This window comes from Arachis ipaensis, chromosome B8 (assembly GCF_059453495.1).
Source record: "Arachis ipaensis isolate K30076 ecotype BB chromosome B8, ASM5945349v1, whole genome shotgun sequence".
In the NCBI taxonomy this organism is placed as follows: domain Eukaryota; kingdom Viridiplantae; phylum Streptophyta; class Magnoliopsida; order Fabales; family Fabaceae; genus Arachis; species Arachis ipaensis.
The window spans coordinates 53929489-54001577 of record NC_142443.1 but is presented as its reverse complement, the minus strand read 5'-3'; the positions used below and the strand labels follow the sequence as shown (position 1 = coordinate 54001577).

The following is a 72089-nucleotide window of genomic DNA, read 5'->3' as shown; positions in this document are numbered from 1 at the left end:
AAAAGAAGTTGAGCCAACGTTAGTGACACTCAATATTGTCACTAACGTTGGCAATTACTCATAAGTGGCCACGTTAGAAGCCACGTTAACCTAGTTAACGTGGCCTCTAACGTTAAGGGGGAGGGAGAGAAGCCAACGTTAGTGACACTCAACATTGTCGCTAACGTTGGCCTATGGTGCTAAGTACCACGTTAACTCCCACGTTAACTTGGTTAACGTGGGAACTAACGTAGAGGATGAAGAGTTGTCGACAACGTTAGTGACACTCAACATTGTCACTAACGTTGAAGCAACCACACAACCCCCAAGAGTCACGTTAACTTCCACGTTAACTTGGTTAACATGGAAGCTAACGATGAGAAATGAAAGATGAGCCAACGTTAGTGACACTAAACATTGTCACTAACGTTGGGATGGCTAAAAGATGGCCACGTTAGTAGCCATGTTAACCTAGTTAACGTGGACTCTAACGTGAGACTTAGGGGCACATTAGAACGTTAGTGACAATGTTGAATGTCACTAACGTTCTCGAAGGATGGCAAAGGCCACGTTAGAAGCTACGTTAACCTAGTTAACGTGAGCTTTAACGTGAAGCAAGAAGGGGCACACTGGAACGTTAGTGACAATGTTGAGTGTCACTAACGTTCTCGAAGGTTGACAAGGCAACGTTAAAAGCCACGTTAACCTAGTTAACGTGGGTTTTAACGTAAGGCAAAAGGGGTGCATTGGAACGTTAGTGACAATGTTAAGTGTCACTAACGTTCCCAAACTTGGACTTTCACTAAATGATTAACATTCCTTACGCCCTGAGCTTAAGTCTCTGCCCACTCCGCACTTTTTCTCTGCAAGTAAAGCCAAGCCCAAATAAAGAAAAGAACTGCTTCAAACTCAAGATCCAAAGGCCCAAGACTTGAAGAGTGAACTAGAAGCTGAGAAGAGTAGTATATATAGGAGTAGCTTTGAATTGTAAAAGAGTTCTGGAGGCTGAGGAACAACTCTCTGTATTTACTTTCTTTGAAATTTCTAGTTTTATGATGTATTCTCCATCTTTGTTTTCATCTTCAAGAGCTATGAACAACTAAACCCCTTTCATTGGGTTAGGGAGCTCTGTTGTAATTTGATGGATCAATACTAATTTTCATTGTTCTTCTTCTATCTTTCTTCTTGATTTTACTTGAAAGCTTTCGATCTTCATCCAATTGAGTAGTTATCTTGGAAGAGAAGCTATTCAAACTTGGATCTCTTTTGAACCTTGGAAGAGGAATGAAGAGATCAAGCTAGAAATGCTTTCTCATGCTGGACCAAATTGGGTTTGGATGGGTATGTGACTGTAACCCTCTCAATACTTGGTTTGGGAAATGCATGTGGTATAATCAGTGGCCATACTTCATCTCTTCTCATGAGCAATTGACCAAGGAATTGGCTATTGATCAAGATTTGAGAGATTGAATTGTAAGGAATTGTAATTCAATCACTTAAGATTGCCAAGGAGATCAATGAGTGCATTGATTGAGGAAGAGATGAAAATGAACTTGATCCGGAGAATTGCAACATCTCCTAAGCCCAATGAACTCCCAATCTCTAATCTTACCCGTTCTCTTTAATTTCTGCAATTTACTTTTATGAGCAAATCCCCCATTCCCATTTACAATTCTGCAATTTATTTTCAGTCATTTACTTCCAGTCCTTTAATTCTAGCATTTACTTTTCTGTTATTTACATTCCTGCCATTTTAATTTCTGCAACTCTCAACCCAAATTCTGGATTCGCTCAACTAGAACATTCTTCTAATTAAAGTTGCTTGATCAATCAATCCCTGTGGGATTCGACCTCACTCTATTGTGAGTTTTTACTTGACGACAACTTCGGTACACTTGCCGAAGGGAGATTTGTTGAGAGACAAGTTTTCCGTGCATCAAGTACACACCAAGTGGGCCCCGGAAGTGGATTTATGCATCAATTACTTACTCCTGTAAACCCTAGTGACTAGTTTATTATAAATAGAACTTTTTATCATTGTATTCAAAGTATTGGTTACTCCGGTTCCCCTCTGGGGCCGAGACCAATGAACTCCATTATCACTTATGTATTTTCAACAGTAGAGTTTCTGCACTCTATAGATTAAAGTGTGGAGCTCTGCTGTTCCTCAAAGATTAATGCAAAGTACTACTGTTTTCTATTCAATTCATCTTATTTCGCTTCTAAGATATTCATTCGCACTTCAACCTGAATGTGATGAACGTGACAATCATCATCATTCCCTATGAACGCGTGCCTGACAACCACTTCCGTTCTACATTAGATTGAATGAGTATCTCTTAGATCTCTTAATCGGAATCTTCGTGGTGTAAGCTAGAATGATGGCGGCATTCAAGAGAATCCGAAAAGTCTAAACCTTGTCTGTGGTATTCCGAGTAGGATTCAATGATTGAATGACTGTGACGAGCTTCAAACTCGCGATTGCTGGGCGTAGTGACAGACGCAAAAGGATACTAAATCCTATTCCAGCATGATCGAGAACCGATAGATGAATAGCCGTGCCGTGACAGGGTGCGTTGACCATGTTCACTGAGAGGATAGGATGTAACCATTGACAAGGGTGATGCCTCCAGACGATTAGCCGTGCCGTGACAGGGCATTTGGATCATTTTCCCGAGAGAAGACCGAAAGTAGCCATTGACAATGGTGATGCATTGCATAAAGCCAGCCATGGAAAGGAGTAAGACTGATTGGATGAAGATAGCAGGAAAGCAGAGGTTCAGAGGAACGAAAGCATCTCTATTCGCTTATCTGAAATTCTCACCAATGTTTTACATAAGTATTTCTATCCCTGTTTTATTAATTAATTTCGAAAACCCCATTACTATTTTATATCTGCTTGACTGAGATTTACAAGGTGACCATAGCTTGCTTCATACCAACAATCTTCGTGGGATTCGACCCTTACTCACGTAAGGTATTACTTGGACGACCCAGTGCACTTGCTGGTTAGTTGTGCGAAGTTGTGAACCATGGTATTGGCATCATGTTTTTTGGCGCCATTACCAGGGAAAGAAAGAGCAATGAATTTTACATAATCAAAGTGTAATCACAATTTCTGCGCACCAAATTTTTGGCGCCGTTGCCGGGGATTGTTCGAGTTTGGACAACTGGCGGTTCTTCCTGTTGCTCAGATTAGGTAATTTTCTTTTTGTTTTCTTTTCAAAAATTTTTCAAAAAATCTTTCAAAAATTTCTCCTGTGTTTTCAAAAAAAAAAAATTGTTTTCAAAAATATATTTTTCTTCAGAATTTTTAAGAATGAATTCTAGTGTTTCATGAAGCATGTTGAAGCCTGGCTGGCTGTAAAGCCATGTCCAAATTCATTTGGACTGAGGCTTCCAGTTTGTTATCAAGAGCAAGCTAGTTGGTGCTAATCCACCTACTGCTGATTCATGATCTACCTGTTACATGCTAAAGCTTGGCTGGCTATTAAGCCATGCCTGACCCTTTGATTGGAGCTTTAGACTAAAGAGCATAAGATTTCTGGAATTCATATTAAAAATTTTGGAATCCTTATTTTTCTTTTTCAAAATGATTTTCGAAAAAAATTAAAAGAAAATACAAAAAAATCATAAAATTATAAAAATCAAAAATATTTTTTTGTGTTCTTGTTTGAGTCTTGAGTCATGTTATAAATTTGGTGTCAATTGCATGTGCATCTTGCATTTTTCGAAACTAATCATGCATTCATAGTGTTCTTCATGATCTTCAAGTTGTTCTTGGTAAGTCTTCTTTTTTGATCTTTGCATTTGCATGTTTTGTGTCTTTTCTTGTTTTTCATATGCATTCTTGAATTCTTAGTGTCTAAGCATTAAAGAATTCTAAGTTTGGTGTCTTGCATGTTTTCTTTGCATTAAAAATTTTTCAAAAATATGTTCTTGATGTTCATCATGATCTTCATAGTGTTCTTGGTGTTCATCTTGACATTCATAGCATTCTTGCATGCATTCATTGTTTTGATCTAAAATTCTCATGCATTGCATCATTTTCATGTTTTTCTCTCTCATCATTAAAAATTCAAAAATAAAAAAAAAATATCTTTCCCTTTTTCTCTCGTAAAATTTCAAAAATTAGATTTGACTTTTTCAAAAATTTTTAAAATCTAGTTGTTTTCATGAGTCAAATCAAATTTTCAATTTAAAAATCTCATCTTTTTTCAAAATCTTTTTCAAATTTCTTAGTTATTTTCAAAAATTCCAAAAATATTTTTCAAAAATCTTTTTCTTATTTTTATATCAAATTTTCGAAAATAACATAATCAATTAATGTTTTGATTCAAAAATTTCAAGTTTGTTACTTACTTGTTAAAAAAGATTCAAACTTTAAGTTCTAGAATCACATCTTGTGATTTCTTGTGAATCAAGTCATTAATTGTGATTTAAAAAAAATCAAATCTTTTTCAAAAACTAATTTCAATCATATCTTTTCAAAAATATCTTCTTATCTTATCTTTTTCAAAAATTTGATTTCAAAATATCTTTTCTAACTTCCTAACTTCTTATCTTTTCAAAATTTGTTTCAACTAACTAACTAACTTTTTGTTTGTTTCTTATCTTTTTCAAAACTACCTAACTAACTCTCTCTCTCTCTCTAATTTTCGAAAATATCTTCCCCCTTTTTCAAAATTTCTTTTTAATCTTTGATTTTAAAAATTTTCGAAAACTACTACCCTTTTTCAAAAACTATTTTCGAAAATCACTAACCCTTTTTCAAAATTTATTTTCGAAAATTCACTTCCCCCTCTCATCTTCTTCTATTTGTTTATTCATCTACTAACATCTCTTCCTCACATCACTCACCAAAAATCTGAACTCCCTCTCTCTCTCTGAGTTCAGATTTTTTCTTCTTCTCTTCTTCTACTAACAATAAGGAACCTCTTTACTGTGACATAGAGGATTCCTCTTCTTTTCTTTTTCTCTTCTCTTTCTTATGAGCAGGGATAAAGAAAAAGGCATTCTTGTTGAAGCTAATCCAGAACCTGAAAGGACTCTGAAGAGAAAACTAAGAGAAGCTAAATTACAACAATCCAGAGACAACCTTATTGAAAATTTCGAACAAGTAAAGGAGATGGCAGCCGAATCCAACAACAATAATGCAAGGAGAATACTTGGTGACTTTACTGCACCTAATTCCAATTTACATGGAAGAAGCATCCCCATTCCTACCATTGGAGCAAACAATTTTGAGCTGAAACCTCAGCTAGTTTCTCTGATGCAGCAGAACTGCAAGTTTCATGGACTTCCATCTGAAGATCCTTTTCAGTTCTTAACTGAATTCTTGCAGATCTGTGATACTGTTAAGACTAATGGAGTAAATCCTGAAGTCTACAGGCTCATGCTTTTCCCTTTTGCTGTAAGAGACAGAGCTAGAGTGTGGTTGGACTCTCAACCCAAAGACAGCCTGGACTCTTGGGATAAGTTGGTCACGACTTTCTTAGCCAAGTTCTTTCCTCCTCAAAAGCTGAGCAAGCTTAGAGCTGATGTTCAAACTTTCAGACAGAAAGAAGGTGAATCCCTCTATGAAGCTTGGGAAAGATACAAGCAGCTGACCAAAAAGTGTCCTTCTGACATGCTTTCAGAATGGACCATCCTGGATATATTCTATGATGGTTTATCTGAGCTATTGGTGCACGAATTGCGAATCACACTTTTCACAACGCGTACCACTAACCAGCAAGTGCACTGGGTCGTCCAAGTAATACCTTACGTGAGTAAGGGTCGAATCCCACAGAGATTGTTGGTTTGAAGCAATCTATGGTTATCTTGTAAATCTTAGTCAGGAAGTCAATTATGTTTATCAGTTGAATTATGAATAACCAGTAGAGCATAAATTAAAAGTTACTTGTTGTGTAGTAATGGAGAATATGTTGGAGTTTTGGAGATGGTTTGTCTTCTGAATCTCTGCTTTCCTCTGTCTTCTGATTCACGCACGCAAGTCCTCCTATGGCAAGCTGTATGTTGGTGGATCACCGTTGTCAATGGCTACCTTCCATCCTTCCAATGAAAACTACGCTCACGCGCTCTGTCACAGCACGGCTAATCACCGGTTGGTTCTCGATCCGGTTGGAATAGGATTTACTATCCTTTTGCATCTGTCACTAACGCCCAGCCTTCAGGAGTTTGAAGCTCGTCACAGTCATTCAATCCTTGAATCCTACTCGGAATACCACAGACAAGGTTTATACTTTCCGGATTCTCATGAATGCTGCCATCAGTTCTAGCTTATACCACGGAGATTCTGATTAAAGAATCTAAGAGATACTCATTCAATCGGATATAGAACGGAGGTGGTTGTCAGGCACACGTTCATGGTTTGAGGAAGGTGATGAATGTGACGGATCATCACCTTCATCACAGTTAAGCGCGAATGAACATCTTAGATAGGAACAAGCGTGTTTGAATGGAAAACAGAAATACTTGCATTAATTCATTGAGACACAGCAGAGCTCCTCACCCCCAACAATGGGGTTTAGAGACTCATGCCGTCAGAGAATACAAAGTTTAGATCTGAAATGTCATGAGATGCAAAATAAGTCTCTAAAAGTTGTTTAAATACTAAACTAGTAGCCTAGGGTTACAAAATATGAGTGGACTATGATGGATGATGCAGAGATCCACTTCTGGGGCCCACTTGGTGTGATGGGGCCCACTTGGTGTGTGCTGGGGCTGAGACTTTAAGCAATCCACGTGCAGAGGCCATTTGTGGAGTTGAACGCCAGTTTTTGTGCCAGTTTGGGCGTTCAACTCCAGTTTTTGATCCTTTTCTGGCGCTGGACGCCAGAATTGGGCAGAGAACTGGCGTTGAACGCCAGTTTACGTCGTCTATCTTTGTGCAAAGTATGGACTATTATACATTGCTGGAAAGCCCTGGATGTCTACTTTCCAACGCAATTGGAAGCAAGCCATTTCGAGTTCTGTAGCTTCAGAAAATCTACTTTGAGTGCAGGGAGGTCAGAATCCAACAGCATCAGCAGTCCTTTTTCAGCCTGAATCAGATTTTTGCTCAGCTCCTTCAATTTCAGCCAGAAAAATACCTGAAATTACAGAAAAACACACAACTCATAGTAAAGTCCAGAAATATGAATTTTTTCCTAAAAACTACTAGAAATAGATTAAAAACTAACTAAAACATACTCAAAACTATATGAAATTATCCCCAAAAAGCGTATAAAATATCCGCTCATCACAACACCAAACTTAAACTGTTGCTTGTCCTCAAGCAACTAGACAAATAAAATAGAAGACTAATAGGTTGAGAAGCAATAATATCTCAGAGTTTTTGATTGAAGCTCAGATTCTAATTAGATGAGTGGGACTAGTAGCTTTTTGCTTCTGAACAGTTTTGGCATCTCACTTTATCCATTGAAGCTCAGAGTGATTGGCATCTATAGGAACTCAGAATTCAGATAGTGTTATTGATTCTCTTAGTTCAGTGTGATGATTCTTGAACACAGCTTCTTTATGAGTCTTGGCCGTGGCCCTAAGCACTTTGTTTTCCAGTATTACTACCGGATACATAAATGCCACAGACACATAACTGGGTGAACCTTTTCAGATTGTGACTCAGCTTTGCTAAAGTCCCCAATTAGAGGTGTCCAGAGTTCTTAAGCACACTCTTCTTTTTGCTTTGGACCTTGACTTTAACCGCTCAGTCTCAAGTTTTCACTTGACACCTGCACGCCACAAGCACATGGTTAGGGACAGCTTGGTTTAGCCGCTTAGACCAGGATTTCAGTCCTTTAGGCCCTCCTATCCACTGATGCTCAAAGCCTTGGGATCCTTTTTAATTACCCTTGCCTTTTGGTTTTAAGGGTTATTGGCTTTTTCTGCTTGCTTTTGCTTCTTTTTTTTTTTTTTTTTTTTTTTGCAAGCTTTGTTCTTTGCTGCTTTTTCTTGCTTCAAGAATCATTTTGATGATTTTTCAGATTCTCAATAACATGTCTCATGTTCATCATTCTTTCAAGAGCCAACATATTTAACAGTCTTAAACAACAAATTCAAAAGATATATGCACTGTTCAAGCATTCATTCAGAAGACAGAAAGCATTGCCACCACATTTAGCTAATTAGAATTTCTCTTATTAAAACTCGAAATTTTATTGCTTCTTATTCAAAAGATCTACTACTTTATTCATGTTTGCTGATGATGAGAAAAATAAACTATAGCTTAATTGGAGATAAAATCAAAATAGATACTAATTACTACTATATGACTCCTAAGGTAAAATTAAAATAAGAACAGTTATCACAGAGTTAAGGCTAAGATTAGAACTCAACAACCTTGAGGTTTGGGAAGTGGATGTTCCTCTAGTCTGTGAGGTGCTTGGTCCTTCAAGAGAGAATTTCTGGTGCTTCAGTTCCTTTAAATCACGCCCTTGCTCCTCTTAGAGTGGGTTGTTTTCCTTTAGGGGCCATGATCTTAGTGATCACGGATAAGCACACCAAACTTAGAGCTTTGCTTGTCCTCAAGCAAAAGAAAAAGAAGGAGATGGGTAGAGGGAGAGCTCCTCCCCACCATCCTGGCGTTTGAACGCCCAAACACTGCCTATTTTGGGCGTTCAACGCCCAAATGCTGCTATCCTGGGCGTTCAACGCCCAGTTGTTGCCCTTTTCTGGCGTTGAACGCCAGATAACTATCCTTACTGGCGTTCAGCGCCCACTGGATGCTCATTTTGGGCGCTGAATGCCCAAAATGGCCTTCACTGGCGTTTTCTTGCCAGTAAGCTCCCTATCTCTGTTTTGTGTGTAGATTCCTTCTGTAACCCTGTAAACTTATGCAAATGATTCTTTACCTTAGTGTCAGTGAAATTTATATAAACAAATAAAAATAAAAATAGGGCAAAATGCTTAGAGGATTGTTGCCCCATGGCTGGGTTGCCTCCCAGCAAGCGCTTCTTTATTGTCTTTAGCTGGACCTTGCTGAGCTTTTAATCCAGCTTCAGCCTTGAGCAGTCTTGCTCAATGTTGCCTTCAAGATAATGCTTGATTCTCTGTCCATTGACAATGAACTTCTTATCAGAATCAATATCTTGAAGCTCCACATAACCATATGGTGACACACTTGTAATCACGTATGGTCCCCTCCACCGGGATTTCAGTTTCCCGGGGAATAGCCTGAGTCTAGAGTTAAACAACAGGACCTTCTGTCCTGGTTCAAAGATTCTAGATGACAGCTTTTTGTCATGCCATTTTTTTTATTTTTCTTTATAAAGCTTGGCATTTTCGAAAGCTGTGAATCTGAATTCCTCTAGCTCATTTAGCTGGAGCAATCATTTTTCTCCTGCTAATTTGGCATCAAAGTTTAGGAATCTGGTTGCCCAGTAGGCCTTATGTTCCAGTTCCACGGGCAAGTGGCATGCCTTACCATACACGAGTTGGTATGGAGAGGTCCCTATAGGGGTCTTGAATGCTGTTCTGTAAGCCCACAGAGCATCATCCAAGCTCCGTGCCCAATCCTTTCTACGGGTACTTACTGTCCGTTCCAGGATTCTCTTTAATTCTCTATTAGAGACTTCAGCTTGCCCATTGGTTTGTGGATGATATGGAGTGGCCACTTTGTGGCGAATTCCATACCGAACCATGGCAGAGTAAAGCTGTTTGTTGCAGAAGTGAGTGCCCCCATCACTGATTAACACTCTAGGGACACCAAACCTGCTAAAGATATGTTTCTGGAGGAACTTCAGCACTGTTTTAGTATCATTGGTGGGTGTGGCAATAGCCTCAACCCATTTTGATACATAGTCAACTGCCACCAGAATATAAGTGTTTGAGTATGATGGTGGGAAAGGTCCCATGAAGTCAATTCCCCATACATCAAACAACTCTATTTCCAAGATTCCTTGTTGAGGCATGGCGTAACCATGAGGCAGATTACCAGCTCTTTGGCAACTGTCACAATTACGTACAAACTCTCGGGAATCTTTATAGAGTGTAGGCCAATAGAAGCCATATTGGAGGACCTTGGTGGCTGTTCGCTCACCTCCGAAATGGCCTCCATATTGAGATCCATAGCAATGCCATAAGATTCTATGTGCTTCCTCTCTGGGGACACACCTACGGATAATTCCGTCTGTACATCTCTTAAAGAGATAGGGCTCATCCCACAAGTAGTACTTTGCATCAGTAATTAGTTTCTTTTTTTGTATTCTATTGTACTCCTTGGGTATGAACCTTGCAGCTTTATAGTTTGCAATATCGGCAAACCATGGTGCTTCCTGAATGGCAAATAGATGCTCATCAGGGAATGTCTCAGAGATCTCAAGGAAGGGGAGGGACGTCCCTTCCACTGGCTCTATCCGGGACAGATGATCAGCCACTTGGTTCTCTGTCCCTTTTCTGTCTCTTATTTCTATATCAAACTCTTGCAGAAGCAATACCCATCTGATGAGCCTGGGTTTTGAATCCTGCTTTGTGAGTAGATATTTAAGAGCAGCATGGTCAGTATACACAATCACTTTTGATCCTACTAAGTATGATCTGAACTTGTCAATGGCGTAAACCACTGCAAGTAGTTCTTTTTCTGTGGTTGTGTAATTTTTCTGGGCATCATTTAGAACGCGACTGGCATAATAAATGACATGCAGAAGCTTGTCATGCCTCTGTCCCAATACTGCACCAATGGCATGATCACTGGCATCACACATTAACTCAAATGGCAATGTCCAGTCTGGTGCAGAAATGACTGGTGCTGTGACCAGCTTAGCTTTCAGCGTTTCAAACGCCTGCAGGCATGCTGTATCAAACACGAATGGCGTGTCAACAGCTAGCAGATTGCTTAGAGGTTTTGCGATTTTTGAAAAATCCTTTATAAACCTCCTATAGAATCCTGCATGCCCCAGAAAGCTTCTGATTGCCTTAACATTGGCGGGTGGTGGTAATTTTTCAATTACCTCTATTTTTGCTTGATCCACCTATATTCCCTTGTTTGAGATCTTATGCCCAAGAACAATTCCTTCAGTCACCATGAAGTGACACTTTTCCCAGTTTAAAACTAGGTTGGTTTCTTGGCATCTTTTCAGAACAAGTTTCAGGTGATCAAGACAGGAGCTGAATGAGTCTCTATATACTGAGAAGTCATCCATGAAGACTTCCAGAAATTTTTCCACCATATCAGAGAAAATAGAGAGCATGCATCTCTGGAAGGTTGCAGGTGCATTGCATAGCCCAAAGGGCATCCTTCTGTAAGCAAACACTCCGGATGGACATGTGAATGCTGTTTTCTCTTGATCCTGGGGATCTACTGCAATCTGGTTATAGCCTGAGTAGCCATCCAAAAAGCAGTAATAATCATGACCTGCTAGTCTCTCTAGCATCTGGTCTATGAATGGTAAAGGAAAATGATCCTTTCTGGTGGCTGTATTGAGCCTTCTGTAGTCAATACACATGCGCCACCCTGTAACTGTTCTTGTAGGAACCAGTTCATTTTTTTCATTATGAATCACTGTCATGCCTCCCTTTTTTGGGACGACTTGAACAGGGCTCACCCAGGGGCTATCAGAAATGGGATAAATAATCCCAGCCTCTAGTAATTTGGTGACCTCTTTCTGCACCACTTCCTTCATGGCTGGATTTAGCCGCCTCTGTGGTTGAACCACTGGTTTGGCATTATCCTCCAGTAGGATTTTGTGCATGCATCTAGCTGGGCTTATGCCCTTAAGGTCACCTATGGACCACCCAAGAGCTGTCTTGTGTGTCCTTAGCACTTGAATAAGTGCTTTCTCTTCCTGTGAATTTAAAGCAGAGCTTATGATCACTGGAAAAGTGTCACCTTCTCCTAGAAATGCATATTTCAAGGATGGTGGCAGTGGCTTGAGCTCTGGTTTAGGAGGTTTTTCCTCTTTCAGAAGAAAGTTCAGAGGCTCTTTCATGTCCCCTGTATCCTCCAAATCAGGCTGAACATCTTTAAAGATGTTTTCCAACTCTGATTCGAGACTCTCATCCATGTTGATCTCTTCTACCAAAGAGTCAATAAGGTCAACTTTCATGCAGTCTGTTGATGTGTCTGGATGCTGCATGGCTTTGACAGCGTTCAACTTGAACTCGTCATCGTTGACTCTCAGGGTTATTTCCCCTTGCTGGACGTCAATGAGGGATCGTCCAGTTGCTAGGAAGGGTCTTCCTAGAATGAGAGTAGCACTCTTGTGCTCCTCCATTTCCAGCACAACAAAGTCAGTGGGAAAGGCGAATGGCCCAACTCTGACAATCATGTCCTCAATCACGCCTGATGGGTATTTAGTGGAACCATCAGCAAGTTGGAGACATATCCGGGTTGGTTTAACTTCTTCAGTTAAGCCAAGCTTCCTGATAGTGGATGCAGGTATCAGGTTGATGCTTGCCCCAAGATCGCATAAAGCTGTCTTGGTGCAATCACCTTCTAATATGCATGGTATCAGAAAACTCCCAAGGTCTTTAAGCTTTTCAGGAAAGCTTTTCAGAATGACTGCACTGCATTCTTCAGTGAGGAGAACTCTTTCTGTTTCTCTCCACTCCTTTTTATGACTCAAGATCTCTTTCATGAACTTGGCATAAGAAGGTATTTGCTCAAGTGCCTCTGCAAATGGAATCTTTATTTCAAGAGTCCTTAGATAATCTGCAAAGCGAGCAAATTGCTTATCCTGCTCCTCTTTCCGGAGTTTTTGAGGATAAGGTATCTTGGCTTTATATTCCTCAACCTTAGTGGTTAAAGAAGCCTTTTTAGAGGGGTTGTTGTCAGCACTTGTGTGTGTCTGATCCCTCACTGGCAATTGAATGCCAGAGTCAGAAGCTGGAGTGACGTTAGACGCCAGCTCACTGTCTGTTCCTGGCGCCTGAACGCCAGAAATGTGCCCCTGTTGGGCGTTCAACGCCAGATTCTTGCCCATTTCTGGCATTGAACGCCAGTCCTGCCTTGTTTCTGGCGCTGAACGCCAGTTTTGGGCATGGTCTGGGCGTTCAGCGCCAGCCTTCCACCCATTTTCTGGCGTTTTAGTGCCAGAATTATTTTTCCCTGGGCTCTTACTGTCCTCAGGGGAATCTTTGGTGGGTTGCTTATTTCTTGAATTTTTGATGCCTTGAGGTGGGGTATTTAATGTTTTCCCACTTCTTAATTGAACTGCTTGGCATTCTTCTGCTATTTGCTTTGATAGCTGCTGCTTTGTTTGCTTAAACTGTTCTTCCATATGTATATTAGCTATCCTTGTCTCCTGTAACCTGTCTTTGAATTCAGCTAGCTGCTTTGTTAGAAAATCTAATTGCTGATTGAATTCACCAGCTTGTTTTACAGTATTGAATTCAACAGTTACTGTTTTAACCTCTTCATTCATGGAAGGGTTGCTGCTTAGATACAGATGCTGATTCCTGGCAACTGTATCAATGAGCTCTTGAGCCTCTTCGATTGTCTTTCTCATATGGATAGATCCACCAGCTGAGTAATCTAAAGACATCTGAGCTCCTTCTGCAAGCCCATAGTAGAAGATGTCTAACTGAACCCACTCTGAAAACATTTCAGAGGGGCATTTTCGTAGCATCTCTCTGTATCTCTCCCAGGCATCATAAAGAGATTCATTATCTCCTTGTTTAAAGCCTTGGATGTCCAGCCTTAGCTGTGTCATCCTTTTTGGAAGGAAATATTGATTCAGGAATTTTTCTGTCAGCTGTTTTCATGTTCTTATGCTGGCCTTAGGTTGGTTATTTAACCACCTCTTAGCTTGATCTTTTACAGCAAATGGAAACAATAATAGTCTGTAGACATCCTGATCTATTTCCTTATCATGTACTGTGTCAGCAATCTGTAGAAACTGTGCCAGAAACTCTGTAGGTTCTTCCTGTGGAAGACCGGAATACTGGCAACTTTGCTGCACCATGATAATGAGCTGAGGATTCAACTCAAAGCTACTAACTCCAATGGAGGGTATGCATATGCTACTCCCATATGAAGCAGTAGAGGGGTTAGAATATGACCCCAGAGTCCTCCTGGACTGTTCATTTCCACTTATGTCCATGATGGATTTCTATGGATATAACTTGGACTGATTTATCTTTTTATTTATTTTATTTTATAAGAAGTAAATACTTAAATAAAATAAAATAACTAAAAAGAATTTGAATTTTGAAAATTATTTTTTTTTTTCGTAAAAAAAAATTAAAAATAATTAGTTAAAAAAAACGAAATTTTTTTGAAAAAGAGGGAAGATATTTTCGAAAATTAGAGAGAGAGAGTTAGTTAGGTAGTTTTGAAAAAGTTAAGAAACAAACAAAAAGTTAGTTAGTTAGTTGAAACAAATTTGAAAAGATAAGAAGTTAGGAAGTTAGAAGAGATATTTTGAAAAGATATTTTTGAATTTAGTGAGGAGAGAGAAAAACAATAAGATAGTACAAGATTTAAAATTTTTAGATCTAATGCTCCTTGTTTTCGAAAAATTTGGAGGGAAAACACCAAGGAACACCAAACTTAAAAATTTTAAGATCAAGACACAAGGAAAACTCAAGAACACTTTGAAGACTCACAAGAACACAAGAACATGAAGGAAGAACACCAAACTTAAAATTTTTAGAAAACCAAACCAAAATTTTCGAAAATCAAAGGGGAATCAACAAGAAAACACCAAACTTAAAGTTTGGCACAAGATTTAATAGAAAAAATATTTTTGAAAAAGAAGGTTTTGAAAAGAGTAAAAAAGATTCTAACCCAATCAAATTAATGTTCTAGCCAAATGAGTTATGGGACCTTCAAAAATTTTAAGAAAGATTATTTTTGAAAACACCAAACTTAAAGTTTAGCACAGGATTTAATAGAAAAATATTTTTGAAAAAGAAGGTTTTGAAAAGAGTATAAAAGATTCTAACCCAATCAAATTAATGTTCTAGCCAAATGAGTTATGGGACCTTATTAAAGTTTGGCACAGGATTTAATAGAAAAATTATTTTTGAAAAAGGTTTTTTTTTAAAAATATGATAGCCAATTACCATGAACATAAACACCACGTTCTAATTAACTGAGCTATAAATTTAAAGTGTTTTAACAAGGGATAAATAATAAAAGACTCTAAACCAAAAAAAAAGAGAAGATTTTTCCTAATCTAAGCAACAAAATAATCCGTCAGTTGTTCAAACACGAACAATCCCCGGCAACGGCGCCAAAAACTTGGTGCACGAATTGCGAATCACACTTTTCACAACGCGTACCACTAACCAGCAAGTGCACTGGGTCGTCCAAGTAATACCTTACGTGAGTAAGGGTCGAATCCCACAGAGATTGTTGGTTTGAAGCAATCTATGGTTATCTTGTAAATCTTAGTCAGGAAGTCAATTATGTTTATCAGTTGAATTATGAATAACCAGTAGAGCATAAATTAAAAGTTACTTGTTGTGTAGTAATGGAGAATATGTTGGAGTTTTGGAGATGGTTTGTCTTCTGAATCTCTGCTTTCCTCTGTCTTCTGATTCACGCACGCAAGTCCTCCTATGGCAAGCTGTATGTTGGTGGATCACCGTTGTCAATGGCTACCTTCCATCCTTCCAATGAAAACTACGCTCACGCGCTCTGTCACAGCACGGCTAATCACCGGTTGGTTCTCGATCCGGTTGGAATAGGATTTACTATCCTTTTGCATCTGTCACTAACGCCCAGCCTTCAGGAGTTTGAAGCTCGTCACAGTCATTCAATCCTTGAATCCTACTCGGAATACCACAGACAAGGTTTAGACTTTCCGGATTCTCATGAATGCTGCCATCAGTTCTAGCTTATACCACGGAGATTCTGATTAAAGAATCTAAGAGATACTCATTCAATCGGATATAGAACGGAGGTGGTTGTCAGGCACACGTTCATGGTTTGAGGAAGGTGATGAATGTCACGGATCATCACCTTCATCACAGTTAAGCGCGAATGAACATCTTAGATAGGAACAAGCGTGTTTGAATGGAAAACAGAAATACTTGCATTAATTCATTGAGACACAGCAGAGCTCCTCACCCCCAACAATGGGGTTTAGAGACTCATGCCGTCAGAGAATACAAAGTTTAGATCTGAAATGTCATGAGATGCAAAATAAGTCTCTAAAAGTTGTTTAAATACTAAACTAGTAGCCTAGGGTTACAAAATATGAGTGGACTATGATGGATGATGCAGAGATCCACTTCTGGGGCCCACTTGGTGTGCTGGGGCCCACTTGGTGTGTGCTGGGGCTGAGACTTTAAGCAATCCACGTGCAGAGGCCATTTGTGGAGTTGAACGCCAGTTTTTGTGCCAGTTTGGGCGTTCAACTCCAGTTTTTGATCCTTTTCTGGCGCTGGACGCCAGAATTGGGCAGAGAACTGGCGTTGAACGCCAGTTTACGTCGTCTATCCTTGTGCAAAGTATGGACTATTATACATTGCTGGAAAGCCCTGGATGTCTACTTTCCAACGCAATTGGAAGCAAGCCATTTCGAGTTCTGTAGCTCCAGAAAATCCACTTTGAGTGCAGGGAGGTCAGAATCCAACAGCATCAGCAGTCCTTTTTCAGCCTGAATCAGATTTTTGCTCAGCTCCTTCAATTTCAGCCAGAAAAATACCTGAAATTACAGAAAAACACACAACTCATAGTAAAGTCCAGAAATATGAATTTTTTCCTAAAAACTACTAGAAATAGATTAAAAACTAACTAAAACATACTCAAAACTATATGAAATTATCCCCAAAAACCGTATAAAATATCCGCTCATCAGCTATCAAAGATGTCATTGGATACTTCTGCAGGTGGATCCATTCACCTAAAGAAAATGCCTGCAGAAGCTCAAGAACTCATTGACATGGTTGCAAATAACCAGTTCATGTACACTTTTAAAAGGAATCCTGTGAATAATGGGACGCCTATGAAGAAGGGAGTTCTTGAAATTGATACTCTGAATGCCATATTGGCTCAGAACAGAATATTGACTCAGCAATTCAATATGATCTCTCAGAGTCTGAATGGAATGCAAGCTGCATCCAACAATACTCAAGAGGCATCTTCTGAAGAAGAAGCTTATGATCCTGAAAACCCTGCAATAGCAGAGGTAAATTACATGGGTGAACCTTATGGAAACACCTATAATTAATCATGGATAAATCATCCAAATTTCTCATGGAAGGATCAAAAGCCTCAACAAGGCTTTAATAATGGTGGAAGAAACAGGTTTAGCAATAGCAAGCCTTTTCCATCATCCACTCAGCAACAGACAGAGAATACTGAGCAGAATCCATCTAGCTTAGCAAACTTAGTCTCTGATCTATCAAAGGCCACTGTGAGTTTCATGAATGAAACAAGGTCTTCCATTAGAAATTTGGAAGCACAAGTGGGCCAGCTGAGTAAAAGGATCACTGAAATCCCTCCTAGTACTCTCCCAAGCAATACAGAAGAGAATCCAAAAGGAGAGTGCAAGGCCATTGACATAACCAAAATGGCCGAACCCAATGAGGGAGAGGAGGACGTGAATCCCAAGGAGGAAGACCTCCTAGGACGTCCAGTGATCAATAAGGAGCTTCCCTCTGAGGAACCAAAGGACTCTGAGGCTCATCTAGAGACCATAGAGATTCAATTGAACCTCCTTATGCCATTCATGAGCTCTGATGAGTATTCCTCTTCTGAAGAGAATGAGGATGTTACTAAAGAGCAATCTGCCAAGTTTCTTGGTGCAATCATGAAGCTGAATGCCAAATTATTTGGCATTGAGACTTGGGAAGATGAACCTCCCTTGTTCACCAATGAACTAAGTGATCTGGATCAACTGACATTAGCTCAGAAGAGACAGGATCCTGAAAAGTTCATAATACCTTGTACTATAGGCACCATGATCTTTAAGGCTCTGTGTGACCTTGGTTCAGGGATAAACCTCATGCCCCTCTCTGTAATAGAGAAACTGGGAATCTATGGGGTGCAAGCTGCTAAAATCTCATTAGAGATGGCAGATAATTCCAGAAAACAGGCTTATGGACAAGTAGAGGACGTGTTATTAAAGGTTGACGGCCTTTACATCCCTACTGATTTCATAGTCCTGGATACTGGAAAGGAAGAGGATGAATCCATCATCCTAGGAAGACCTTTCCTAGCCACAGCAAGAGCTGTGATTGATGTGGACAGAGGAGAATTGATCCTTCAATTAAATAAGTACAACCTTGTGTTTACAACTCAAGGATCTCTCTCTGCATCCTTGGAGAGGAAGCAGAAAAAGCTTCTCTTAAAGCAGAGTCAACCAAATCCCCCACAGTCAAACTCTAAGTTTGGTGTTGGGAGGCCACAACCAAACTCGAAGTTTCATGTCAAACCCCCATATCCAAACTCTAAGTTTGGTGTTGGGAGGTCTCAACAAAGCTCTGCACATCTGTGAGGCTCCTTGAGAGCCCACTGTCAAGCTATTGACATTAAAGAAGCGCTTGTTGGGAGGCAACCCAATTTTTATCTAACTATATTTTTCTTGGTTATATGTCTTTATAGGTTCATGATCATGTGGAGTCACAAAATAAATATAAAAATTGAAAACGGAATCAAAAATAGCAGAAGAAAAATCACAACCTGGAGGAAGCATCTGCCTAGCGTTCAACGCCAGAACAGAGCATGGTTCTGGCGCTGAACGCCCAAAATGGGCAGTATCTGGGTGCTAAACGCCCAAAATAGGCATCATCTGGGCGCTGAACGCCATAATTGCACCCTGGAGAGGAGCTGGAGCTGAACGCCCGGAACAAGCATGGTTCTGGCGTTCAACGCCAGAAATGGCAAGTAAATGGGCGTTGAACGCCCAAAATGGGCACCAACCTGGCGCTGAACGCCCAGAGTTGTGTGCAAGGGCATTTTACATGCCTAATTTGGTGCAAGGTTGTAAATCCTTGAACACCTCAGGATCTGTGGACCCACAGAATCATCTCAGGATCTGTGGACCCCACAGGATCATCTCAGGATCTGTGGACCCCAAAGGATCCCCACCTACCTCCACTCACTTCTTCTCACCCCTCTTTCACACAATCCTATAAACACTCTTCCCTAAAACCCTTCACCAATCACCTCAATCTCTCTTCCCCATTACCTCTTCACCACTCACATCCATCCACTCTTCCCCATAAACCTACCTCATAAACTCCACCTACCTTCAAAATTCAAAATCAATTTCCTACCCAAACCCCCCTACATGGCCGAACCTTAACCCCCCTCCCTTCCCTATATAAAGCCTTCCATTCTTCCTCATTTTCACACAATACAACCCTCTCTTCTCTTCTTAGCCAAAACACAACCCTTCTCCCTCTCCTCCATTTCTTCTTCTTCTTCTTCTATTCTTTCTTCTCTTGCTCGAGGGCGAGCAAAATTCTAAGTTTGGTGTGGTAAAAGCATAAGCTTTTTGTTTTTCCATTACCATTGATGGTACCTAAGACCGGAGAATCCTCTAGAAAAGGAAAAGGGAAGACAAAAGCTTCCACCTCCGAGTCATGGGAGATGGAAAGGTTCATCTCTAAAGCCCATCAAGACCACTTCTATGATGTTGTGGGCAAGAAGAAGGTGATCCCTGAGGTCCCTTTCAAACTCAAAAGAAATGAGTATCCGGAGATCCGACATGAAATTCAAAGAAGAGGTTGGGAAGTTCTAACAAATCCCATCCAACAAGTCGGCATCCTAATGGTTCAAGAGTTCTATGCTAATGAATGGATCACCAATGGTTCGGGGGAAATACTTAGATTTTAGTCCGGAAAATGTGAGGTTGGCGTTCAACTTGCCAAACATGGAAGAGAACGCACGCCCCTACACAAGGAGAGTCAACTTTGATCAAAGGTTGGACCAAGTCCTTATGGACATATGTGTAGAAGGAGCTCAATGGAAAATTGACTCAAAAGGTAAACTGGTTCAACTAAGAAGACTGGACCTGAAGCCTGTAGCTAGAGGATGGTTGGAGTTCATTCAATGCTCAATCATTTCCACTAGCAACCGGTCTGAAGTTACTATAGACCGGGCCATCATGATCCATAGCATCATGATTGGAGAAGAGGTGGAAGTTCATGAGATTATATCTCAAGAACTCTACAAAGTGGCTGACAAGTCCTCCACTATGGCAAGGTTAGCCGTTCCTCACCTCATTTGCCACCTATGCAATTCGGCTGGGATTGACACAGAGGGAGATATCCTCATTAAAGAGGACAAGCCCATCACTAAGAAAAAGATGGAGCAAGCAAGAGAGCCCATTCATGGAGCTCAAGAGGCGTATGAAGCTCATCACCATGAGATCCCGGAGATGCCTCAAATGCATTTTCCTCCACAAAACTATTGGGAGCAAATCAACACCTCCCTAGGAGAATTGAGTTCCAACATGGGACAACTAAGGGTGGAACATCAAGAGCACTCCATCATCCTTCATGAAATTAGAGAAGATCAAAAAGCAATAAGGGAGGAGCAACAAAGACAACGAAGAGACATAGAAGAGCTCAAGGACATCATTGGTTCCTCAAGAAGGAAACGCCACCATCACTAAGGTGGATTCATTCCTTGTTCTTAGTTCTTCTGTTTTTTGTTTTCTATGTTAAGTGTTTATCTATGTTTGTGTCTTCATTACATGATCATTAGTAGTTAGTAACTTTGTCTTAAAGTTATGAATATCCTATGAATCCATCACCTCTCTTAAATGAAAAAAGTTTTAATTCAAAAGAACAAGAAGTACATGAGTTTCGAATTTATCCTTGAACTTAGCTTAATTATATTGATGTGGTGACAATGCTTTCTTGTTTTCTGAATGTATGCTTGAACAGTGCATATGTCTTTTGAAGTTGTTGTTTAAGAATATTAAATATGTTGGCTCTTGAAAGAATGATGAATAGGAGACATGTTATTTGATAATCTGAAAAATCATAAAAATGATTCTTGAAGCAAGAAAAAGCAGCAATGAACAAAGCTTGCAGAAAAAAAAATAGGCGAAAAAAAAATAGAAAGAAAAAGCAAGCAGAAAAAGCCAAAAGCTCTTAAAACCAAGAGGCAAGAGCAAAAAGCCAATAACCCTTAAAACCAAAAGGCAAGGGCAAATAAAAAAGGGATCCCAAGGCTTTGAGCATCAGTGGATAGGAGGGCCTAAAGGAATAAAATCCTAGTCTAAGCGGCTAAACCAAGCTGTCCCTAACCATGTGCATGTGGCATGTAGGTGTCAAGTGAAACCTTGAGACTGAGCGGTTAAAGTCAAGGTCCAAAGCAAAAAAAGAGTGTGCTTAAGAACCCTGGACACCTCTAATTGGGGACTTTAGCAAAGATGAGTCACAATCTGAAAAGGTTCACCCAATTATGTGTCTGTGGCATTTATGTATCCGGTGGTAATACTGGAAAACAAAGTGCTTAGGGCCACGGCCAAGACTCATAAAATAGCTGTGTTTAAGAATCATCATACTGAACTAGGAGAATCAATAACACTATCTGAACTCTGAGTTCCTATAGATGCCAATCATTCTGAACTTCAATGGATAAAGTGAGATGCCAAAACTATTCAAGAGGCAAAAAGCTACAAGTCCCGCTCATCTGATTGAAGCAATGTTTCATTGATAGTTTGGAATTTATAGTATATTCTCTTCTTTTTATCCTATTTGATTTGCAGTTGCTTGGGGACAAGCAACAATTTAAGTTTGGTGTTGTGATGAGCGGATAATTTATACGCTTTTTGGCATTGTTTTTAGTATGTTTTTAGTAGGATCTAGTTACTTTTAGGGATGTTTTCATTAGTTTTTATGTTAAATTCACATTTCTGGACTTTACTATGAGTTTGTGTGTTTTTCTGTGATTTCAGGTATTTTCTGGCTGAAATTGAGGGACTTGAGCAAAAATCAGATTCAGAGGTTGAAGAAGGAATGCTGATGCTGTTGGATTCTGACCTCCCTGCACTCAAAGTGGATTTTCTGGAGCTACAGAACTCGAAATGGCGCGCTTCCAATTGCATTGGAAAGTAGGCATCTAAGGCTTTCCAGCAATGTATAATAGTCCATACTTTGCCTAAGGTTAGATGACACAAACTGGCGTTCAACGCCAGCTCTCAGCCCAATTCTGGCGTCCAGCGCCCGCAAAGTGGAGTTCAACGCCCAAACTGGCACAAAAGCTGGCGTTCAACTCCAAGAAGGACCTCTACACGTGCAACACTCAAGCTCAGCCCAAGCACACACCAAGTGGGCCCCAGAAGTGGATTTATGCATCAATTACTTACTCCTGTAAACCCTAGTGACTAGTTTATTATAAATAGAACTTTTTATCATTGTATACAGGTTGTAAAACTTTGTTGGTTGTGTGTGCGCACAGGTCGTACTAGCGCTCTCAACAGCAAGCCTTCCCCTATGTGTGCGTGCGCACAGGCCTGTGCATGTGCACAGGTTCAAAAACTCACGGGGTTGTGTGTGCGCACACAAACCAGAAATCACAAATTCTGCAGCATGCACAGAATTTAGATTTTGACACCAAACTTTGAATGCTCATAACTTTCTCTACAAAAATTCATTTCTAAAAAAATTTATATCCATTTAAAGATTTTTCAAATAACTTTAATTTAAGACAAATTCCAACCAATTTTGAAAACTGAGCCTCAAGTTATGATCTGTCGAAGTTCACCAAGAATCTGCTTTTACCAAAACCTTGAAATTCAACTTACCACAACTCTCATCTTTAAACCAAATCAAAGCCTACTCAACACAATACCAAATTTACTCATGAATCCATACCAAATATTTCTCAACCAACTATCTATAACCTCCCATTTACACTATTCCACACCATCAAAATCATTATTCTCCAATACCATTCAATATCATCACCAACCACAAGATTCAAAACACACAATCATCATTATAATATATCATCAATATCCTTCAACAAGCACCGTAAACATATATTATACATTCTAACATTCCCTACAATCCTCTTCATCATACAACATAATTTCATAAATAATTAGGCATACACCAACATCATTCAATCCTATCTTATGGTTCACTAACTTAAATTTCCAGAAACATTACATATTACATAAAAGAAACCGAAACCATACCTTGGCTGATTCCCAAATGCACCAAACACTAAAACAAAGCCACCAAGCTCGATCCAAAGCCTCAACCAACTCCAACAAATACCCAAACTTAATCTGACATCACATAACATACAAACATCAAACCTATGGTTTACAAAAATAACTAAACACAAGGATTTAGTGAAACCTTACCTTGCCAATGAGATTAGGGGTAAAACTCAACAATATTCTAATGCTAGATCACCCCTAAACAAACAAAATCACAAATTCTACTCAAAAACTCTAACCCAAAAATGCAGAAATCTAGGGCTGGAAATTAGAGCTTGAGCTTCAAGTTCTTACCAGATTTTCTTAGATAGAAATAAAGAGCTTGACAAGAACTTCGCGTGGCTGTAAACAGCTCGTCAATCGGAGCTTTGTAGCTCAAGATATGGTCAAAAGAAGGAGGAGATGAATAGTGCTCTTCTTCCTCCTCTCTTCTCTCAAAACGAGCGCCCCTCTCTTTGTTTGTGTGCTGAAAATGAGCTTAAAGCTCATTAAAATGTGCTTTTATATGTTGGGCTAGGGCCCAACTTGGGTCCGGTCCAACCGCGTAGCATTTTTGGTTCGTTTGGCCCACTTTGGGTCTAAACCTTTAAGATTAGTGCCCGATTTTCAATTCTAAATTATTTTTGTTTTTTAAAAATAATAAATTTAATTTTTCAAAATACGCGGTACTGGACAGACTAGAGCCAGTACTGCCAGCTTAAGCACCAGTACGCATTTTTACAAAAACATTTCGAAAAGGATACATTTTCCAACTCAGAAAAATTTATTAAAATCAAATTTCACCTATAAATTTTCAAATTAAAACTTCTAAATTTTGAATCTACTCCGGGCACTTAAAATTTATTATTATTTTTACTAAAGCAATTAAGCCGGTTCTTACACATCGTCCAAGTCGTCCAAGTATACTGACAACTCAGGATCTAGGCTGGTATGTAGCTTCTCTAATTTTGTTATTAACTAGTTATATTCTTTGACATATCATTAGTAGACATCCTAACATATTATTTCAATGCAACATGTGTAGTCAAAAGTCGTTGGATCGCAATGCAATATTAGCAGAGACCTTCAAGTACACCCACGCTTTGAAGGAGAACAAAGAGAGATTTGCTAATCAGTTAATCATTATGCGAGTAAACATCTGATGTTGTGATATAAATTTTTCAATTAACTGTAAAGCTATCGTCCTAATCATAATAATGTGTTACGCAGGAGTCCTCCACGCAGAGACTGGAGGCCGCAACTTAGTAATCTCAGCAAAATGGGAAAGATGCTAGTGGCTCTGCTGCTTCAGTAGTTGATCCCGATGCAGTTTGGCATGAGACACCTCAGTGCCATACAAGAACTGCATATATGGGTAATGAATCCATATTTGATGATGATTTTTGGTTGAAATTGAATGGCTTTCATCATATAAACTTGCACTTATTCCACTAAATAGCATGCATTTGAACTTTCCTCTTAATTTGTGCTTGATTATGAAAACATGCTCTTTTGTGCCTAATTTGATTAATTTTATTCCATTTACCTTCCATTCGATGCCTTGATGTTATTTGTGGGTGATTTCAGAGGTATAAGGCAGGAATGGCTTGGAGAAAATAGAAGAAGAGCATTCAAAGTGGAGGAAGCATGAAAAATCAAAGGAGAAGAGCTCAGCCTAGTGTGCGTGCGTACGCCCAGCCATCAAATCAGAGCTATGCTTGCACATGAGCTGCACCGTGTGCGTCGCGCGTGCATTCAAGCATTACCTGGTGTGCGTGCACACAACCTCCTGTGCATACGCATGGGTAGAGATTTTCGGCAGAGTGTGCGGATGCACACGTCTGTGCATCCGCACAGGTATACGCACATGCCTTTATTAAAATCTCACGTGACTCACGATTTTGGTGGTTTGGAGGCCCATTTCTGAAGCCATTTAGCTCACAAGGAAGGGAAAATGAAGACCATACCATAGCATAATATTAGTGTAGCTTAGGAGTAGTGGTAGATAGCTTTAGTATAGTTTTTCTTTAAGTTTTTCATCATCTTCTCTACTAGGATTTATACTAGGGTTTTACATTCAAGTGCCATTTCAATTTTATCTTGGATTTTGCTAATTCCCATTGTAAGTATCTCTTTGTTATTACTCTTTATAGTTACATTGTTCTTACTCTTTCTTAAAATTCAAGTTATATTTCAATTTCACTTCTCTTTTGTAATTTCTATTTCTTGTTGATGGATTTGATCTTTGATGATTGTTACATGCTTTTTTGAGTCTTTATTGTTGATTGAGATCATTTGTTGCTTTTGGTTTCAATATTTTTCTCATTTTTCCCATGTTTAAGGTTTTTGCCCACCAAGTGTTTGACAAAATGTCAAGTATGATTTTAGGCTAGTTTTTTATCTCTTGGCTTGGGAAAAGTGAGTAATTGGGTTCTTAGTGTTGAAATGTCCAATATTTAGTGTCAATTTTGGATTGTTAACTGTTCTTGTTCCCACTAACGCTATGTTGTTGCTAAGGCAATTAGCAAGCAATTTAGGATTTGTGGGTTAAGAACACTTATGCTCATTTAACTTACTCTCCGATGTGAGGGTTGATCAAGTGAGATTGATCCATTCTAGTTGTCATAGTTGTGGTTCCAACAAGGAAGCGACCCTTAGCTCACTCCAAGCCAAGACACCTTTTATGCTTCAATTTCTTCATACACATTTACATTAGTTACTTTTACACTTTACTTGTCTATATTGCATAGTTACTTCATTGATTCCTTTATTAGTTCATTTATTACAATTTTGCATGTTCTTTCATTGCTTTATATGTTTATCTCTTTATTGCGAACCCCATGATCCTCACAACCAAGATTGCACACTCATTGGTCTCAAGTGTCCTTGGGAGATGACTCGGGAATTGAAACTCCCGGAATTGAATTGGTTTTGAATTGTGACATATCCTTTGGATTAAACATTTGACTTGGGGATTAATCGTTGGTCTAGGCTATACTTTCAACGATAGGATTCTAATTTGTGAAAACCTAGATCAATGGTGAATCGACCGTTGTCAAATTTGGCGCCGTTGCCGGGGACTCACTTTAAGTGCAATGAGTGCTACAATTTTGGTTGTTGAGAATATGTGAGTAGTGTGAATATTTAGTTTTTGTTTGCTACTTGGCACTAACTTTGTAGATATTGTTTCTATCTAGCTAGTCTTGGTAGTTGTTAATTGTTAGGTTGGTTTATGTTTATTTGTCCATTCTTGTTTTGCTTTTCATAATTGCATGCTTCTATTGCTTCCTCAATTGAATGACACGGTTACTTGCAGACCCGAGCTTGGCCCCTTTTGATCCGGAAATAGAAAGAACTTTAACTCATATTAGGCAAGCTCGGTGCCGGCTAGCATTTGTGAATAGTAAATCGGACTTGCTTGAAGAGCACTCCAATTCACTATCACCATCAATATGTGACTATCATTCTTCTATTAACGAGGAAACCTTATATTCATATGTGGGGAGTGCTGAAATCTCTTTGAGTGACTCAGGTGACGACACCATGGTAGATCCACCTCGTAAACCTATACAAATTTGGTATCCAACTTTGGATCCAAATTTTGAGCTTAAGACCGTGGTGCACGAAATTGTAATGTTAATGTTCACATTACTCTCTTACAACTTCGCACAACTAACCAGCAAGTGCACTGGGTCGTCCAAGTAATACCTTACGTGAGTAAGAGTCGAGCCCTCGGAGATTGTTGGCTTGAAGCAAGCTATGGTTATCTCGTAACTCTTAGTCAGGATATAATATCAATAATAATTCTTAATTTGAATTGTAAAAAGTAAGAAGGGCAGAACACAAATTATACTTGTATGCAGTAATGGAGAATATGTTGGAGTTTTGGAGATGCTTTGTCTTCTGAAATTCTGCTTTCTTCTGTTTCCTGATTCACGCACGCACGTCCTCCTATGGCAAGCTGTGTGTTGGTGGATCACCGTTGTCAATGGCTACCATCCATCCTTCCAGTGAAAAGGGTCCAGATGCGCTGTCACCGCACGGCTAATCATCTACAGGTTCTTGGTGCACGAAATTGTGATGTCCAGGCTCAAACAATCCCTGGCAACGTGAGCAACTTGGTACGCGTAATCGTAATTACACTTTGATTATGGAAAATTTATGGCTCTTTCTTTCCCTAGCACTGGCGCCAAGAACATGGTGCCAATCCCATGGTTCACAACTTCGATACAACTAACCAGCAAGTGCACCGGGTCGTCCAAGTAATACCTTACGTGAGTAAGGGTCGAATCCCACGGAGATTGTTGGTATGAAGCAAGCTATGGTCACCTTGCAAATCTCAGTTAGGCATATATAAATTGATAATGGTGTTTTCGAATAATAAATAATAGAATAGGGATAAAGGTACTTATGTAAATCATTGGTAGGAATTTCAGATAAGCGAATGGAGATGCTTTTCGTTCCTCTGAACCTCTGCTTTCCTGCTATCTTCATCCAATTAGTCTTACTCCTTTCCATGGCTGGCTTTATGTGATACATCACCATTGTCAACGGCTACTTTCGGTCATCTCTCGGGAAAATGATCCAATGCGCTGTCACGGCACGGCTAATCATCTGGAGGCATCACCCTTGTCAATGGCTTCATCTTATCCTCTCAGTGAATAATATGCTCACGCACCCTGTCACGGCACGGCTATTCATCTGTCGGTTCTCGATCATGCTGGAATAGGATTTACTATCCTTTTGCGTCTGTCACTAACGCCCTACAATCGCGAGTTTGAAGCTCGTCACAGTCATTCAATCATTGAATCCTACTCGGAATACCACAGACAAGGTTTAGACTTTCCAGATTCTCTTGAATGCCGCCATCATTCTAGCTTACGCCACGAAGATTCCGGTTAAGAGATCTAAGAGATATTCATTCTAGCTTATTTCATGTAAAACGGAAGTGTTTGTCAGGCACGTGTTCATAGGGGAGAATGGTGATGAGCATCACACATAATCATCACCTTCATCACGTTCTTGGGTGCGAATGGATATCTTAGAAACGAAATAAGATGAATTGAATAGGAAACAGTAGTACTTTGCATTAATCTTTGAGGAACAACAGAGCTCCACACCTTAATCTATGGAGTGTAGAAACTCTACCGTTGAAAATACATAAGTGAAGGTCCAGGCATGGCCGAGATGGCCAGCCCCCAAAACGTGATCAATGGATCATAAGGTAATCCAAAGATATCTAATACAATAGTAAAAGGTCCTATTTATAATAAACTAGCTACTAGGGTTTACATGAGTAAGTAATTGATGCATAAATCCACTTTCGGGGCCCACTTGGTGTGTGTTTGGGCTGAGCCTGAGTGTTTCACGTGTAGAGGTCTTCCTTGGAGTTGAACGCCAGCTTTTGTGCCAGTTTGGGCGTTCAACTCTGGTTTTAGCTCCTTTTCTGGCGCTGGACGCCAGATTTGGGTAGAAAGCTGGCGTTGAACGCCAGTTTATGTCCTCTATTCTTGGCCAAAGTATGGACTATTATATATTTCTGGAAATCCCTAGATGTCTACTTTCCAACGCAATTGGAAGCGCGCCATTTCGAGTTCTGTAGCTCCAAAAAATCCATTTTGAGTGCAGGGAGGTCGGAATCCAACAGCATCAGCAGTCCTTCTTCAACCTCTGAATCTGATTTCTGCTCAAGTCCCTCAATTTCAGCCAGAAAATATCTGAAATCACAGAAAAACACACAAACTCATAGTAAAGTTCAGAAATGTGAATTTAACATAAAAACTAATGAAAACATCCCTAAAAGTAACTAGATCCTACTAAAAATATACTAAAAACAATGTCAAAAAGCGTATAAATTATCTGCTCATCACAACACCAAACTTAAATTGTTGCTTGTCCCCAAGCAACTGAAAATCAAATAGGATAAAAATAAGAGAATATACTATAAATTCCAAACTATCAATGAAACATAGCTTCAATCAAATGAGCGGGACTTATAGCTTTTTGCCTCTTGAATAGTTTTGGCATCTCACTATATCCATTGAGGTTCAGAATGATTGGCATCTATAGGAACTCAGAGTTCAGGTGGTGTTATTGATTCTCCTAGTTCAGTATGATGATTCTTGAACACAGCTTCTTTATGAGTCTTGGCCGTGGCCCTAAGCACTTTGTTTTCCAGTATTACCACTAGATACATAAATGCCACAGACACATAATTGGGTGAACCTTTTCAGATTGTGACTCAGCTTTGCTAAAGTCCCCAATTAGAAGTGTCCAGGGTTCTTAAGCACACTCTTTTTTTTTTGCTTTGGACCTTGACTATAACCGCTCAGTCTCAAGTTTTCACTTGACACCTACACGCCACAAGCACATGGTTAGGGACAGCTTGGTTTAGCCGCTTAGACCAGGATTTTATTCCTTTAGGCCCTCCTATCCACTGATGCTCAAAGCCTTGGGATCCTTTTTATTTGCCCTTGCCTTTTGGTTTTAAGGGTTATTGGCTTTTTGCTCTTGCCTCTTGGTTTTAAGAGCTTTTGGCTTTTTCTGCTTGCTTTTTCTTTTTTCTTTCAATTTTTTTTTCGCCTATTTTTTTTTTCTGCAAGCTTTGTTCTTTGCTGCTTTTTCTTGCTTCAAGAATCATTTTTATGATTTTTTAGATTATCAAATAACATGTCTCCTAGTCATCATTCTTTCAAGAGCCAACATATTTAACATTCTTAAACAACAACTTCAAAAGACATATGCACTGTTCAAGCATACATTCAGAAAACAAGAAGCATTGTCACCACATCAATATAATTAAGCTAAGTTCAAGGATAAATTCGAAACTCATGTACTTCTTGTTCTTTTGAATTAAAACAGTTTTTATTTTAAGAGAGGTGATGGATTCATAGGACATTCATAACTTTAAGACAAAGTTACTAACTAACTAATGATCATGTAATGAAGACACAAACATGGACAAACACATAACATAGAAAACAAAAAACAGAAGAAATAAGAACAAGGAATGAATCCACCTTAGTGATGGTGGCGTTTTCTTCTTGAGGAACCAATGATGTCCTTGAGCTCTTCTATGTCTCTTCCTTGTCTTTGTTGCTCCTCCCTCATTGCTTTTTGATCTTCTCTTATTTCATGGAGCATGATGGAATGCTCTTGATGTTCCACCCTTAGTTGTCCCATATTGGAACTCAATTCTCCTAGGGAGGTGTTGATTTGCTCCCAATAGTTTTGTGGAGGAAAGTGCATTTGAGGCATCTCCGGGATCTCATGTAAATGAGCTTCTTGCGCCTCTTGAGCTCCATGACTGGGCTCTCTTGCTTGCTCCATCTTTTTCTTAGTGATGGGCTTGTCCTCTTTAATGAGGATATCTCCCTCTATGTCAATCCCAGCCGAAATGCATAGGTGGCAAATGAGGTGAGGAAAGGCTAACCTTGCCATAGTGGAGGACTTGTCAGCCACCTTGTAGAGTTCTTGAGGTATAATCTCATGAACTTCCACCTCTTCTCCAATCATGATACTATGGATCATGATGGCCCGGTCTATAGTAACTTCAGACCGGTTGCTAGTGGGAATAATTGAGCATTGAATAAACTCCAACCATCCTCTAGCTACAGGCTTGAGGTCCAATCTTCTTAGTTGAACCGGCTTGCCTTTGGAGTCAATCTTCCATTGAGCTCCTTCTACACATATGTCCATAAGGACTTGGTCCAACCTTTGATCAAAGTTGACTCTCCTTGTGTAGGGGCGTGCGTTCTCTTCCATGTTTGGCAAGTTGAACGCCAACCTCACATTTTCCGGACTAAAATCCAAGTATTTCCCCCGAACCATTGTAACATAGTTCTTTGGATCCGGGTTCTTACTTTGATCATGGTTCTTGGTGATCCATGCATTAGCATAGAACTCTTGAACCATTAGGATGCCGACTTGTTGGATAGGATTTGTTAGAACTTCCCAACCTCTTATTTGAATTTCATGTCGGATCTCCGGATACTCATTTCTTTTGAGTTTGAAAGGGGCCTCAGGGATCACCTTCTTCTTGGCCACAACATCATAGAAGTGGTCTTGATGGGCTTTGGAGATGTACCTTTCCATCTCCCATGACTCGGATGTGGAAGCTCTTGTCTTCCCTTTCCCCTTTCTCGAGGATTCTCCGGTCTTAGGTGCCATCAATGGTAATGGAAAAACAAAAAGCTTATGCTTTTACCACACCAAACTTAGAATATTGCTCGCCCTCGAGCAATAAACAAAAGAATAGAAGAAGAAGAAGAAGAAGAAGAAATATGGAGAGGGAAAGGGAGATGTGGTTTCGGCCAAGAAGGGTGTAGAGGGGTGTGTTGTGTGAATTTGATGAAGAATGGAGGGCTTTATATAGGGGAGGGAGGGGGAGAAAGGTTTCGGCCATATGGGTGGGTTTGGGTGGGAAATTGGTTTTGAATTTTGAAGGTAGGTGGAGTTTATGAGGTAGGTTTATGGGGAAGAGTAGATGGATGTGAGTGGTGAAGAGGTGATGGGGAAGAGTGTTTATGGGGTTGTGTGAAAGAGAGTGGTGATAAGAAGTGAGTAGAGGTAGGTGGGGATCCTGTGGGGTCCACAGATCCTGAGTGGATCCTGTGGGGTCCACAGATCCTGAGGTGTTCAAGGATTTACATCCCTGCACCCATTAGGCATGTAAAAATGCCTTTGCACCCAACTCTGGGCGTTCAGCGCCAGGTTGGTGGCCATTTTGGGCGTTCAACGCCCATTTGTGTGCCATTTCTGGCGTTAAACGCCAGAACCATGCCTGTTCTGGCGTTCAGCGCCCAGAAGCTGCCCATTTTGGGCGTTCAGTGCCAGAACCATGCTCTGTTCTGGCGCTGAACGCCAGACAGATGCTCCTCCAGGGTGTGATTTTTCTTCTGCAGTTTTGATTCTGTTTTCAATTTTTATATTTATTTTGTGACTCCACATGATCATGTACCTACAAAGATATATAACTAAGAAAAATATAGTTAGATAAATAAACATTGGGTTGCCTCCCAACAAGCGCTTCTTTAATGTCAATAGCTTGACAGTGGGCTCTCATGGAGCCTCACAGATGTGCAGAGCTTTGTTGAGACTCTCCAACACCAAACTTAGAGTTTGGATATGGGAGTTCAACACCAAACTTAGAGTTTGGTTGTGGCCTCCCAACACCAAGCTTAGAGTTTGACTGTGGGGGCTCTGGTTGACTCTGCTTTGAGAGAAGCTTTTTCTGCTTCCTCTCCATGGTTGCAGAGGGAGATCCTTGAGTTTTAAACACAAGGGAGTCCTCATTCCATTGAAGGACTATTTCACCTCTGTCAACATCAATCACAGCTCTTGCTGTGGCCAGGAAAGGTCTTCCTAGGATGATGGATTCATCCTCTTCCTTTCCAGTATCCAGGACTATGAAATCAGCAGGGATGTAAAGGCCTTCAACCTTTACTAACACGTCCTCTACTTGTCCATAAGCCTGTTTTCTTGAACTGTCTGCCATCTCTAATGAGATTTTAGCAGCTTGCACCCCATAGATTCCCAGTTTCTCTATTACAGAGAGGGGCATGAGGTTTATTCCTGAACCAAGGTCACACAGAGCCTTAAAGATCATGGTGCCTATGGTACAGGGTATTATGAACTTTCCAGGATCCTATCTCTTCTGAGGCAATGTCAGTTGATCCAGATCACTTAGTTCATTGATGAACAAGGGAGGTTCAACTTCCCAAGTATCAATGCCAAATAATTTGGCATTCAGCTTCATGATTGCACCAAGAAACTTGGCAGTTTGCTCTTCAGTAACATCCTCATTCTCTTCAGAAGAGGAATACTCATCAGAGCTCATGAAGGGCATAAGGAGGTTCAATGGAATCTCTATGGTCTCTAGATGAGCCTCAGAGTCCTTTGGTTCCTCAGAGGGGAGCTCCTTATTGATCACTGGACGTCCCAGGAGGTCTTCCTCCTTGGGATTCATGTCCTCCTCTCCTTCTTTGGGTTCGGCCATGGTGCTTATGTCAATGGCCTTGCACTCTCCTTTTGGGTTCTCTTTTGTATTGCTTGGGAGAGTACTAGGAGGGATTTCAGTGATCCTTTTACTCAGCTGGCCCACTTGTGCTTCCAGATTTCTAATGGAAGACCTTGTTTCATTCATGAAACTCACAGTGGCCTTGGATAGATCAGAGACTAGATTTGCTAAATTAGAAGCATTTTGTTCAGAGTTCTCTGTCTGTTGCTGAGTGGATGATGGAAAAGGTTTATTATTGTTAAACCTGTTTCTTCCACCATTATTAAAGCCTTGTTGAGGCTTTTGATCCTTCCATGAGAAATTTGGATGATTTCTCCATGATGAGTTATAGGTGTTTCCATAAGGTTCACCTAAGTAATTTACCTCTGCTATTGCAGGGTTCTCAGGATCATAAGCTTCTTCTGCATAAGAAGCCTCTTGAGTACTGTTGGATGCAGCTTGCATTCCATGCAGACTCTGAGAGATCATATTGACTTAATGAGTCAATATTTTGTTCTGAGCCAATATGGCATTCAGAGTATCAACTTCAAGAACTCCCTTCTTCATAGGCGTCCCATTACTCACAGGATTCCTCTCAGAAGTGTACATGAACTGGTTATTAGCAACCATGTCAATGAGTTCTTGAGCTTCTGCAGGCGTTTTCTTTAGGTGAATGGATCTACCTGCAGAGGTATCCAATGACATCTTTGATAACTCAGATAAACCATCATAGAATATATCCAGGATGGTCCATTCTGAAAGCATGTCAGAAGGACACTTTTTGGTCAACTATTTGTATCTTTCCCAAGCTTCGTAGAGGGATTCACCTTCTTTCTGTCTGAAGGTTTGAACATCAGCTCTAAGCTTGCTCAGCTTTTGAGGAGGAAAGTACTTGGCTAAGAAAGCCGTGACCAGCTTATCCCAAGAGTTCAGCTGTCTTTGGGTTGAGAATCCAACCATAATCTAGCTCTGTCTCTTACAGCAAAGGGGAAAAGCATGAGCCTGTAGACTTCAGGATCTACTCCATTAGTCTTAACAGTATCACATATCTGCAAGAATTCAGTTAAGAACTGAAAAGGATCTTCAGATGGAAGTCCATGAAACTTGCAGTTCTGCTGCATCAGAGAAACTAATTGAGGTTTCAGCTCAAAGTTGTTTGCTCCAATGGCAGGAATGGAGATTCTTCTTCCATGTAAATTGGAATTAGGTGCAGTAAAGTCACCAAGCATCTTCCTTACATTATTATTATTTTCGGCTGCCATCTCCTCTTCCTGTTCGAAAATTTCTGAAAGGTTATCTCTGGATTGTTGTATTTTAGCTTCTCTTAGTTTCCTTTTCAGAGTCCTTTCAGGTTCTGGATCTGCTTCCACAAGAATGTTCTTATCCTTGCTCCTGCTCATATGACAAAGAAGAGGGCACAGAAAAATAATAATAATAATAATAGAGATCTTTTATACCACAGTATAGGGATCCCTGTGTGAGTAGAAGAAGAGGGGGAGACAAAGAATGTAATGTAATGGAAGAAACACAACTGTGAGGAGGGTTGAGATGTGAGATGAGATGTTAGTAAATGAATAAATAAATAGAATGAGATGAGAGAGGGAGAATTTTCGAAAAATATTTTTGAAAAAGAGTTAGTGATTTTCGAAAATGGTTTTTGAAAAATGTTAGTATTTTTCGAAAATTTTTAAAATCAAAAATAAAAATAATTAGTTAATTAAAAAGAAATTTTGAAAAAGAGGGAGATATTTTCGAAAATTAGAGAGAGAGTTAGTTAGATAGTTTTGAAAAAGTTAAGAAACAAACAAAAAGTTAGTTAGTTAGTTGAAACAAATTTTGAAAAGATAAGAAGTTAGGAAGTTAGAAAAGATATTTTGAAATCATATTTTGAAAAAGATAAGATAAGAAGATATTTTTGAAAAGATATGATAGAAATTAGTTTTTGAAAAAAAAGATTTGATTTTTAAAATCTCAATTAATGACTTGATTCATAAGAAATCACAAGATATGATTCTAGAACTTAAAGTTTGAATCTTTCTTAACAAGCAAGTAACAAACTTCAAATTTTTGAATCAAAACATTAATTGATTATGTTATTTTCGAAAATTTGATATAAAAATAAGAAAAATATTTTTGAAATTTTCAAAAATAACTAAGAATTTTGAAAAAGATTTGATTTTTGAAAAAGATTTTGAAAAAGATTAGATTTTTAAATTGAAAATTTGATTTGACTCATGAAAACAACTAGATTTTAAAAATTTTTGAAAAAGTCAAATCTAATTTTCGAATTTTGATGAGAGAAAAAGGGGAAAGATAATTTTTTTTTTTTTGAATTTTTATGATGAGAGAGAAAAATACTAAAAAGATGCAATGCATGAAATTTTTAGATCAAAACAATGAATGCATGCAAGAATGCTATGAATGTCAAGATGAACACCAAGAACACTTTGAATGTCAAGATGAACATCATAGACACAATTTTGAAAAATTTTTAATGCAAAGAAAACATGCAAGACACCAAACTTAGAATTCTTTAATGCTTACGCACTAAGAATTCAAGAATGCATATGAGAAACACCATACAACACAAAACAAAAAAAATCATCAAGATCAAACAAGAAGACTTACCAAGAACAACTTGAAGATCATGAAGAACACTATGAATGCATGAGAATTTCGAAAAATGCAAGATGCATATGCAATTGACACCAAACTTATGATATGACTCAAGACTCAAACAAGAAACACAAAATATTTTTTTGATTTTTATGATTTTCTAATTTTTTTTTTTTGGATTCTTTTCGAAAATTATATGAAAAAGAAAAAATAAGGATTCCAAAATTTTTAACATGAATTCCAGGAATCTTGCATTCTTAGTCTAAAGCTTCAGTCTAGGAATTAGACATGGCTCACTAGCCAGCCAAGCTTTCAAAGAAAGCTCCAGTCCAAAACACTAGACATCACCAATGGCCAGCCAAGCTTCAGCAGATACCTCTCATGCATACAACAGCAAATTTTATTGGCAACAACTAGCTTGCTCTTGTGATGATGATTAGGAAGCCTCAGTCCAAAAGAATTTAGACATGGTTTTACAGCCAGCCAGGCTTCACATGCTTCATGAAACACTAGAATTCATTCTTAAAAATTTTGAACAAAATTTTTGAAAACATTTTTATATTATTTTTTTTTCGAAAACAAAGGAGAAAATTTTGAAATATTTTTGAAAAATTTTTTTGAAAAGAAAACAAAAAGAAAATTACCTAATCTGAGCAACAAGATGAACCGTCAGTTGTCCAAACTCGAACAATCCCCGGCAACGGCACCAAAAACTTGGTGCACGAAATTGTGATGTCCAGGTTCAAACAATCCCTGGCAACGTGAGCAACTTGGTACGCGTAATCGTAATTACACTTTGATTATGGAAAATTCATGGCTCTTTCTTTCCCTGGCACTGGCGCCAAGAACATGGTGCCAATCCCATGGTTCACAACTTCGATACAACTAACAAGCAAGTGCACTAAGTCGTCCAAGTAATACCTTACGTGAGTAAGGGTCGAATCCCACGGAGATTGTTGGTATGAAGCAAGCTATGGTCACCTTGCAAATCTCAGTTAGGCAGATATAAATTGATAATGGTGTTTTCGAATAATAAATAATAGAATAGGGATAGAGGTACTTATGTAAATCATTGGTAGGAATTTCAGATAAGCGAATGGAGATGCTTTTCGTTCCTCTGAACCTCTGCTTTCCTACTATCTTCATCCAATCAGTCTTACTCCTTTCCATGGCTGGCTTTATGTGATACATCACCATTGTCAACGGCTACTTTCGGTCATCTCTCGGGAAAATGATCCAATGCCCTGTCACGGCACGGCTAATCGTCTGGAGGCATCACCCTTGTCAATGGCTTCATCTTATCCTCTCAGTGAATAATATGCTCACGCACCCTGTCACAGCACGGCTATTCATCTGTCGGTTCTCGATCATGCTGGAATAGGATTTACTATCCTTTTGCGTCTGTCACTAACGCCCTGCAATCGCGAGTTTGAAGCTCGTCACAGTCATTCAATCATTGAATCCTACTCAGAATACCACAGACAAGGTTTAGACTTTCCGGATTCTCTTGAATGCCGCCATCATTCTAGCTTACGCCACAAAGATTCCGGTTAAGAGATCTAAGAGATATTCATTCTAGCTTATTTCATGTAGAACGGAAGTGTTTGTCAGGCACGTGTTTATAGGGGAGAATGGTGATGAGCGTCACACATAATCATCACCTTCATCACGTTCTTGGGTACGAATGGATATCTTAGAAACGAAATAAGATGAATTGAATAGGAAACAGTAGTACTTTGCATTAATCTTTGAAGAACAGCAGAGCTCCACACCTTAATCTATGGAGTGTAGAAACTCTACCGTTGAAAATACATAAGTGAAGGTCCAGGCATGGCCGAGATGGCCAGCCCCCAAAACGTGATCAAAGGATCATAAGGTAATCCAAAGATATCTAATACAATAGTAAAAGGTCCTATTTATAATAAACTAGCTACTAGGGTTTACATGAGTAAGTAATTGATGCATAAATCCACTTCCGGGGCCCACTTGGTGTGTGTTTGGGCTGAGCCTAAGTGTTGCACGTGTAGAGGTCTTCCTTGGAGTTGAACGCCAGCTTTTGTGCCAGTTTGGGCGTTCAACTCTGGTTTTGGCTCCTTTTCTGGCGCTGGACGCCAGATTTGGGTAGAAAGCTGGCGTTGAATGCCAGTTTACGTCATCTATTCTTGGCCAAAGTATAGACTATTAACCATTGCTGAAAAGCCCTGGATGTCTACTTTCCAACGCAATTGGAAGCGCGCCATTTTGAGTTCTGTAGCTCCAAAAAATTCATTTTGAGTGCAGGGAGGTCAGAATCCAATAGCATCAGCAATCCTTCTTCAACCTCTGAATCTGATTTCTGCTCAAGTCCCTCAATTTCAGCCAGAAAATACCTGAAATCACAGAAAAACACACAAACTCATAGTAAAGTCCAGAAATATGAATTTAACATAAAAACTAATGAAAACATCCCTAAAAGTAACTAGATCCTACTAAAAATATACTAAAAACAATGTCAAAAAGCGTATAAATTACCCGCTCATCCGTTCTCAATCGTACCGGAATGGGATTTACTATCCTTTTGTGTCTATCACTACGCCCAACACTCGTGATTTTGAAGCTCATCACAGTCATTCAATCCTTTGAATCATACTCGGAATACCACAGGCAAGGTTTAGACTTTCCGGATTCTCCTGAATGCTGCCATCAATCTAGCTTATACCACGAAGATTCTGATTAAGAGATCCAAGAGATATTCATTCATTCTACGGTGAACGGAAGTGGTTGTCAGGCATGCGTTCGTGGGGGAATGATGATGATTGTCACGTTCATCACATTCATGTTGAAGTGCGAATGGATATCTTAGATAGGAACACGCATGTTTGAATGGAAAACAGAAACACTTGCATTAATTCATCGAGACACAGCAAAGCTCCTCACCCCCAACAATGGAGTTTAGAGACTCATGCTGTCAAAGAGTACAAAATTCAGATCTAAAATGTCATGAGATACAAAATAAGTCTCTAAAAGTTGTTTAAATACTAAACTAGTAACCTAGGTTTACAGAAAATGAGTAAACTATGATAGATAGTGCATAAATCCACTTCTGGGGCCCACTTGGTGTGTGCTGGGCCTGAGACTAAAGCTTCTCACGTGCCTGGGCTGTTTTGGGCATTCAACGCCAGGCTGTAACCTGTTTCTGGCGTTGAACTCCAACTTGTAACGTGTTTCTGGCGCTGGACGCCAAGCTGCAACATGGAACTGGCGTTGAACGCCAGTTTATGTCGTCTATCCTTGAGCAAAGTATGAACTATTATATATTTCTGGAAAGCCCTGGATGTCTACTTTCCAACGCAATTGGAAGCGCATCAATTGGACTTCTGTAGCTCCAGAAATTCCATTCCGAGTGCATAGAGGTCAGGATCCAACAGCATCAGCAGTCCTTTTTCAGCCTGAATCAGATTTTTGCTCAGCTCCCTCAATTTCAGCCAGAAAATACCTGAAATTATAGAAAAACATACAAAATCATAGTAAAGTCCAGAAATATGAATTTTTCCTAGAAACTAATGAAAATAAACTAAAAACTAACTAAAACATACTAAAAACTATATGAAATTAACCCCAAAAAGCGTATAAAATATCCGCTCATCACAACACCAAACTTAAACTGTTGCTTGTCCTCAAGCAACTAGATAAATAAAATAGAATACAAATGAGTCAAGAAACAATAATATCTCAGAGTTTTTGAGTGAAGCTCAGATTCTAATTAAATGAGCGGGGCTAGTAGCTTTTTGCTTCCGAACAGTTTTGGCATCTCACTTTATCCATTGAAGCTCAGAATGATTGGCATCTATAGGAACTTAAAATTCAGATAGTGTTATTGATTCTCTTAGTTCAGTATGTTGATTCTTGAACACAGCTACTTTTATGAGTCTTGGCCGTGGCCCTAAGCACTTTGTTTTCCAGTATTACCACCGGATACATAAATGCCACAGACACATAATTGGGTGAACCTTTTCAGATTGTGACTCAGCTTTGCTAAAGCCCCCAATTAGAGGTGTCCAAGGTTCTTAAGCACACTCTTCTCTTTGCTTTGGACCTTGACTTTAACCGCTCAGTCTCAAGTTTTCACTTGACACCTTCACGCCACAAGCACATGGTTAGGGACAGCTTGGTTTAGCCGCATAGACCAGGATTTAATTCCCTCAGGCCCTCCTATCCACTGATGCTCAAAGCCTTGGATCCTTTTTATTACCCTTGCCTTTTGGTTTTAAGGGCTATTGGCTTTTTCTGCTTGCTTTTTTTTTTTTGCAAGCTTTGTATTCACTGCTTTTTCTTGCTTCAAGAATCATTTTTATGATTTTTCAGATTATAAATAACATGTCTCATGTTTATCATTCTTTCAAGAGCCAACATATTTAACATTCAAGAACATCAAATTCCAAAGACATATGCACTGTTCAAGCATTCATTCAGAAGACAGAAAGCATTGCCACCACATGTAAACAATTAGAATTTGTTTTATTAAAAACTCGAAAATTATTGCCTCCTTGTTCTAAAGAAAATCTTCTATTTTATTCATGTTTAATGATGATGAGAAAAATAAATTATAGCTTAATTAGGGATAAAATCAAAATATAAATACTAATTGTCATTATATGACTCCTAAGGTGAAACTCAAATAATAGAAAAAAAAGTTATCACAGGGTTAAGGTTAAGATCAGAACTCAACAACCTTGACTTTGGGAAGCGGATGCCTCTTTAGTCTGTGGGGTGCTTGGCTCTTCAAGAGATAGTTTCTGACGCTTTAGTTCTCTTAATTCACGCCCTTGCACCTCTTGTTCTCTGAGCAGTTTGCAAAGCATGCTGTTTTGATTTTGCTGTTCTTCCTTCAATTGGTCCATGGTTTCTTGCAACTTAGTGACAGATGCCTCAAGATGCTCCTAGTATTCAAATTGAGGGAGTTCTGGTAGGAATTCTTGCGCCCTCCTCTTGATGGGGTCATCCTGCATTTGTTGTTTTTCCATTGTGATTTTAGTGATTGGTTGCTCCACTGAGATATACTCTGTTATTCCCCTCTTTACTCCAGCATCTTTGCAGAGCATAGAGATTAGGCTTGGATAAGCCAACCTGGCATCCTTAGAGTTCTTGTTGGCAAGTATGTAGAAATCAGATGGGATCAGTTGATGAACTTCTACTTCTTTTCCCAATATAATGCAATGGATCATCACTGCTCTTCTAATATTGACTTCAGAACGGTTGCTGGTGGGCAATATAGAACGCCCAATGAAGTCCAGCCATCCTCTGGCGATTGGTTTGAGATCTTTTCTCTTGAGTTGACTTGAGGCACCCTTCGTGCTGGTGGTCCACCTGGCTCCAGGGATGCATATATCCTCTAGAATCTTATCCAGGCCCTTGTTTGTTCTCATCATTCTCCTATTGAAGGAGTCTGGGTCATCTTTCAGCTGAGGTAGCTTAAAGATCTCGCTGATTTTGTCAAGGTGGATGTGAACAATCTTTCCTCTGACCACAGTTCTGTAGTCATAGAGGGCAGCTCCAGATATTCTCTGCCTGTCTGTTTGCCACAGATTAGCGTAGAATTCTTGAACTATATTCCTTCCCACTTTCGTTTCAGGATTAGCTAGGACTTCCCAGTTCCTGTTTCGAATCTGCTCTTGGATCTCCGGATATTCATCTTCTTTCAGATCAAACTTGACTTCCGCGATCACAGATCTTAGACCCATTATTTTGTAGTAATGGTCTGAATGTTCTTTGGTTAAGAACCTCCCTTGATTCCAAAGTGGTTTTGGAACACTCTCTTTCTTGCCTCTTGGAGTGGGTTGTTTTCCTTTAGGAGCCATGATCTTAGTGGGTATGGTTTAGTGATCACAGATAAACACACCAAACTTAGAGGATTGCTTGTCCTCAAGCAAAAGAAAAGAAAGGAGAGGGATAGAAGGAGAGCTAGTGTTGAATGGTGGATGAGAGGAAGGAGGCCGAATGTGTTTTTAAAAGGGAAGGGGGTGGGTTTTCGAAAATAGGGAGAAAGATAAGATAGAAGATATGATTTAAAAAGAGATAAGTCTGATAAGAAAAGATATAATTTAAAATTGAAAGGATATGAAAGATATTTGAAAAAGATGAATTTGGATTTTTTGAAAAAGATAATATGGAGATTTGAAAAAGATATTGATTAGTTGAAAAAATTTTTGAATGAAAAGAGATAGATTTATTTTGAAAATTTTGAAAAAGAGTTGAATTGGATAAAAAAAAGGATTTGTGCTTATGGATTAAGATACATTTGATATTTTTAAAGTGGAGTTTTTAGAAATTAGGGATTTTAGAAATCAGGGTTTGTAACATGTTTATGCAAGAAATCATGAATTGAAACATGAAAATTAAGATTAAAATGAAAAATATGAAGAAAAAACGAATTTACCTCCTCCCCACCATCCTGGCGTTTGAACGCCCAAACGCTGCATGTTTTGGGCGTTCAACGCCCAACTGCTACTTCTCCTGGGCGTTCAACGCCCAGCTGTCGCTTCTTTCTGGCGTTGAACGCCAGGAACTCCTTTGTCACTGGCGTTTTCTGAACGCCCAGGACGCTGTAAATCTGGCGTTAAACGCCCAGAAAGAGCTTCTTTCTGGCGTTCAACACCCAGTGGATGCTTCTTTTGGGCGTTGAACACCCAAAACAGACTTTTACTCGCGTTTTCTTGCCAGTGAGCTCTTTTTCTCTGTTTTGTGTGCAGAATCCTTCTGTAACCCTGTAAACTTATACAATTGACTCTTTACCTTAGTATCAATGAACTTTATATAAACAAATAAAATCAAGAATAGGGCAAAATGCTTAGAGGAAGTGATGCCCCATGGCTGGGTTGCCTCCCAGCAAGCGCTTCTTTATTGTCTTTAGCTGGACCTTGCTGAGTTTTTAATCTAGCCTCAGCCTTGAGCACTCTTGCTCAACATTGCCTTCAAGATAGTGCTTGATTCTCTGTCCATTAACAATGAACTTCTTATCAGAATCAATATCTTGAAGCTCCACATAACCATATGGTGATACACTTGTAATCAGATATGGTCCTCTCCACCGGGACTTCAGTTTCCCGGAAAATAGCCTGAGCCTAGAGTTAAACAACAGAACCTTTTGTCCTGGTTCAAAGATTCTAGATGACAGCTTTCTGTCATGCCACCTTTTTTATTTCTCTTTGTAAAGCTTGGCATTTTCGAAAGCAGTGAATCTGAATTCCTCTAGCTCATTCAGTTGGAGCAATCTTTTCTCTCCAGCTAATTTGGCATCAAAGTTAAGGAATCTGGTTGCCCAGTAGGCCTTATGTTCCAGTTCCACGGGCAGGTGACAAGCCTTACCATACACAAGTTGGTAAGGAGAGGTCCCTATGGGAGTCTTGAATGCTGTTCTGTAAGACCACAGAGCATCATCCAAGCTTCGTGCCCAATCCTTTCTACGGGTACTTACAGTCCGTTCTAGGATTCTTTTTAGTTCTCTGTTAGAGACTTCAACTTGCCCATTTGTCTATGGATGATATGGAGTTGCCACCTTATGGCGAATCCCATACCGGACCATGGCAGAGTAAAGCTGTTTGTTGCAGAAGTGAGTGCCCCCATCACTGATTAGTACCCGAGGGACACCAAATCTGCTGAATATGTGTTTCTGGAGGAACTTTAGTACTATTTTAGTATCATTGGTGGGTGTGGCAATGGCCTCTACCCATTTTGATACATAGTCAACTGCCACCAGAATATAAGTGTTTGAGTATGATGGTGGGAAAGGCCCCATGAAATCAATTCCCCATACATCAAATAACTCAATCTCCAAGATTCCTTGTTGAGGCATGGCATAACTATGAGGTAAATTACCAGCTCTCTGGCAACTGTCACAGTTACGTACAAACTCTCGGCAATCTCTATAGAGTGTAGGCCAGTAGAAACCACATTGGAGGACCTTGGTGGCTGTTCGCTCACCTCCGAAATGGCCTCCATATTGTGATCCATGGCAATGCCATAGGATCCTCTGCGCTTCTTCTCTAGGCACACACCTACGGATTATTCCGTCTGCACATCTCTTAAAGAGATAGGGTTCATCCCACAAGTAGTACTTTGTATCAGTAATTAATTTTTTCTTTTGTTGCCTGCTGTACTCCTTGGGAATGAACCTTGCAGCTTTGTAGTTTGCAATGTCTGCAAACCATGGTAATTCCTAAATGGCGAACAAATGCTCATTCGGAAAGGTTTTAGAGATCTCAATAGAGGGGGAGGACGCCCCTTCCACTGGTTCTATCCGGGACAGATGGTCAGCCACTTGGTTTTCTGTCCCTTTTCTGTCTCTTATTTCTATATCAAACTCTTGCAGAAGTAACACCCATCTTATGAGTCAGGATTTTGAATCCTGCTTTGTGAGTAAATATTTAAGAGCAGCATGATCTGTGTACACAATCACTTTTGATCCTACTAAGTATGATCTAAACTTGTCAATGGCATAAACCACTGCAAGAAATTCTTTTTCTGTGGTTGTGTAATTTTTCTGGGCATCATTCAAAACATGGCTAGCATAATAAATGACATGCAGAAGCTTGTCATGCCTCTGCCCCAGTACTGCACCAATGGCGTGATCACTGGCATCACACATTAATTCGAATGGTAATGTCCAGTCTGGTGCAGAGATAACTGGTGCTGTGACCAGCTTAGCTTTCAGAGTTTCAAACGCCTGCAGACACTCTGTGTCAAACACAAATGGCGTGTCAGCAGCTAGCAGGTTGCTTAGAGGTTTTGCAATTTTTGAAAAATCCTTTATAAACCTTCTATAGAATCCTGCATGCCCCAGAAAGCTTCTGATGCCTTAACATTGGCAGGTGGTGGTAATTTTTCAATTACCTCTATTTTAGCTTGATCCACCTCTATTCCCTTGTTTGAAATTTTATGCCCAATGACAATCCCTTCAGTCACCATAAAGTGACATTTTTCCTAGTTTAAAACCAGGTTGGTCTCTTGGCATCTCTTCAAAACCAATGTCAGGTGATCAACACAGGAGCTGAATGAGTCTCCATATACTGAGAAGTCATCCATGAAGACTTCCAGAAATTTTTCCACCATATCAGAGAAAATAGAGAGCATGCATCTCTAAAAGGTTGCAGGCGCATTACACAGCCCAAAAGGCATCCTTCTGTAAGCAAATACCCCAGATGGACATGTGAATGCCGTTTTCTCTTGATCTTGGGGATCTACTGCAATTTGGTTGTAGCCTAAATAGCCATCCAAAAAGCAGTAATAATTATGACCTGCTAGTCTTTCTAGCATCTGGTCTATGAATGGTAAAGGAAAATGATCCTTTCTGGTGGCTGTATTGAGCCTTCTCTAATCAATACACATGCGCCACCCTGTAACTGTTCTTGTAGGAACCAGTTCATTTTTTTCATTATGAACCACTGTTATGCCTCCCTTTTTAGGGACAACTTGAACCGGACTCACCCAAGGGCTATCTGAAATAGGATAAATAATCCCAGCCTCCAGTAATTTAGTGACCTCTTTCTGCACCACTTCCTTCATGGTTGGATTTAGCAGCCTCTGTGGTTGAACCACTGGCTTAGCATTGTCCTCCAATAAGATCTTGTGCATGCATCTAGCTATGCCCTTAAGGTCACTTATGGACCACCCAAGAGCTGTCTTGTGTGTCCTTAGCACTTGAATTAGTGTTTCCTCTTTCTGTGGATTTAAAGCAGAGCTTATGATCACTTGAAAAGTATCACCTTCTCCCAGAAATGCATATTTCAGGGATGGTGGTAATGGTTTGAGCTCGGGTTTAGGAGGTTTTTCCTCTTCCTGAGGAAATTTCAGAGACTCTTTCAATTCCTCTGAATCCTCTAGATCAGGTGGAACATCTTTAAAGATGTTTTCCAGCTCTGATTCGAGACTCTCAGCCATGTTGATCTCTTCTACCAAAGAGTCAATAAGATCAACTTTCATGCAGTCTTTTGGTGTGTCTGGATGCTGCATGGCATTGACAGCATTCAACTTAAACTCATCTTCATTGACTCTCAGTGTGACTTCCCCCTTTTGGACATCAATGAGAGTTCGTCCAGTTGCTAGGAAAGGTCTTCCTAGAATGAGAGTAGCACTCTTGTGCTCCTCCATCTCCAGCACTACAAAGTCAGTGGGAAAGGCGAATGGCCCAACCCTGACAATCATGTCCTCAATCACGCCTGATGGGTATTTAATGGAGCCATCAACAAGTTAGAGACATATCCGAGTTGGTTTAACATCTTCAGTTAAAGCAAGCTTTCTGATAGTGGATGCAGGTATTAGGTTGATGCTTGCCCCAAGATCGCATAAAGCTGTCCTGGTGCAATTTCCCTCTAATGTGCATGGTATTAGAAAGCTTCTAGGATCTTTAAGCTTTTCCGGAAAGCTTTTCAGAATGACTGCACTTCATTCTTCAGTGAGGAGAACTCTTTCAGTTTCTCTCTAATCCTTCTTATGACTCAAGATCTCTTTCATGAACTTGGCATAAGAAGGTATTTGCTCAAGTGCCTCTGCAAATGGAATCTTAATTTCAAGAGTCCTGAGATAGTCTGCGAAGCGAGCAAATTGCTTATCCTGCTCCTCTTGGCGGAGTTTTTGAGGATAAGGTATATTGGCTTTATATTCCTCAACCTTGGTTGCTGTAGATTTATTTCCTATAGAAATAGTTGAAGAAGCCTTTTTAGAGGGGTTGTCATCAGCACTTGTGTGTGTCTGATCCCTCTCTGGCATTTGAGTGCCAGAGTTAGAAGCTGGAGTGACGTTAGACGCCAATTCTTCATCTGTTCCTGGCGTCTGAACGCCAGAACTGTGCTTCCTTTGGGCGTTCAACGCCAGTTCCTTACTTGTTTCTGGCGTTGAACGCCAGTCCTGAGCATGGTTTGGGCGTTCAGCGCCAGCCTTCCACCCAATTTCTGGCGTATTAACGTCAGAATTATTTTTTCCTGGGCTCTTACTGTCCTCAGATGCATTTTGGGTGGTTTGCTCATTTCTTGGCTTCCTGCTGCCTTGAGGTGGGGTATTTAATATTTTCCCACTTCTTAATTGAACTGATTGGCATTCTTCTGTTATTTGTTTTGACAGCTGCCGTTTTGTTTGCTTCAATTGTTCTTCCATATTTATATTAGCCATCCTTGTCTCTTGTAGTCTATCTTTGAATTTGGCTAACTGTTGTGTTAGAAAGTCCAATTGCTGATTGAATTCAGCAGCTTGTTCTACAAGACTGAGTTCAGCAGTTACTGTTTTAACCTCTTCTTTCATGGAAGGGTCACTGCTTAGGTACAGATGCTAATTTCTGGTAACTGTATCAATGAGCTCTTGAGCTTCTTCAATTGTCTTTCTCATGTGGATAGATCCACCAGCTAAGTAATCTAGAAAGATCTGAGCTCTTTCTGTAAGCCCATAATAGAAGATGTCTAACTGAACCCACTCTGAAAACATCTCAGAGGGGCATTTTCGTAGCATCTCTCTGTATCTCTCCCAGGCATCATAAATAGATTCATTATCTCCTTGTTTAAAGCCTTGGATGTCCAGCCTTAGTTGTGTCATCCGTTTTGGAGGAAAGTATTGATTAAGGAATTTTTCTGTCAGCTGTTTCCATGTCCTTATGCTAGCCTTAGGTTGGTTATTTAACCACCTCTTGGCTTGGTCTTTTACAGCAAATGAAAACAGTAATAATCTGTAGACATCCTGATCTACTTCCTTATCATGTACTGTGTCATCAATTTGTAAAAACTGTGCCAGAAACTCTGTAGGTTCTTCCTGTGGAAGACCGGAATACTGGCAGCTTTGCTGCACCATGATAATGAGCATATGAAGCAGTAGAGAGGTTAGCATATGACCCCAGAGTCCTTCTGGACTGTTCATTTCCGCTTAGATCCATGATGGAAAAAGGGAGATGATGTAAAAAAAATTTACTTTTATTTATTTATTTATTTATTTTTTTGAAAATAAAATAAATTAAAATAAAATAAATAAAAATGGGTGGAGATTTTTGAAAAAATGAGGAGAGAGAAAGTGGTTAGGAAGTTTTGAAAAGGATATGATGATTTTTGAAAAAGGTTTTAAATTTTGAAATAAAAATCTGAATTTTAAAGGTAAATTTCAAAAATTTGCTTTAAAATAGAGAGAAAAGATATTTTTGAATTTAAGGAGGAGAGAGAAAAATAATAAGATAGCACAAGATTTAAAATTTTTAGATCTAATGCTCCTTGTTTTCGAAAATTTTGGAGGGAAAACACCAAGGAACACCAAACTTAAAAATTTTAAGATCAAGACACAAGAAAAACTCAAGAACACTTTGAAGATTCACAAGAACACAAGAACATGAAGAAAGAACATTGTTCCGAGGGTTACCTGAAACTGTAGGTCGATCTCGGATGAGATCTTCGGTACTGGTCGGAGATGACGTGTCCGGCTGGCTGGTGGCGGCCGGAGCTGCTGTGTCCGACTTGTTGGACTTGTTGCACTGCTGATCCTTGACCACCGGAGGGTGGGGGGTACCTGCAAGAGACTCCGATGCTTAAGTTAGCATGGGTATTGAACAGGTGTTATGTAGAATCAGAGTATGAGTTATACCTGGGTGCTCCAGTGTATTTATAGTAGTGGGGGCTGACCTTTTTGATAAGATAAGTTAGTTATCTTATCTTATCTTATCCTGTTTTGGATGAAGTCAGCTTATTTTTAAGGGAACCGCCTTTATCTCTATAGGATGGGATTGCCTTTGGATTTGGGTCGTGTTCCTCTATTTGGGCCCTTTATTGGGCTTTCCTGTCGATTTGGCCGAAATCTTTAGAAGAGGTCGGGTAGTCTGACCTGAAGAGGTCGGTCGCTTTGTCACCAATCATCCCGGGTCGGGTAACTCGACCCAGGGTATGAACAGTGCCCCTGCTTGAGCTCGGTCTTTTTGTTGAGGTCGAGTCTTTGACTTCGGTCCTTCTCTGACGAAGCTGAACTCAAGCATTTTGTCGATTTCTTCCTTTTGTAGAATCTTTTGAATGTAGAACATTTTTCTCTAAAAGCGCGCGCTTTTGTATTAGCGCTTTGTCCTGGGGAACGTGCGAGGGTTTAATACCCTAATTAATTAGTATTAATTGCCCCGTTTTTCCTTTGGCTCTTTATTTTGATTTTTGAAAACTCAGAAACGGTTTCTCTTCTTTGCTCTTTCGTAACTTCTTCACCATTTTCTTCCGTTTTTCTCGTTCTCTGTTTTTCGCCTACTATTCTTCTTTTCCTGCGTTGCGGTGTCGCTTGGCGATTCTCGGGACAACTTTCATCTTTACATCTCCTTCTTTCCTTTGAAGCTTTTCTCTTCTCCAAGTGAGTTCCATTCGTACTTTCTTTCTCTTTCGCTGCTTTGGCTTTTTGTGATTAAGTTGCGATTTTTCTCTGAGGGAAGTTTGGATCTTTCTGCTTTTACTGTGCCTGGTTTACTGTCGTAATGCGTGCTCTGAAGTTTCTTCATTCTTTTGTATGAATCTTTTTGCCTTTCCTATTGCTTTAATGTGCTTAGGGCTTCTGCATGTTATTTCTCGTTTGTGCGTTTGATTCTCGAAAAAAGGCTGTGTCTTTGATGATTTCTATTTTGGTATACTCGGTGTTGGTGTTTGTTCTTTGCTGATGATTTTTTGCTTGACTTTGAAAAAGTTTGCACCTTTCCGCTTGGCCATTTCTGATAAACTGTAGAAATAGTGCTTTCCTTTGATAAATTGTATGAGAGTGGACCTTTTGCATTTTCGCTTTCTTTTGTTTTCTTTCTGGATTTTATTTTGATGAGTGCTGGGATGTAGGCCGTAGAAATAACTTGAAAACCTTGCTTGTTTACTGCCTCCAAGGGATGCCCCAAGACCTTTGTCTTGAGTCTTGGGGTTTTCCCTTTTTGTTTATCCGCCCGTCGAGATGTTTTGCCCTCTGTCCGAGATGTTTTTGAGTAATCTATTCTTCTTTTCTTTTTGTAGGATTTAGTTGATCTCATGTCTTCCCGAAATAACATTGTCGAAATGCCTTGCCAGGTTCCCGCGGGTATGGCTGATTGGGTGGACTCCATGGTTCTTATGTGTGTCTCGCTGGTTGATTCTAAATTTTGTACTCAGCTTAGGCAGTTTCACAGTGTCTGTAGTAATTCTGGTGATGAGAAGAACTATGAACTTGTCCCTCCCTCTTCTGACGAGAGAGTCTGCTTTTCGACTCGAGTTGTTGATGGTCGCCCTTTCTTTTATGCTTATGATTTTTTCTTTGGTCAGCTGGGTATCACCCTTCCTTTTACCAAATTTGAAACCGACCTGTTATGGTCTTGTAATGTTGCCCCTTCTCAACTTCACCCCAATTCCTGGGGTTTTATTAAAATTTTCCAATTACTGTGCGATGGTTTTGGTATTCTTGCTTCCCAATCTCTCTTTTTCTATCTGTTTGTCTTGACTAAGCCCGGTGTGGTAAAAAAGAAGTCGGCCTGGGTCTCCTTTCGTTCTACCCAGGGGAAGAAGGTTTTTTCCATGTTTGACGAGTCGTTCTGTGATTTTAAAAACTACTTTTTCAAGGTCCGAGCTGTTGAAGGAGCTCGGCCCTTTTTTCTGGATGAGAATGACGAACTTGCTTTTCCCTTGGAATGGTAAAAAGATGTGAGGGTCTCCAGGTATTCGTGGGAAACGTTAGATGAGGCTGAGCGAGCCTTTGTGACTATCTTGGAAGAATGCTGGGGTCAACCTCCCCATCTTGACACACAGAAATTTCTAACCAATCCTACTCTTCTTCAAACTGAACTGGGTATCTTGTGTTTCTTTTATTATTTTGTTTATGTTGCTTGTAGCTGTCTTTTCCGACTTATCCGACTTGTAGCTGAGTTTTCTGTTTTGTTTGCAGAGGCAATGAAGAATAATGAATCCATGAAAGCTTATAAGAGGGCGCAGAGGGCGACTGCTGCCAGAAATGCTGCTGCCCAGGCGGCTGGGGAGGGATCCTCCCAAGTGCGCAAGAAGCCATCGGTGCAGAGTTCCGCCGGGGTAAAGAAGGTGATCCCTACACCCTGAGTTCGTTTGGCAGATCCTCACGTCACCTCTGCTGCTCTTTCTGTTGCTCCTCCCAATAAAAAACAAAAGACTGCTGAGCCCTTTGACCTCGATGCTCCAGATTTTAATGCTATTGAATTCGTGGATCAACAAATCGGTCCTTATGGCACTCTCTCCATGGACGATGTGTCCATCCTCCATCACTTAGAATTCATGGCCCGAAATCATGTGAAGATGGCGTACATGTCGGCTGTCATATATCGGACTGCTCAGAATCTCCCTCTCCACGCTACTAAAGCGTTTATGGTGGAGGCAAAACAGGAGTTCGATCGGATGAAGGAGCTAAAGGAGGAGCTTGAGACGAAGGTAGCCAAGCTGGAGAAGGACTTGAAGAATGAGGAAGTGCGCTCTCAGTCATTGGCGGCTTCTTTGAGGTTGGCTGAGGACGCAGTCCTGATGCACAAGGATAGTTATGTTACCTCTTATCGAGAGGTGCTGCGCCTGAGGGAGGAGCTCGACCATGCCCGGGAAGATTATTCTGAGCTTCAGGGTCATCTCGTTGGCAGCGTGACTGCTGCTTATGAGAACTTGAGGGAGCAAGTTCAGGTCATTGCTCCCGGGGCCGACCTCACCCTTTTTATCCTGGATAATATTGTCAGGGATGGCAAGATTGTCCCTGATGATGATGGTGATGATGATGATGTCATTCCTCCTGTGTCTTCTACCAAAGCGCCGACCTCTTCGGTTCCTCCTGCTGTGCCCGACCCGGATTGCCAGATCCTGAATCGGGAGGATGGGACTGTGGATGCTATGCCGATCCAGATTCGCCCTCCTTCTCCTTGTCCTGATGCTGCCAAGAAGGCTCCTGATGCTTGTTGATCCTTTCTTAAAATTTGTATAGTTGGCCCGGCTTGTGGGCTTTTTTAGAACTCTTTTATTTATTTGCTGATACTTCTTAGTTGCTTATCTAGCAACTTTTTATTTTGAAAAACAAACAATAGCTCACTATCTTTTTGATAGTAGTCTTTGGTGGCCTTTCGAGGCCTTATAACTCATTAAAAGGTAGTCTTTTGACTAGGCATCTTTTCTGTTTTCTGCTGATGTCGAAATCTTGCGGCTCGACCTCCTTGGGTTGTTTTTGTTATGTTATTTGTAGCTTGAATCCTTTGAGGTCGTGGTTGTGGGGGTCCAACTTGTTTCTTTGGTTTTCTTTGCTTTGTATGCTTTCTTGACGTTGTTCCCCTTCTAAGCTATTCTCGTAATCCTGTGTCTTGGACCTTTGCTAGGTCTCCTTCAGGGATTACTTTTATAACTTTCTAGTTGTAGGAGTCCGACTTCGTTAGGTCGGTCTCCTTTAAGTTATTTGTAGTCCTCTATCTTGGATCTTTGTCAGATCTCTTTCAGGGACTACTTTGATAACTTTTAAGTAGTAGGAGTCCGACTTGGTTATACCGGTCTCCTTTAAGTTATTTTTTGTAGTCCTCTTTCTTGGATCTTTGTCAGATCTCTTTCAGGGACTATTTTGATAACTTTTAAGTAGTAGGAGTCCAACTTGGTTATATCGGTCTCCTTTAAGTTATTTTTGTAATCCTCTTTCTTGGACCTTTGTCAGGTCTCTTTCAGGGATTACTTTTATAACTTGTTAGTAGTAGGAGTCCGACTTGGTTATATCGGTCTCCTTTAAGTTATTTTTGTAATCCTCTTTCTTGGACCTTTGTCAGGTCTCTTTCAGGGATTACTTTTATAACTTGTTAGTAGTAGGCGTCCGACTTCGTTATATCGGTCTCCTTTAAGTTATTTTTGTAATCCTCTTTCTTGGACCTTTGTCAGGTCTCTTTCAGGGATTACTTTTATAACTTTTCATTTTGGGCTGACTTTGTCATGTTGAGCCCTTCTAAGTTAAAGTAATCCTCTTTAATAGGGTTGGCCAGTCCTCTTTCCAGGGTTTACTTATAACTTGGGTTGACTTGGTCCGACTTCTCAACGTCGGCCAGTCTTTAAGTTATTATTTTAGCAATCCGTAAGACCTCGTCAGGTTCTTTTCTAGATCACTTTCGATAACTTCTTACATTATTCTATGTTCATCTTTGCCGATTTGTAGAAAGTGGTTGTCATCTCTAGATCGTCCTTTGGGTGAATCGCGTTTTCACCTTTATCGGACGGTTGTCTTTATCGTGATCGTGCAGTGAAATTATTTTTCACTTTCTGCCGATCTATTGCTTTATAATCGGACGATGAATGCTTCAGATTAATACGTCTTGAAATCTTTGTAGAATATCTAAAATATATTTTATTTAAAGGAAAAATGCAAATATATACATATGGGATTGTCTGAGTCTCAACTTGGTGCCTCATTAAAAAACCTTTTCAGGAAAAAGAGTGCATCCAATGATGAGATCCTTTATCTTTTCTAACTGTAGTACCTTCTGAGGTTGCAGGCGTGCCATGACCTGGGAAGCTCTCGTCCATCGAGTTCAGACAGTCTGTAGTAGCCCTTTCCAAGTACTTCTACAACTCGGTAGGGTCCTTTCCAGTTTGCTGCCAGCTTTCCCTCTCCTGGTCGAGTTGTTCCAATATCATTTCGGATTAGGATGAGATCATTCTCTGCAAAACTTCTTGGCACTACCTTTTGATTATATCTGGAAGCCATTCAGCGTTTTAGAGCTTCTTCCCTGATCCGAGCTCTTTCTTGGATTTCGGGTAACAAGTCGAGCTCTTCTCTATGAAGTTGGGAATTTGCTCCCTCATTGTAGTGAACTACTCTAAGCGACCCTTCTTCAATCTCTACTGGAATCATCGCCTCTATTCCGTATGCTAATCGGAAGGGGGATTCCGTCGTGGTGGAATGTGGCGTTGTTCGATATGTCCACAGGACCTGTGGAAGCTCTTCTGCCCAGGCTTCCTTTGCATCTTGTAATCTCCATTTTAATCCGGCCAATATGACTTTGTTAGCAGCTTCGGCCTGCCCATTGGCTTGTGGATGTTCGACGGAGGTGTACTGGTGCTTTATATTCAAGTCGGCTACTAGTTTTCTGAAGCCTGCATCTGTGAATTGGGTGCCATTGTCTGTGGTTATTGAATATGAAACTCCGAACCTTGTGACAATGTTTCTATATAATAATTTCTGGCTTCTTTGAGCGGTGGCATTGGCTAGGGGCTCTGCCTCGATCCACTTTGTAAAGTAATCTACCCCTACTATGAGGAATTTAACTTGTCCTGATCCCTGTGGGAAGGGGCCGAGAAGATCGAGTCCCCATTTTACAAACGGCCAAGGCGAGGTCACGCTGATGAGCTCTTTTGGCGGGGCGATGTGAAAGTTGGCATGTTTCTGACATGATGGGCATGTCTTTACAAATTCTGTGGCTTCTTTCTGTAGAGTTGGCCAATAAAATCCCGTCCGGAGCACTTTTTTGGCGAGAGCTCGTGCTCCGAGATGATTGCCACAGATACCACCGTGTATTTCTTCTAGCACTTCTCTTGTGTTGGAGGTTGGCACGCATTTTAGTAAAGGTGTTGAGATTCCTCTTTTGTACAGGATGTTGTTTATGATGGTGTAGTACTGTGCCTCCATTTTTAGCCTTTTTGCGTCCTTTTCTTCTGTGGGGAGCATTCCTGTTCTAAGGTAGTTGGCTATAGGGATCATCCATCCTTGGTCCTGACTTGTTATAGTCAAGACTTTTTCCTCTTCCGAGATTGACGGGTTCTGCAACATTTCCTAGATGAGGCTTCTATTGTTGCCCCCTGGTTTGGTGCTGGCTAGTTTTGAGAGTGCGTCAGCTCGGGCATTTTGTTCGCGGGGTATGTGGCAGATCTTATACTCCCCTATTTGTCCGAGCTGTTCCTTGGTTTTACCCAGATACTTTTTCATGGTGGGATCTTTGGCTTGGTAGCTCCCTGTTATTTGTGATGTGACTACTTGTGAATCACTGTAAATGTTGAGTTTTTGAGCTCCGACTTCTTTAGCCAGCTTCAAACCAGCTAATAATGCTTCATATTCCGCCTGGTTGTTTGAGGCCAGGAACCCGAACTTGAGGGAGAGCTCAACTTGGGTTCCTTGGTTGCTTTCTATTATCACGCCCGCACCACTTCCAGTTTTATTTGAAGAACCGTCCACGTAAAGATTCCATTATGTGGGGGTTTCTAAGGCATCTGTGAATTCTGCGATAAAATTGGCCAGATACTGTGATTTGATGGCCGTCCGAGCTTCATATTGGAGGTCAAACTCTGACAACTTGACTGCCCATTGTAGAATTCTGCCTGCTAGATCTTTTTCTGTAATATTCCTTTTATGGGCTCGTTAGTTCGAACCTTAATGGTGTGAGCCTGGAAGTACGCGGAGTCGTCGAGATGTTAGAATAAGAGTATAGGCAAATTTTTCTATTTTCTGGTAGTTCAGCTCGGATCCCTGTAGTGCCTTGCTAATGAAGTAGACGGGTTGTTGTCCATTTTTGTCTTCTCTGACTAGTGCTGATGCTACTGCCTTGCCTCCCATCGCGAGGTATAATATGAGTGGTTCTCCAACTCGCGGTCGGGATAGGATAGGTGGCTGTCCTAAGAACTTCTTGAGGTCTTGGAAGGCTTGTTCGCACTCTATTGTCCATTCGAATTGTTTTCCCTTTCTTAAAGTAGCATAGAAGGGAAGAGATCTTATCGCGGCTCCTGCTAAGAATCGGGATAGGGCGGCCAGTCTCCCGTTGAGTTGCTGTACTTCTTTAACACAGGTTGGGCTCTTCATGTTGAGTATGGCCTGACATTTGTCTGGATTTGCTCAATTCCTCTTTGAGTGAGCATAAAGCCTAAGAATTTTCCTGCTTCTACTGCAAAGGTGCATTTCGCGGGGTTGAGTCGCATGTCATGTTTCCTTATGGTGTCGAATACTTGAGCCAGGTCGGACAATAGTGTCTCTTCGCTTTGTGTTTTTATTAGCATGTCGTCCACATAGACCTCCATGATGTTTCCAATGTGATTCGAAAAAACTTTATTCATTAGTCTTTGATAAGTAGCTCCTGCGTTCTTGAGACCGAAGGGCATCACAATGTAACAGTAGTTTGCCTTTGGTGTTAAAAACGAGGTCTTTTCTTGATCTGGTGGATACATGGGAATTTGGTTGTATCCTGAATATGCGTCCATAAACGAGAGATATTTGTATCCAGAGGAAGCATCTACCAGGGCGTCAATACTTGGGAGTGGGTATGGATCTTTTGGACAAGCTTTGTTGAGATCGATGTAATCGGTGCACATTCGCCACTTCCCGTTCGATTTCTTCACCAAGACGACGTTGGCTAGCCATAGCGGGTATTTAACTTCTCTTATAAATCCGGCTTCCAGTAGTGTCTGTACTTACTCTTCCACAGCCTGGGATTGCTCTGGCCCAAACTTTCTTCGTCTCTGCTGTACCGGTCGAGATCCTAGGTAGACTACCAACTGGTGGCACATTAGCTTAGGGTCTATGCCTGGCATGTCCGCGGCTTTCCATGCAAAGAGGTCGACATTATCTCGTAAGAATTGTATTAGCAATTCTTTTAAATCTGCTTTGAGGATTGTGCCGATATTAGTTGTTTTTTCCGAGGTGTCCCCGATCTGAATTTTTTCTATCTCGCCCTCTGGTTGGTGGCGAAGATCTTCTCGTCGTTGGACTCCGCCCAACTCGATTGCGTGAAACTCTTCTCCTTTGCCTCTGAGGTTTAGGCTTTCGTTATAACAGCGACGTTCCATCTTTTGGTCAGCTTTTATCGTGGCTATCCCTTTTGGAGTTGGGAACTTCATACATAGGTGTGGGGTCGAGACTATTGCGCCGAGTTAGTTGAGTGTTGTCCGACCTATGAGAGCATTGTAAGCTGAATTTACATTGACTACGATGTAGTCTATTTTGAGAGTCCTGGATTGGTCTCCTTTTCCGAAGGTTGTATGTAGTGATATATATCCTAGTGGCCGAACAGGGGTATCTCCTAACCCGAACAGACTATTTGGATATGCCTTAAGCTCTTTTTCTTCTAAGCCGAGTTTGTCAAAGGCTTTCTTGAATAAGATGTCGGCAGAACTCCCTTGGTCTATTAAGGTGCGGTGTAGGTTGGCGTTTGCCAATATGATGGTGATGACCATGGGATCGTCGTGTCCTGTAATGATGCCGGACGCGTCCTCCTTAGTGAATGTTATCGCTGGAATGTTGAGTGCTTCCTCCTCTCCTTCGACATGATATACTTCTTTGAGATACCTTTTGTGGGAAGATTTGGAGATCCCTCCTGCTGCGAATCTGCCATGTATCATGTGGATATGTCTTTCTGGTGTCCGAGGTGATCGTTCTGTTCGCTCGGTATCTTCATCCCTTCGTCTTTTTCTTTGATCATCATCTCGGGTGGCCAGGAATCGATCTAATTTTCCTTCCCTTACCAATTTTTCTATGATATTTTTTAAGTTGAAGCATTCGTTGGTGGCGTGTCCTCTGACCCTATGATATTCACAATATTCCTTCCGATTTCCTCCTCCCCTTTTTCCTTTGAGGGGCCGTGCTGGGGGGATTTTTTCTGTATGGCAGACCTCTTTGTATATTTCGACTAGGGATGCTCTGAGGGGAGTATAATTATGGTATTTTTTAATTTTCTCCCCTTGTCGGTCTTCTTTTCATTTAGATTCCTTGTCCTTGTCACGGTAGGAGGCCCCCGATTTTGAGGTCTCTCCTAACCGAGCGTTTTCTTCCATGTTGATGTATTTTTCTGCCCGTTCCTGCACTTCGTCTAAGGAGGTCGGGTACTTTTTTGATATAGACTAGCTGAAAGGTCCCTCTCGTAGACCGTTGATAAGTCCCATGATGGCAGCCTCTGTGGGTAAGCTTTGTATATCCATACATGTTTTGTTGAATCTTTCCATGTAGTTGCGGAGGCTCTCCCGATCTCCTTGCTTGATCCCTAGTAGACTGGGAGCGTGTTTGGCTTTATCTTTCTGGATGGAGAATCTGGCGAGGAACTTTCCAGCTAGATCGTCGAAGTTTGAGATGGACTTGGGAGGTAAGCTGTCGAACCATCTGATCGCTATCTTCGTGAGGGTTGTTGGAAAGGCTTTGCAGCGAACGGCATCTGAGGCATCGGTAAGGTACATTCTGCTTCTGAAATTGCTGAGATGATGGTTGGGATCAGTGGTGCCGTCATACAAAATCATATCCGGGAGTTTGCAGTCTTTTGGAATTTTGGTTTTCATGATCTCTCTGGTGAATGGATCCTGTTCTTTACGTGAGCTTTCCTAAGGAGTGATCCGAGGGGCCTTCGATTTGAGATCGGCTTCCAGTTGCTGTAATTTTTCTTCCAATTCTCGATGTCGCCGTATCTCTCTTTGTAGATCCTTTCCGACCTCTCGTTGTTGTTGAGTTTCTTTCTCAAGTTGCTTTAAACGGTCTTGAAGTGCGTCTATTAACCCCGGATTTGATGAGTCTTTGTCTCCATTGGATTTCGGAGTATCCTTTAGCGTGATGTCCGCGTTCTTGTGCGGTGTTCTGTTTTCCAGATCTGAATTGTGGTCGTTGTCATGGCCGTTCGCCATGGTGTTGGGATGACTTCCAGGTTCCCCGGCAACGGTGCCAATGTTCCGAGGGTTACCTGAAACTGTAGGTCGATCTCGGATGAGATCTTCGGTACTGGTCGGAGATGACGTGTCCGGCTGGCTGGTGGCAGCTGGAGCTGTTCTGTCCGACTTGTTGGGCTTGCTGCACTGCTGATCCTTGACCACCGGAGGGTGGGGGGTACCTGCAAGAGACTCCGATGCTTAAGTTAGCATGGGTATTGAACAGGTGTTATGTAGAATCAGAGTATGAGTTATACCTGGGTGCTCAAGTGTATTTATAGTAGTGGAGGCTGACCTTTCTGATAAGATAAGTTAGTTATATTATCTTATCTTATCCTGTTTTGGATGAAGTCAGCTTATTTTTAAGGGAACCGCCTTTATCTCTATAGGCTGGGATTGCCTTTGGATTTGGGTCGTGTTCCTCTATTTGGGCCCTTTATTTGGCTTTCCTGTCGATTTGGCCGAGCTCTTTAGAAGAGGTCGGGTAGTCTGACCTGAAGAGGTCGGTCGCTTTGTCGCCAATGATCCCGGGTCGGGTAACTCGACCCAGGGTATGAACAGTGCCCCTGCTTGAACTCTGACCCAAAAGACAAAATTTTCCTAATCTAAGCAACAGGATTCACCGTCAGTTGTTCAAACTCAAACAATCCCCGGCAACGGCGCCAAAAACTTGGTGCACGAAATTGTAATGTTAATGTTCACATTACTCTCTTACAACCTCGCACAACTAACCAGCAAGTGCACTGGGTCGTCCATGTAATACCTTACGTGAGTAAGGGTCGATCCCACGGAGATTATTGGCTTGAAGCAAGCTATGGTTATCTCGTAACTCTTAGTCAGGATATAATATCAATAATAATTCTTAATTTGAATTGTAAAAAGTAAGAAGGGCAGAACATAAATTATACTTGTATGCAGTAATGGAGAATATGTTGGAGTTTTGGAGATGCTTTGTCTTCTGAAATTCTGCTTTCCTCTGTTTCCTGACTCACGCACGCACGTCCTCCTATGGCAAGCTGTGTGTTGGTGGATCACCGTTGTCAATGGCTATCATCCATCCTTCCAGTGAAAAAGGTCCAGGTGCGCTGTCACCGCACAACTAATCATCTGCAGGTTCTCAATCATACCGGAATGGGATTTACTATCCTTTTGCGTCTGTCACTACGCCCAGCACTCGCGAGTTTGAAGCTCGTCACAGTCATTCAATCCTTGAATCCTACTCGGAATACCACAGACAAGGTTTAGACTTTCCGGATTCTCTTGAATGCTGCCATCAATCTAGCTTATACCACAAAGATTCTGATTAAGAGATCCAAGAGATATTCATTCATTCTACGGTGAACGGAAGTGGTTGTCAGGCACGCATTCGTGGGGGAATGATGATGATTGTCACGTTCATCACATTCATGTTGAAGTGCGAATGGATATCTTAGATAGGAACACGCATGTTTGAATGGAAAACAGAAATACTTGCATTAATTCATCGAGACACAACAGAGCTCCTCACCCCCAACAATGGAGTTTAGAGACTCATGCTGTCAAAGAGTACAAAATTCAGATCTAAAATGTCATGAGATACAAAATAAGTCTCTAAAAGTTGTTTAAATACTAAACTAGTAACCTAGGTTTACAGAAAATGAGTAAACTATGATAGATAGTGCAGAAATCCACTTCTGGGGCCCACTTGGTGTGTGCTGGGGCTGAGACTAAAGCTTCTCACGTGCCTGGGCTGTTTTAGGCGTTCAACACCAGGCTGTAACCTGTTTCTGGCTTTGAACATCAACTTGTAATGTGTTTCTGGCGCTAGACGCCAGGCTGCAACATGGAACTGGCGTTGAACGCCAGTTTATGTCGTCTATCCTTGAGCAAGGTATGGACTATTATATATTGCTGGAAAGCCCTGGATGTCTACTTTCCAACGCAATTGGAAGCGCGTCAATTGAACTTCTGTAGCTCCAGAAATTCTATTCCGAGTTCATAGAGGTCAGGATCCAACAGCATCAGCAGTCCTTTTTCAGCCTGAATCAGATTTTTGCTCAGCTCCCTCAATTTCAGCCAGAAAATACCTGAAATTACAGAAAAACACACAAACTCATAGTAAATTCCAGAAATATGAATTTTTCCTAGAAACTAATGAAAATAAACTAAAAACTAACTAAAACATACTAAAAACTATATGAAATTAACCCCAAAAAGCGTATAAAATATCCGCTCATCAGACCGGCACAATCAACTTGCTCCCCAAGTACAATAGACTACCCAGAGAATACCCTCTTAAGCATGTTAAGGATTTTCAAGTTGCATGCTCCACTGCAAGGAGACATGGTGCAGATGAAGTAGCAGTTTTCGTGTTCGCTTTCCCTTTCTCTTTGGAGGAAAAAGCGAAAGAATGGTTTTATACTCAACCGGGAGATGTGATTTCCAATTGGGACTTGTTGCGTAAGGAATTTCTGGAAAAGTTCTATCAACCACAAAAGACATACAAGCTACGAAAGGAAATCTCTTGCATTATGCAATAAGATTGGGAGACTTTTTATGAGTACTGGGAGAGATTCAAGAAGTTGTTGGAAGCTTGCCCCCACCACCGTATTGACGAGTTGGTACTTATTAGCTATTTTTGTCAAGGGATGAACCCCAAGATAAGCTTTTCCTAGATGCCTCTAGTGGAGGATCCCTTACCAAAAACAAGACCACCGAGGAAGCTTGGGAGATCATAGCGGACTTGGCGGACTCCACTCAACACTCAAGGGCAAGAAACCCACAACCAAAAGCTTTAAGTGAAGTTTCTCCTTCCGGAGATGCCGTTTTAAAAAAGACCCTCGGTGAGATGACAATTTTGTTGAGACAAATCACCCAAGGGCAACAAATTCCCCAAGTCTTGATATCTCCTCCACCTCAACCTCTAAGAATTGAAGGACCACCAAGATCATGTGGTATTTGTGCTTGTAACAACCATTACACTGATCAGTGCCCTCAACTCCAAGAGGACGCTACATTGGCGGTAGCCAATCCATACCCACAAAGACCCAACTACAATTAACATGGAGGAAATGAAAACCAAGGGTGGAGGGATAATTCTAATCAAAGGTGGAACCAAGCCCCAAAAGCTCAACCTTACCCAAGCCAACAAGCCTACTATCATCAAGCTCGTCAAGGTCAACCACAATACCAACAATCCTACCAACAACCTTCATAATCTCAACCTCAAGGGAGGTATCAACATCTAAATAGTATACCTAACCCTCCTCAAGGCAATCAAGGTCCTCCTCCTAATTAACCCTACATGAATGACACACTCCAAACTTTTATGCAAGAGCAACGGGAGTTTCACAAGAAACAAGAAGCGTATATGTCTACAATTGCCGAAGCACTCACCCGTTTGACTCTTTCTCCTCCGACTACACAAAATTCCCAACAAGCCTCAACTTCTAGTGGTTTGCCCTCACAACCTCAACCAAATCCTAAGGAAAGCATCAATGCCATCACCCTTAGGAGCGGCACCAAGTTGGATGAAATTGGTGTTATGCCTACGAATTCTAGTGAGGAAACCCACAAGGAAGAGGTGGGAGAAGATATGGGAGTGATGAAGGATGAAGAGAAAGATGTTGAGAAAGATGAGGAGGAATTGCTCAAGGCCAAGGAGCCAAAGAGGAAAAATCCGATTGAAGAGCCTATGCCCATTCCATTCCCAACTTTGGCTAAGAAGGCCAAGAAGTAAGAACAACTTGACCCCAATGATGACTTACATCATCTACCTTTCTTTCTTACATAAAGAAGACCATAAAAGAGCATAAATCTCATTTGATCAGTACAATTCATGCATTATTTGATGAATATTATGGTACACTACTTTGAGATGAGTTGTGCTGAATTTCAGGTGAAAAAGGCATCAAAAATGGGTAGAAGACAAACAAGAAGATGGGCGTGCGAAACTGGCGTGCCACTTGGGAGCAAACGCCACAAAAATGCACTGGCGTGGCACGCCAGGACCTAGGCGTGGCACGTCAGTACTAAATTCCAGAGGGGAGGTCCAAGCATGCATGTGGGGGTGGCACGCTAGTATAGAGTTCCAGGAAGCAACAATGGAGGAAACGAATGGGGCGTGGCACACCAGGTTGGGCGTGGCACGCCTAACCCATCAACTACTATGGGCATGCCACTTGAGCAAAGGGGCGTCGCACGCCAACTCACCATTCCAAGAAGAACCTCCACTATCGCGTGCCACTTGGTATCGAAGGCGTGGCACGCCAACTCCAAGAAGTCACTTAGGCGTGCCACTTAAGAACCCAGGCGTGGCACGCCAAGCTTGAAAAGTTCACAAATCTAGGGGCGTGCCACTTGAACAGCATGGCGTGGCACGCTGGTACAATAATCCAGAGAAGGGGCTGAAGGCAATTGAAGACTGGGCGTGCCACTTGAAGTCGAAGGCGTTGCACGCCAACCTCTCAATCTCACTTAGGCGTGCCACTTGAGCAACCAGGCGTGGCACGTCAGTGCACAAAGAGACCAAAAACAAGGACTGGGCGTGCCACTTGGTATCGAAGGCATGGCACGCCAACCCAAGCATCTCACTATGGCGTGCCACTTAAAGGCTGAGGCGTGGCACGCCAACTACTGGAACCAAGGCAAGATCATGAGCGTGGCACGCCAGCCTTTAGGCATGGCACGCTGGTATAAGTTTCCAGAGAGGATGAAGGAGGCCAACTACATGGGGCATGCCACTTGGTATCGAAGGCGTGGCACGCCACTCACTATCCTTCACTTAGGCGTGCCATTTGAATCCCAGGCGTGGCATGCCAGTGTCATTCAGAGAGCAAAGAAGCATTGGGGTGTGCCATTTGAGTTCGTGGCATGGCACGCCAAACAGAGGAACCACTCACTCACAAAGGGGCGTGGCACGCCAGACCCTGTGCATGCCACGCTAGTTCAACTTTCCAGAGAAGCTTAGCCAAGCATAGAGCAAGGGCGTGGCACGCCAAACCTTGAGCGTGCCACGCTAGTTCAAGTTTCCAGAGGCAAAGAGAAGTGGAAAAAGACTAGGGCGTGCCACTTGAGCTCGAAGGCGTGGCACGCGAAGGTTGTTAGTGAAGACGAGCGTGCCACTTGAAGGGCTGGGCGTGGCACGCCAAGCTAAAATTGAAGAGCACGTGACACGCCACTAGAGCACCAATCACACGCCAGCTGGGAGGTCACACTTATTGAGCTTCTTTTCCCTCTAAAATGTAATTTTCTTTTTTCACTTTTGTAATTCTTTTATTTTACTAGGAGTAGTATGAATACCCCCAAGGAGTACTGAAGAGGGGGTTGAGCAGTTAGTTTTAGATCCACTTTTACACTTCACTTTTGAGTACTTTTCTTTGAGCTATGAGTAGCTAACTTCCCTCTCATTGAGAGAGGGAGCTCTGTTGTACTTGATGGATTGATAATAGTGTAATTTTTCTTCTCTTCATCTTCTCTTTGATTTGCTAGAAGGAATTTTGTTCTTAATGCTTAATATTCAATTATCTTGGAAAAGAGATTGAATGCAATTGGGTTTCATGGGAACCTTGGGAAAGGAAACATGAAACCATGCTTGAAATCCCTTCTCACACTTGAGTAGAATCTGGGTTTTGGTGTTTGGATATGTGACATATAATCCTCCCTCTACTTGGACCTATGATAGTGTGTGGTATAATCAGGGACCAAGCATATCTCTCTTCATGAGCAATTAGACCAAGGAATTGGCTATTGATCAAGATCTGAGAGATTGAGTCACCAAGGGATTAGGGCTCAATCAATCATGATTGCCAAGAGGTCAATGAGTTGCATGATTGAAGAGGATATAAGCTAGATTTGATCCAAAGAGACAACATCTCCCAATCTCAATGAATTTCCTCATTCTTATCTATCCCTTTCTTTATAGCTTAATTTTACATTCAGTAATTCCCCATTCCCATTTACATTCAAGTCATTTACGATTCTGCACTTTACATTCTGCTATTTTTATTTTTGCACTTTATCGCTTTTCTTTATATTCTAGTAATTTACGTTTATGTCATTTACAATTCTGCACTTCACAATCTTGTTGATCCGCTTGACTAATTCATCAATCAATTAAAACTGCATGAATTTGCCAATCTCTGTGGATACAATCCCACTCCACTGTGGGTTATTACTTGACGATAATTTTGGTGCGCTTGCCAAAAGAACTAATTCACTAATTTTTGAATGGGGTGTGAATTGGATTCATCAAGTTTTATGGCGCTGTTGCCGGGGATTGGCTTAAATTTGACAGTGATTAAATTGATTGGAGATCTAGATTAAGCAATTTAAATTTCTTGTTATTTTAATTTCTTTTATTTAGCACCTTTTAATTTTTATTTCTACCCTGATTCCTATTTCTTTCTTCTTTGATTATTATTATTCATCATCCATATTTCCACTTTTCTAACTGTTCGATTAATTACACCAACAAAGCTAACCACTAATCTCAACAAGGTTTTCCCCACTACACTTGTTCTCTGCTGGTTATTTGCCAATTGTATGACAGGTAGAAGAGGAGAGACTTCATCTCCCTTTGATAGTGAAATTGAGAGGACCCTCTTTAGGCGAAGGAGGGAAGCAAGAGGCAAAGGTATAATTAGAGAGGAACTAGTGGAGGAAAATCTAGAAACCACCATGGAAGAAGAAGCACATAACCATGTTGAAGAGGAGGCTGGCAATCATGTTGGGCAAGAAAGGAGAGTCTTAGGCTCCTACATCAACCCAAACCCAGGAAATTATGGCAGCAGTATCCTAAAGCCAACAATTCATGCCAATAATTTTGAGCTGAAGCCTCAGCTCATCACACTTGTTCAGAATAATTGCTCATATGGAGGAAGTGCCCAAGAAGACCCTAATCAACATCTCAACACATTCTTGAGGATATGTGATACTGTAAAGTCCAACAGGGTACACCCTGACATCTACAAACTACTCTTGTTCCCTTTCTCACTCAGAGATAAGGCAGCAAAGTGGTTGGAATCATTCCTCAAGGATAGCCTAACTACATGGGAGGAGGTCGTGAACAGATTCCTTGCAAGATTTTACCCTCCACAAAGAATTAACAGGCTGAGACCTGAGGTGCAAACCTTCAGACAACAAGATGGAGAAACACTCTAAGAGGCATGGGAGAGATTCAAAGATCTGACAAGAAGATGCCCACCGAAAATGTTCAATGAGTGGGTACAACTAAATATCTTTTATGAGGGGCTATCCTATGAAGCAAAGAAGGCAGTGGATCATTCTTCAGGAGGCTCACTCAACAAAAAGAAAACCATTGAAGAGGCCATAGATGTTATTGAGACTGTAGCTAAAAATGAGTATTTCTATGCTTCAGAAAGGACTCAAAAGAAGGGAGTGCTAGAACTCAACTCTGTAGATGCTTTGTTAGCTCAGAACAAGGCAATCAAGCCTCAGTCATTCAAGACCAAACTCCTCAACAATAAGGGAATACACAAGAATCTGAAGGTGACTGGGAACAAGCTAATTATGTGAACAACTCACCCTGACCACTATATGACCCACACTCTAAGACTTACAACCCAGGTTGGAGGAACCACCCAAATTTTGGGTGGGGAAATCAACAAAATCACAACCAGGACCACAACAAACTTTATTCATCAAATCAGCATTCCAACCACAACCCCAACCATCAAACAGGGAACCATAGACCCTACCATAACTCACAAAACACATCATACCATAGTAACCAACCCATACACAACAACCTCAATCAAGATGCACCATCCTCAACTATGCAACCATGTGAAATCAAGAGCAACTTCGAGAGGATGGAAGCTGCAATAGCACAACTGTCATCACAGATTACAGGGGCAGTCTCCACCCTCATGGACAGACAAGCACAAATTGAAAGAAAGATAGACACTAATCAAGAAGAATACAAGTCAAATCTGAAAAATCAAGGCGCAACAATCTCAAAGTTGGAAGCACAAGTGGGGATTTTATCCAAGCAAATCCCACTTCCCACACACACATTTCCCAGTGATACCATGGCTAACCCAAGAGGGGAATGCAAAGCCATTACTCTAAGAAGTGGGAAGGTTGTAGAGGAAGGAACCCCAAGCAAAGACAATCATGAAGAAGTTGCAGCAAAGCATGGGAACAAGGATGAAGGAGAGATCCCTACTCCACCTCCACCAAAACTAGTCTTGAAGCCTTATGTGCCAAAAGCACCATACGCACAAAGACTGGGAAAAGATGGGAAGGATCGCCAGTTCTCTAAGTTCCTAGAGATCTTCAAGAAGCTCCAAATCAACATACCATTTGCTGAGGCATTGGAACAAATGCCACTCTGTGCCAAATTTTTTAAGGAGCTTATAACAAGAAAGAGGAACTGGGAGGCTGGTGCACGAATTGTAAATCACACTTTTCACAACTCGTACCACTAACCAGCAAGTGCACTGGGTCGTCCAAGTAATATCTTACGTGAGTAAGGGTCGATCCCACGGAGATTGTCGGCTTGAAGCACGCTATGGTTATTTTGTAATTCTTAGTCAGGAAATTAATAATAACAATGGTTGGGTTTATGAAAAGTAATTAACATAAAATAAATAATACTTGTTATGCAGTAATGGAGAACAAATTGAGCTTTTGGAGATGCTCTGTCTTCTGAATCTCTGCTTTCCTACTGTCTTCTTCTTCACGCACGCAGGTCTTCTTCCATGGCAAGCTATATGTTGGTGGATCACCGTTGTCAATGGCTACCATCCATCCTCTCAGTAAAAATGGTCCAAATGCGCTGTCACCGCATGGCTAATCATCTGTCGGTTCTCACTCATGCTGGAATAGAATCCATTAATTCTTTTGCGTCTGTCACTACGCCCAACACTCGCGAGTTTGAAGCTCGTCACAGTCATCCCTTCCCAGATCTTACTCGGAATACCACAGACAAGGTTTAGACTTTCTGGATCTCAGGAATGGCCGCCAATAATTCTAGCCTATACCACGAAGACTCTGATCGTGAACTAGGAGGCTAAGAGATACACACTCAAGCTAGTGCAGATAGAACGGAGGTGGTTATCAGGCACGCGTTCATAGGTGAAAATGATTATGAGTGTCAAGGATCATCACATTCATCAGGGTGAAGTGCGAGTGAATATTTTAGAATAGAAACAAGCGTGATTGAATGAAAAACAGTAATAATTGCATTAATTCATCGAAACACAGCAGAGCTCCTCACCCCCAACCATGGGGTTTAGAGACTCATGCCGTCAGAAATACAATATGAAGTGTAAAAATGTCATCAGGTTCATAGTAAGTCTCTAAAAGTAGTTTATATACTAGACTAGTAACCTAAGGTTACAGAAATGAGTAAATGATACAGAAATCCACTTCCGGGCCCACTTGGTGTGTGCTTGGGCTGAGCATTGAGCTTTACATGTGTAGAGGCTTCTCTTGGAGTTAAATGCCATCTTGCAGCCTGTTTGTGGCGTTTAACTTTGGTTTGAAACTTGTTTCTGGCGTTTAACTTCAGAATAGGGCAGGAAGTTGGTGTTTGAATGCCAGTTTGCGTCGTTAAAACTTGGGCAAGGTATGGACTATTATATATTTTCTGGAAATCCCTGGATGTCTACTTTCCAATGCAATTGAGAGCGCACTAATTGGGTTTCTGTAGCTCCAGAAGATCCACTTCGAGTGCAGGGAGGTCAGAATCCAACAGCATCTGCAGTCCTTTTTCAACCTCTGAATCAGATTTTTGCTCAGGTCCCTCAATTTTAGCCAGAAAATATCTGAAATCATAGAAAAACACACAAACTCATAGTAAAGTCTAGAAATGTGATTTTTGAATAAAAACTAATAAAAATATAATAAAAATTAGCTAAATCATACTAAAAACTACCTAAAAACAATGCTAAAAAGCGTATAAATTATCCGCTCATCACAACACCAAACTTAAATTGTTGCTTGTCCCCAAGCAACTGAAAATCAAATAGGATAAAAAGAATAGAATATACTATAAATTCCAAAATATCAATGAAACTTAGCTCCAATTAGATGAGCGGGACTAGTAGCTTTTTGCCTCTGAACAGTTTTGGCATCTCACTTTATCCTTTGAAGTTTAGAATGGTTGGCATCTATAGGAACTCAGAATCCAGATAGTGTTATTGATTCTCCTAGTTCAGTATGTTGATTCTTGAACACAGCTACTTTATGACTCTTGGCCGTGGCCCTAAGCACTTTGTTTTCCAGTATTACCACCGGATACATAAATACCACAGACACATAACTGGGTGAACCTTTTCAGATTGTGACTCAGCTTTGCTAGAGTCCCCAATTAGAGGTGTCCAGGGTTCTTAAGCACACTCTTTTTTCTTTGGATCACGACTTTAACTGCTCAGTCTCAAGCTTTTCACTTGACACCTTCACGCCACAAGCACATGGTTAGGAACAGCTTGGTTTAGCCGCTTAGATCGGGATTTTATTCCTTTGGGTCCTCCTATCCATTAATGCTCAAAGCATTGGATCTTTTTATTACTCTTGCCTTTTGGTTTAAAGGGTTACTGGCTTTTTGCTCTTGCCTTTTGGTTTAAAGAGCTATTGGCTTTTTCTGCTTGCTTTTCCTTTTTCTTTCTTTTATTTTTTTATTTTTTTCTTTTTTTTTCGTAAGCTTTATTCTTCACTGCTTTTTCTTGCTTCAAGAATCAATTTTATGATTTTTTAGATTATCAATAACATTTCTCCTTTTTCGTTATTCTTTCAAGATCCAACAATTTTAACATTCATAAACAACAAATTCAAAAGACATATGCAATGTTCAAGCATTCATTCAGAAAGCAGAAAGTATTGTCACCACATCAAAATAATTAAACTAATCTCAAAGATGAATTCGAAATTCATGTACTTCTTGTTCTTTTGTAATTAAAGCATTTTTCGTTTAAGAAAGGTGATGGATTCATAGGACATTCATAGCTTTAAGACATAGACACTTTAACACTAATGATCATGTAATAAAGACACAAACATGAATAAACATAGAGCATAGTAAACAAAAAATAGAAAAATAAAGAACAAGAAAATTAAAGAACGGGTCCACCTTAGTGATGGCGGCTAGTTCTTCTTCTTGAAGATCTTATGGAGTGCTTTAGCTCCTCAATGTCTCTTCCTTGCCTTTGTTGCTCCTCCCTCATAGCTCTTTGATCTTCTCAAATTTCATGAAGGAGGATAGAATGCTCTTGGTGCTCCACCCTTAGTTGTCCCATGTTGGAACTCAATTCTCCTAGGGAGGTGTTAATTTGCTCCCAATAGTTTTGTGGAGGAAAGTGCATCCCTTGAGGCATCTCAGGGATTTCATGATGAGGAATTTCCTCATGCTCTTGTTGAGGTCCATGAGTGGGCTCTCTTATTTGCTCCATCCTTTTCTTAGTGATGGGTTTGTGAGATAAATCTCTCCATCTCCCATGACTCGGATGTGGAAGCAATTGTCTTCCCTTTCCTCTATCTAGAGGTTTCTCCGGCCTTTGGTGCCATTAATGGTTATGGAAAAATAAAAAGCAATACTTTTACTACACCAAACTTAAAAGGTTTGCTCGTCCTCGAGAAAAAGAAGAAAGAAAGTAGTAGAAGAAGAAGAAAATAGAGGAGATGGAGGGAGATATATGGTTCGGCAAAGGGGTAGAAGTAGTGGTTGTAATGTGTGAAAATGAAGGAGTGGTGAGGGATTTATATAGGGGTAGGGGGAGGTGATTGGTGAAGGGTATTTGGGAAAGAGTGTTATGAAAAGGTGGGAGAGAGAGAGAGAGAGAGAAGTGGGGTAGGTGGGGATCCTGTGGGGTCCACAGATCCTGAGGGGTCAAGGACTTATCATCCCTGCTCTATTTAGGCGTGCAAAATGCCCATAGAGTGCAATCCTGGCATTAAACGCTAGGTTGCTACTTGTTTCTGATGTTAAACGCCAGCTTGTTGCTTCTTTCTGGCGTTAAACGCCTAGAATGGTGCCAGACTGGGCGTTTAACGCCCATTCTGCTACTCTTACTGGTGTTTAAACGCCAGTAAGTCTGTCCTCCAGGGTGTGCTATTTTTTATGCTATTTTTTATTCTGCTTTACTTCTACAGCTGTTTTTATGACTCCACATGATCATCAACCTAAAGAAAACATAAAATAACAATGGAAAATGAAATGAAAAAGTAATTAACATAGATAAATAAGATTGGGTTGCCTCCCAATAAGCGATTCTTTACTGTCAATAGCTTGACATTACTGAGCCTTATAGTTTGCAATGTCTGCAAACCACGGAGCTTCCTGAATAGCAAATAATTGCTCATCCAGAAAGGTTTCAGAGATCTCAGTAAGAGGGAGGGACGCTCCTACTACTGGTTTTATTCGGGACAGGTGATCAGCTACTTGATTCTCTGTTCCTTTTCTGTCTCTTATTTCTATATCAAACTCTTACAGAAGCAACACCCATCTTATGAGTATGGGTTTTGAATCCTACTTTGTGAGGAGATATTTTAGAGCAGCATAGTCAGTGTACACAATCACTTTTGATCCTACTAAGTAAGATCTAAACTTGTCAATGTCATAAACCACTGCAAGCAATTCCTTTTCTGTGGTTGTGTAATTTTTCTGCGCATCATTTAAAACATGGCTAGCATAGTAAATGACATGCAGAAGTTTGTCATGCCTCTGTCCCAATATTGCACCAATAGCATGGTCACTGGCATCACAAATTAATTCGAATGGTAATGTCCAGTCTGGTGCAGAAATGACAGGTGCTGTGACCAACTTAGCCTTCAGAGACTCAAAGGCCTGCAAACACCCTGTGTCAAATACAAATGGTGTGTCAGCAGCTAGCAGATTACTCAGAGGTTTTGCGATTTTTGAAAAATCCTATATAAACTTCCTGTAGAATCCTGCATGCCCCAGAAAGCTTCTGATTGCTTTAACATTAGCAGGTAGTGGTAATTTTTAAATTACCTCCACCTTAGCTTGATCCACCTCTATTCCCTTGTTCGAAATTTTGTGCCCAAGGACAATTCCTTCAGTCACCATAAAGTGACATTTCTCCCAGTTTAAAGCTAAGTTAGTCTCTTGGCACCTTTTCAAAACAATTGCTAGATGCTCAAGACAGGAGCTGAATGAGTCTCCAAATACTGAGAAGTCATCCACGAAGACTTTCAAAAATTTCTCTACTATATCACAGAAGATAAAGAGCATGCACCTCTGAAAGGTTGCAGGTGCATTGCACAGACCAAATGGCATCCTTCTGTAGGCAAACACTCCAGATAGACATGTGATGCCAGGGCATCTTGGCTAGTTTCACTGACCTTTTCTTTACTATTTTTAGGTTAGTTTCATGCATTTCCTTAGGAAATAAGCTAGTTTTGGGTAGATATTCACTTACACCTTGATTCAAGCATACATTGTGCATTTTACATTATTTCATGAGGATTTTGCATAAGTTTAGTGACAAATTATATGTTGCATTGCCCATGACTTGGACTAGAACTTTGATGCGCTCTATTGCTTGATTTCAGGACCAAAGGAAGCAAGGAATGGGAGGTAACTTGCAAAGTTAATGAGAAAAGTGATTGCCAATAACGCTCTCAAAGCCATCATTGACCACGTTAAGAGTCAGGTTAACTAAGTTAACGTGAACTCTAACGTGGAGAAGGGAAGTTGAGCCAACGTTAGTGACACTTAACATTGTCACTAACGTTGGCAAATGCTCATAAGTGGCCACGTTAGAGTCCACGTTAACTTAGTTAACTTTGCCTCTAACGTTAGAAAGGGGGAGAAATGCCAACGTTAGTGACATTCAATATTGTCACTAACGTTGGCCTAAGGAGAAACATACCACGTTAACTCCCACGTTAACTTGGTTAACGTGGGAGCTA

The 72089-nt window shown here is 40.7% G+C and overlaps 3 non-coding genes and 1 pseudogene across 3 annotated transcripts; 1 reads left to right on the top strand and 3 right to left on the bottom strand.

Annotated features, from left to right (window-relative positions):
- Positions 1-5506: 5506 nt before the first annotated feature.
- LOC148548133 (small nucleolar RNA R71) lies at positions 5507-5614 on the bottom strand. The gene has a single exon (XR_015897271.1). It is a non-coding gene; the product is annotated as a small nucleolar RNA R71 (small nucleolar RNA).
- A 28175-nt stretch (positions 5615-33789) lies between these two features.
- On the top strand, positions 33790-33897 carry LOC148548132 (small nucleolar RNA R71). Its single transcript, XR_015898067.1, has one exon. It is a non-coding gene; the product is annotated as a small nucleolar RNA R71 (small nucleolar RNA).
- Positions 33898-44604: 10707 nt separating this feature from the next.
- On the bottom strand, positions 44605-61408 carry LOC148548130 (uncharacterized; annotated as a pseudogene).
- Positions 60698-60804, bottom strand: LOC148548131 (small nucleolar RNA R71). Its single transcript, XR_015898741.1, has one exon. It is a non-coding gene; the product is annotated as a small nucleolar RNA R71 (small nucleolar RNA).
- Positions 61409-72089: the final 10681 nt, after the last annotated feature.